The sequence below is a fragment of the Condylostylus longicornis genome, unplaced genomic scaffold (assembly GCF_029603195.1).
Source record: "Condylostylus longicornis isolate FDR11 unplaced genomic scaffold, ASM2960319v2 ptg000044l, whole genome shotgun sequence".
NCBI lineage: Eukaryota > Metazoa > Arthropoda > Insecta > Diptera > Dolichopodidae > Condylostylus > Condylostylus longicornis.
The window spans coordinates 2,104,817-2,165,764 of record NW_026578013.1 but is presented as its reverse complement, the minus strand read 5'-3'; the positions used below and the strand labels follow the sequence as shown (position 1 = coordinate 2,165,764).

General features: G+C 24.7%; 1 protein-coding gene across 1 annotated transcript; it reads right to left on the bottom strand.

Moving 5' to 3' along the window:
* Nucleotides 1-937: 937 nt before the first annotated feature.
* On the bottom strand, nucleotides 938-21,565 carry LOC129610259 (glutamic acid-rich protein-like). Its single transcript, XM_055522771.1, has 3 exons — nucleotides 21,278-21,565; nucleotides 19,152-21,150; nucleotides 938-1,009 (listed from the first exon to the last, which is right to left on the bottom strand). The coding sequence occupies exons 2-3, from the start codon at nucleotides 21,011-21,013 to the stop codon at nucleotides 1,006-1,008; spliced, it is 1,866 nt and encodes a 621-aa protein (XP_055378746.1). The 5' UTR covers nucleotides 21,014-21,150; nucleotides 21,278-21,565; the 3' UTR covers nucleotides 938-1,005.
* Nucleotides 21,566-60,948: the final 39,383 nt, after the last annotated feature.

Here is a 60,948-nt window from a genome sequence, read left to right as displayed (position 1 = left end):
AACAGAAAATTTGAGAGCTTTTAATTTTTTAAACAATGTGTTACAATTTCTTTTCAAAAAATACAATTAGTATGAGAATGAATTTTTGAAATAAAAGTAAGACTATTTGTCATCAATTTAAAAATACTTAAAAATCTTAGTAGCAGTAACAATCTTCAAGGAACTGCTACTGCAATATTAACATTTTAAAAGGAAAAATTCTTTTCAGTCTAATGTGTTCTCTTGTGATGCAGTGACCATTATTATTACCAAATCTAATACCAATAGGGAGATTGTTAAAAGGAAAAGAAGTCAGATAAAGAAGTACTGATATCTTCTCCAGTCAAAATAGTGATAGCTCTTTTATATTAGTGACTATATACAGTGACCTACCTCTTGAAATTTTATTTTTGGAGATAAACCATTTCGCATTTCAATGATTTTATTGTACAATATAGTTAATCAAAATTATCAAATCGTTAATTGCAAGCATTGAAAATTTCTCCAAGACTAATGAATTAGACACACTTTAAAATTTAAATTTTAATAGAGACCAACTAATTAAAGCTGCTGTTATAAATATAACACTTAAGATTACGAAGTTTCTCTGAATGAAATGAAAATTAAATTATAAAATTTCCCAATTTTTTTTTTAAAGAAATTATCACAAGGACGACGAAAACATCTTTCCCTCGACATGAAAGACTATCGCTAAGCTTCCAATTATTTAAGACTAATATCCAATTATTTAAGTTCATTTGCAATCAAATTAGATGCTAAATTTTCCTCCCTTTCATTATTTTAAAAAAAATCATTTCTTTTCAATAGACACAAACACAACGTTATACTAAAAATTATTGTATAAATACAAATTTAGCGAGGAAAATTATAATTTGTTCAGAAAAATAAAAAAAAAACAATAAATAACAAAATCAATTATACAATTTAAATGGCATACCTGTCACGGAATATTTTTTTTCCATATTGTTAACAAAAAAAAAAAACTAGTACTTTATAATGATGGACTTACCTGAAAAAAAAAAGAAAACATATTATATAAAAAAAAATAATAATAAATCTGTGGTTTTAAAGGTAAAATTTAATTAAAATTTTTTAAAATTATTCACTCATTACGTAACGTAGTTAACATTTTTCTATTATGGGTTTTTTAGTTAAGTAATTTTGTTTTCCTAATATAAAATATTTTTTAACTAAAATTTTATAGGTTCATAAAAATTCTTCTTTCTTACCTTTTCAATAAATCTTATTTAAATTTCTTAAACGTTAAAAAAATATTGAAATATTAAGGGAGTGCACATAGGTGTATGCATTTTTTACAATAAAAATTAATTATTTAAAAAGAACGACATTTAAATTTGAAGTTTTAGTAAAAGTGTTTCATTTATTCTTCGGAAAATTGTCATATTAACAAATAAAGTTTTCCAAGTAAACGTCAATTGTTTTTCTTTTAAAAGTTTGTATAACCTTGAGTCAAATAAGATTATTTTTATTGTAAAACATCATACTTGCACAATTTAAATCATAAACTAAATAATTATGCTTAGGATAGTTTAATAAATCGATAAGTGATGCAATTATTACCAAATACCAAACATTTTTTAACTGAGAAACAGATAGGTAAGTTAAACTTAATTAAGCATAGGTAAGTTAAACTTAAATGGACTTTTTAATATTTGCTATATTTTAAATTTACTAAGTTAGTATTACTTTAAAGGTCTTGTAGTGTTGTGCCAATTATTTTAATGTAACATTTTGAACTTAGTTGTGTTGTTACGAAGTAATGACTGCTACAAAAATCAAGTTTAATAGTTCTTAAAAGTTCATTATAAATTTGAATAACAATAAACCTATTCAGAATGAAAAAATACTCTTCAAAATTTAGAAGCCAAAAAAAAAAACACTTTAATTCACAAAATGAAGGAAAAGCAACACTACAAAACTGACAAAAAAAAAACTGGGCGTCACAACGGATTTGAGTTATTACTGTTGTTTCACTATACAAAATTTCAAACTTTGCAATTCTGAAGTGCTGCTTTGTACCCTGATTATTTTTAAAACTTAAATATCGTAATATATAAATGCTTTGCCTCTTGTATCTTAAGTAAATTTTCAAGTTAAGGATAAAAAATGTTCGAATGCAAAATTAAGTCTTAATTTCAAATTTAGTTTTTGAATTAATTAAAAAGAAAATCTGTACAACCATCCACGGCAACAACTTAAATTTGAAAACATTCATATATGTAATTATAGCTAAACTTCAAGAGTTTTTATTATAAAGAGAATTCAAAACTGAAAATGAGAGTAACTAAAAACACTAAAACAAATTACCACCTACTTTTAGTAAAGTACATAATAATTAAATCTAAATGATAATTTGTAATTCATTGGAATTTAAGCCTATTTTAAATAATATTAATTTTTCTCCTTTTTAGAATAGAATAAAATAATTAATGTTAATAATGTTATCATTTACATTTTAATAAAATTGGAAATGACTTAGATTTAATTAGATGCATTTAAAATATTAAAATAAAAATTTTTTAACTTTAACAGACAAAAATTAAATAAATTTAAAATGGAAATTCAAAATAATTAACTCTTTTAGTGCAGGGGTTGTTTTAAATTTAAAGTAATTTACATTTATTAGTGTTAATTACTCTTTTGCTATGGAATTATGAATTCCACATAAATTAATGTATTTTGTAAATATTTAATTAATTAAAGGTAATCAAGAGTGAAATGTCAAAATTCTGAGAGCTTTGTACTTAGTTGTTATAGTTCAACTGTTCTGTGGTGAAATTTTTGTATTTCGATTCCAATTTTTGCAAAAAGGTTTAGAATTTAATTTCGGCAAAGTACTTATAATTATAAAAAATTTTTTCAGAAAATTATTGTTGAATTTTGTGTATTGTTGTAATACGTATTTATTCTTGAATATCAAATAGTTAACTGTACACACTCTGGCAAAAATAGGTAATTTTATAAATTTTTAAGCAAAGACACAAACCTAAATTGACATTGACATGAAATTTACATTAATTTATTTTTGCGTGCAATAATAAGTATCAAAGTTTAAAATACTCTAAAACAACCCTTGTACCTAAAGGGTTAAATGTTAATTTCAAAGTAAAAATGCACATCTGTACGTGTATGTATATATGCGCTGATGTTTTCTTTTTTTAATTAAAATTCATAATTTTTAATATATAAAAAATAAAAAAAAAATGTTTTTTATTTTTTTAAGGTGCAAAAATGACATTGAAATAATTGCAATCGCATATGGAATTGATTCATATTTAGACTATAAAAAAAAAAATTGAAAAGAAAAACAAATAGTAACGACAAATAACATGGAGTACACATGAAATACTAATTTATCTCATTAAATTTGACCTTGAAAATGTTAAAAAACTATTATAAGACTACACATATACATACATATGTACATTAAAATAATTATATCTATAAATATGTAAGTATTTTGAAAAAAAAAAAAACACACATACAAAACACATGTCTGATTGTTATTTTTTTTCTATTTTTTTTTAAAGGTATTTTTTATTGTTAAATTATAAAAAAAGAAAAACAATGGGAAAATAATCTGCATATGGTAGTAAATTAACTTTAATAGAAGAATAAACATGCAAATGTATAATAATATTTTAAATAAATAGAAAAGGTTGGCTATTACATTAGGATTTTTAAGATAACACAGGCTAAGTGGCTACAATTTATATATATATGATTATTGTATAAAAATTTCTAATACGAATAATAATAGAAAAAATATTTTCGTTTGAAGGTCATCTAAAATAGAATTATGTACATCGAAAAGTACTAAACGAAAAGCTATAAAAAATTAATTTTTTAAAAATTCATTAAATTTTTCACAATTACGAATTAATTTTGCAAATAGGCGAACTATATTGTTCTCAAATTTTCAATTTAATAATGATGAATTTTCCTAATAATTATTTTACAAAAAATTTTTTTTTTTAATACTTTTAATTTATAAATAGGGTTGATCTGTATACCAAGTTACTCTCGGGGGCAGAAAAAAATACAAATGAATATTTAACCCCAAAAATCCCAGTTGAAAATTGTTGGTGACGACAAAAAGAAGTATCGATTTAAATGGCTATATAACTTTCATAATTATTAACCCTCCAGGGATTATAACATGTTATAGGTTTAACATGTATATTTACATGATTTCTAAATCTACAAAATAGAATTTGGTTTTAGATAAGGACTAAAAATCTTTAGTTCATTTAAATTCATATGGATCTTATAATATTTTGATATACTTTAAATGTATAATATAATAAGTATGCAATACAAGGATTTAAACCTGTTGTTTGAATTTAATATAAAAACTTAATTTCTCAATTTGTTTGACTTAGTCGTATAGGTGCTAAAACTTTAAGAATAAGTAAAGAAATTATTTAAAAGTAGTTTTTATTTCGAAATTTTCATATACAAGGTGTCTTGCATAAGGTGGCAAATAATTTAAGGGATGATTCTTTGATCAATTTCCAGCAAAAAATTGTATGAGTGATGGGAAATGAGGGGGCGGAGGGTCGGATATACTCGTTTTCGAGTTACAGTCTGTTGAAAAAAAAAGGTACCAGACTTTTGCTGCATATAAATAAATGTTCATAACTTCAGAACCATAAAACATAGAATTATCATTAGGAGCTTGTTTTACAGGCAATTGATTGTTCTTTATTTCTCTTACAATTAATTTGAATTGAGCCATAATTTGCGAGATACAGCACATCAAAGCCAGAATTTTTGTTTTTCAAATTTTTTTTATAAAACTCGAAATTTCTCGAAATTTTTTGTTATTATTTTTTTCGATGCCCTGCGGTGAAATCCAAAAGTTAAGTTTCTCATACTTTTGCTAGTGAACACATTTCACTGTGTATTTAAAAATATGAGAAAATTTTTTCAAATGACAATCATTAATTAGAAATTGAAGCTAGATGCACCAAACTTTATAATAATTTTGAAATTTTTGTGCATCTGCAACCCTCCTTGACTCCAAAAACTTAAGTGCCTCTTCTTTTTTTTCTCTTTAAATCGCATAACTTAAAAATTATAAGTAAAATAATTTTTGTCACATTTTCCTAAAAATTTATAAATAAATATTTTCCAATTAACTTAACAATTTTAATAACTATACTCAAAACGAAAACAAGAACCAAAAAAAAAAGAAAAAAAATTTCATTGTTTTTTTAATGCAATTTTGTTGTGGAAAACAAATAAAAATTTTATTTGTTTTCTTTAAGGTTGCTACCGTCCTATTATACTGACCCCACCCCACCTTTAATTTCCTTTCGATGTTGCATTGTTTGAAAAAAAAAAATGAAATAAATAAACAAAATACGATAACAACAAAAATTGCTATATTTTATCACCTTGTGCCAAATAAAGTACTTAAAAGCATTATGAATGCACTGCATTTGAATTTTTTTTTTCTGTTTATTATTGTTGGTCATTATGAAAATGAACTGAAGGTGGGCACTTTTATTTATGCAATTTTATGTGAAGTATGCATCCATTTTATTTGGTCGCTATATTCAATGAAATGGCGGTAGTTTTTAATTGTTTTTCTTTATTTTTCTTTCCTTCTTCTTATCGATAAGTTAACAAATTTAAATTTAACACTTTTTTCACCGCTTTAATTATTCTTAATTATCGCGCAATTTTTTTTCGCTTAACTTTTGTTTAAAATCTTACGACTTAAAATCGGTGCACCTACTGATGCCTTCATATTAATTCATGCATTTTATGTTAATTTGTTTCACATTTTTATTATTATACAACATACTTGTATTTAAGTTAATTGATATTATATTGTTGTGCATGCTGTGCTGGAAATGTGCTGGATTTTATCATTATAATTAACATTTTAATTTATATATGTACGGGTAAATATTAAAATTCGCATTGGTATAATTAAAAATAATTAATGGTTATACATAAATAATATTATAAAGATTATACAGAAGAAAATTAATATTATTAAAAATAAAATGAATATTAAAAAAATGTCCGTAAATTGAATTTAATAATATGAAAATTTTGCAAATGACACGGTATTTAAGTGACGCGGTTTATTAATTAAATTCTGCCACATTTGTATATATTGGAATCACTGTTGGTATATTGTGACCCAAATTAAATTTGCATCATTGACGTATTTTTGAATCGCGTTTTTTTTAATAGAGAGTGAGAAAAAGAATATTGCAATATTGAATAATACACTTTTCTCATATATGTATTATAAAAACTCTCTAATTAATAAATATTTTATATGAAAGAATTTAAAATAAAGTAATCGTCAATTAATATACAATATTAGATCTCTTAGAATTGTTCATTATGAAAACAAAGTTTTACTAATTATGAGAAATTATCAGCCCTATTATGAAATCCACTCGTACAATCCTACGAATTATGAAACTAGCTACGATATAGACTTTTTAATGATCACAAATTCATTAAAAAGTCTATATCGGCAGCACAAATTTTCGGTTTATCAAAATTAGTATTTTATTTCAACTGACGAATGCTTATTTTTATTTTTTGTTGTTATTTGAGTAACAACTTTCATATACATATGTATGTATGTATGTATGTTTGTAATTAAATATTTTTAGTTTTTGAACATTTTTGAAATATGAATTTATTCCTGAACTTGTACTTTCGAAATTTAAAACAACCGTTTTCTATGAATTGCTGATTGCGTGTGATTATTTCCTTGATAGACTTTTGACATTTATTTTTACCATACGAACATAATTTATGATCACTCCATTACGAATATTAGAAGCAAAATTTTAATAATTCGGAATTAATAACATAGCATTCGCAGTTTTTCGAATTTTAGGACTACGAACGGAATTCATGATAGGGCTGTATCTTTCTCAGTTTTATATTTGCAAAAAACACAATTATTGTTAAGAAATTAACTTATTTGTGTTATTAATTAATAAGAACAATATTAAATTCAAATGAAGTTGCATAAGAGTAATATCGCTTGTGACTTTTTAAAAACTGAAGTTGTAATGGAGTGAGAAATAGTTAACTAATATTTAAAGTTTTATGTAAGCATTTTATAATTAGCAATAATAATTCTATAAGAAATTTATTATGAAAATGATAATGCACTTAGAATTCGGAAAGAATTTCAGCACAAAACAAGTGATATGTGAACAATGTTTGTTTATCAAATTGTCTAACATGCACTCGAACACTAATTTTTGAGTTACGCACTGAAGGTTATTTGTCAATATAAATTTATAAATTAAAACATTTGTATTTTTTATCAGTTTTACAGCAGAAGAATTAAATTTGTGAAGAAAAATTTTATAACCAATTGTAAATATTTTTTTTTTATTAAAATATTTTATTAATTAAATTGAATTGAATGAAAACAAAAGTTATGAACTCACAAGCAAACGGTCTAAACACAATATGCATATTTACAAATAGGTTGGAAAAACAAACAATTTATTTTTGTTTTTATCCAATTATTGAATTATGTAATTAAAAAGCAGATGTTTTATTCTATGCACATTTTTTTATTTTATTATTCAATGGAAAAGATGTAAAAAAATAAAGCACAATTTTTTTATAACTTTATATTTTTTGCAATAAAACTTATTTGTTTAATTTATTTATTTAGTTAAGATGAGACACTTTTAATGAAATTTTCAGACATATTGTTGTAAAATAAATAAAAAAAAAACAAGAGTTTTATATTTACATAATTATCTAATATTATTTTAAAAAATTATTCTGCATTCATTTTTTTTATTGTATGCGTATATATACAAGTAACTTTTATTATAAAATGGCATTGTATACAATATTTTGATAAAAGTTTCTTTTTAATTGCAACTTTGTAAGATTTTATTGTGGAAAGTGTAACAAAAGGTTTCGTGTACTTTTGAAATTCAAAGTGGTGGAAGTTTGGAGTATGAAATTGAAGTTGAACAATTAAATGCAAAATAAATGTTGGAATCAAAGAATTTTTATAATAAAAGGAAAGCATAAAGGGAATCGCTTGTGATACAATATGTATTTGATGTTATTTACAATTAAAAAATATAATGAGAACAAGTGCAATGAATTGTCGATTAATTTTCTTGAACCACAGTTTCTTGTCTTATGTTTTCTGTAAAACAGACAGAATTCGAAGCAAGCTTTAAAGTAATTTCAATTTTTTCAATTCAAGTGTTCAAGCTTTTAATAATTACTTATCTCTAATTTTTCTTGTAGATTAAAGGGTAATTAAAAAATAGTATACCTATTCTGATAGGAAAAATAATCGTGTCACACGATTGTAATATAAAGAGCTTTCTATTCTAATATAAAGAGCTTCATAATTTTCGCATTGCTTCTGCTACATAATATATACAGTTAAATCTGTTACAAGCAGAATCGCAGAGGACCCAAGGTTTTCTTATGGCTTAAAAAGATTTTACGAGATAGACACATTTTGTCTCTTACAGGGTCCGGTTTTTATTAGTTTCATTGTAAATGTGAATGATCATAAGTGAAAAAATCGCTTAAATTTATGCAACATTTCTTTCTTAGTTAATTTAGAGATAGATATATAATAAGTATAATTCAATAAATTTACTAAAAGCAAGTTTGTAAAATTGCACAATTGCTTAAAATCCTCTTTAATTTTTCTATTACAATATTGACTAGATATAATTTAATAAAATTCAATTACAAATTTTAATTACAATTGCGATCACAAAAAATGTCTACATAATTTTGAGTTCTAACAAAGTTGCAAAAGAATTACGACGTTGCACTTATATTAATCCTTATGAGGCATATAAAAATTTTTTTCTTTTGTTTTAATTCTTAGACCAACGTTGATTTAAATATTTATTTTAAAAATGAGTTTTCAACAATAAGTTGTTCTACATAATTCTCACATTAACAATTAACACAAAAAATTATTAAATTTTATCTAATTTTCCCATTTTCTTATTTTTTTTTTTTCAAATATAGGCACATTTATTTTTATTAATTTTTGCTTTTCAGTTTTCATTTATATCAGTTTAACATTATTTAACCTTCAACTCTGGTACGAATATGAAAATTACCTGCTAATATGCTTATAATATTAATAAACACGTAAGTACAAATTTTTATTAACATTAAACGCCACCTATATGTATATAATAATAATAAATCATAATATTTATGTAACTATTCAAAATGCTTTTTTCTTCTTCTTGTTTTCTTTTAACATTTTATGACATTATTTAGCCTTAATATTATAGCAAAATTTTACTACCGAAAAGAGCTTGTGGAGCTTTAACAAAAGCTAATAACTTACTCTTATAACACACCGGTAAAATAAAAGGTGCATGTGTATACTGAATTAAATATCGAGGCAATCCGAAAAAGATTTATAACAAAAGATTTTAAATGAATATTTTTTTTTTGAATGATTAATTTGACAACTAATTTTAATTAATAAACAAAAAAAATAAAATACACGTTAAAAAAATTTGTTTTAACCCTGAATTCCACCACCTACACAAATCATAAAAATTATCACAATAAAAAGTAAAAAAAAAATAAACAAAAACTGTAAAAAAAAAAAGTACTATGAACCTGAGATTAACCTAAACTGTCAATTTACATAAGAACAAACATGACTAAGTATGTTTTAAACGAAAAATTATATTTTATGCATAATAAACGATCACAATATGCATTCATATAAGCAAGCATGCTACGCAGGAGTGTTATTCGAATAATGAGGTGTATTTGACATCAATTAAGAAATTGTACTAAAATTATTGTATACTATTTTAATTAATAATTGTACTATTTTAGAAAAATATTTTTTTTTGCTAAGGCATTAATATAAGTTTAAATTTACCGTTAACTCCGACAGAGTAGTCGAAAAAAGACTTTTGAAATTTTGATTAGAATGTTAAAATTTCAGATTTGTTGTTTTTTTTTGAGTCTGCATTCAGAAGACTTTTTTTATTATGTTTAATTATTTAATTTTTTCTCTTTGTCCCTCTTCCCCTTGACATAAATTTGTATCCATGGGCGAGTTTGAAACTCTTAAGTTTTAATTTTATTTTTGAAACTGTAGCGAATTACATTTTGAGGGTATATTAAATTTAGAAATTTAATATATACCCGCCTAATATAATAAATTAATATCCAAAATGTGCTCATGTGCCCGTTCTGTTCGCAATAACAGAAAAACCTACAAAATATCAAAAATTGCACAAAACTGTGCTGTGACATTCACCAAATCCACATTATAAATATTATGAAAACTATCGTTTTTAGTTTACTAGATATTACAATTGTACTAAAATTTTTAAAACAGTACAAAACATACTGCAGCAATTCTCTGAAACCATCTCTGTTACATGTACGTTTCTGCTGATTTGAAAAAAGATTTCAAGAAAAATGCGCTTTCAACCAATCAGTCATCAACAAATATTGTTGATTTCAATCAGAAAAAAATACAACAAAAAAAAAAGTAAAAATAAAAAAAATACGTTGTGATAATTTAGGAAAAAAGGTCATCCAGTTTTTAATTAAATTAATTCACGATCTTAAAAAAAAAAAAAATAGAAAAATAAAAGATCTCTGCAAAAAATAAGAAATTTTTTTTTTTTAATTCTTTTTTAAATTAACACTATAATGCGCCATCTTGTAAGATAATAGGTTATTTAACAACATTGATTGTGTCATTTTTAATGTCAAACTTTCAATGATATATAAAGAAAAAAGCAAACAAAAAAAGATATTTTATATTTAGCAGGGTCAACTATAAGATATTAAAGATTTACAGGTATTTGAACAAAATAAAATCTAGAGGTTTTTTATGACCTTTAAATGCGACATAAATTGGTTCTCGAAGAAACTGTAGAAACATTTATTGTAAGTATAAACACATAGTCCAATTTTGGTAATTTCAATCTTAAATTGTTGTCATGCAGACGCTTTCGACAGTCAATAAATTGATTTGAAAAATTCATTTTAATATTTTTCTTACAAATTTTGGATGAAATTTCTTATGCCTTTTGAATAAATTTTAATTGAACATATTTTCGAGGAAAAAATAAGAACACCCATTTTTTTCTTTAATTAATATTCAGCATTCTAATTCTTTTAGATTAAAAATAAATTTGTATAATTATTTATCTTGAAAATAAACTAAATCAAGCTACATATTTTAATGCTATTTCAATATGTACCTTGAAAATGTCTATATATTTATATGAGGAGTCGTTGAACGATTTTCTCATTTATTTTGGACTTACACATTCAAAATTATTTTTAGCTTCTTCACATATAATTTATTTTAAAAGAAAGGGTTCTATTTAAGTATCGAAAGTGAAAAATAAAAACTTTATAGCGAACACAAAGTGCATTGGAATGCGACCCCAGTTTCAAAATTTAAAAGAAAATAGAGTCAAAATTGAAATCTGAAGATGTAAGAATTTGCAACTAGGCCGGTAATTCTGTGCACAATTTATATACAGCATAAGTCAATAGCATTATTTGCAGAAATGTGATTTCAAATAAAGGATTATAGGATTATGTCCCGATTAAAACGCCGTACGGTATTGACTTCCGCTAGAGGAAAATCATTCAACAAATAATACTCAACTCAAATTTTTAATACTTTTTATATTGAACTTACAAATTTTATGATTTTAGATAAGTAAGACCTGTTTCAAGCAAATTAATTTTAATAATTAGATTAATTATAGCTTTCTAAGCATTATATTGTTACGTAAAATTTAAGAACTAAGTAGTATAAATTGAATTGATTCTGATAGAATGCAATTTGTTTGAAACTCTAGAGAATTATTTTTAGACAGTGTTGACGATTGTGAGTATGGAATAATAAAACAACACTTTTATTACACATTTAAAAATAAAGTAATTGCATAAAAATGGGTTCAGGATATTGCTTATATGTATGTTGCTTTATAACATAACAACATTGTTGTAAATTATATTTTAAATAATTTTTACATAACTAACATTTAATTTTTATGGCACACTAAATACTCAAGTTTTATTTTTTTCTTTAAGTTTTAATCTTTGCTAATGAATTTATCCTTGTCTTGCTTGGCTCATAGAAGAGCACTCCTTTCGTTTTTGAATTATCTTTTTATTGTTGGTTCCTTGAATTCTTACTATACGTTATCAAATATATGTACATACATAAGTATGTAGAAACGAATAAAAATCAATGATGTAGAAATTTTCGTAATTTTATATTCAAGGCAAGAAAGAAAAAACTAAAAAGAAAAAAAAATAATAAATAATAATTTTTTCCCTCTCCTTCCCATCTTTTACACCCTCATTCATTTGCTCCTTTTCTCCCTTTACTCTTCTCTTTATCCTTTCTCTTTCTTTACTATTATACATTTTATTTATTTCCTTTTTCTTTTCATTTTTTGTAAATATTTGCTTTTAATGATGATGGAAATTTTGTACTTGTCTTGCCATCGTTGTCGTCGGCGTCGTCGTCCGTCATCTTTTCAAACAAAATGAAAACATAACAAAATATTCAAAAAGAAATAAAAAAAAGAAAATAATAATAAAAATGTAAAAATAAAAAGTTTATTAAAACAACGACCTCTCCTTGACCCAATTTTTCTGATCTTTTTTCTTCTTTTTTGTTTTTGAAATCGCAAGCAAATATTACACATGTAGGTACACCATGTTCATTCGTTTCGTTTAGTTCAATCATTTATTTTGCGTATCTCTCTTAATATACATACCTACTTATACTTATATTACTGTTAATAGATTAGTATTATCAATACATATATGTATGTGTGTATTAATATATACTTAAGTAGATCTGTTGAAGGCGAAATATAAATAAACGGGGAAAAAATAAAAGAAACTACAAAAAACAAAAGGGGGTTAAAGTGATAATTTTATTGGATAAATGATTGCGTGTGTGTGTGTGTACAAATAGTGTGTACGTGCATTAATATTAAATATTGCCATTCAAAATCACAGTATTTTTAAAAATTTTCGAAACTAATTATAAATAATTTTTAATAGACGCGAAAATGTAATATCAAAAGATAATCGGTTTGTTGCTAAAATATGTATTTAACTTCAAAATCCTGAATGTAGACTTGCGTACAAGTTCTTTTTTGGTCCAAAATGCAGTAATACATTTTGGAATTTAACTTGTGGTGCTAGTTGTTCAATTTTTTATAATATTCTAAATTATTTTTTTTGCGCTAGTACCGGGATTTCCCTTAATTTTCTTGATAAATTTTTTAATGTGATAAATTGCATTGATCTGCGCCTTAATCAGAACTTTTGGCTTGCTTCTTTTGAATTTTGTTTATGAAACAAGTTTTCCAGTAAATTAATTTCCAAATACAGACTTTTTTTCTTTTTCCAAAATTTTTTAGATTTTTCACATTTTAAGTACATAATTAAAAATTAGTGGAAACATATCGTATTTTATTAAACCGCAAAAACTAGATTTGAACAATAATCTGAAGTAAGTGATTTCTGAATTTAATTAATAAGTTAAACCCATGCAACACTATATATTTGTGCAAATTTGCTGGACTTCTCAAAATTGAAGCCAAGCATTTTTATTATTAGCAAAATTCAATAACAATAATTTTAGGCGAAAAAAAAAGAAAAATATTTCCATTGGCACTGTAGTTTTTTTTTTCTTTTTCTAATATTAAAACTTTTATGGGTACTTGATATTTTTGAGTTCTTCACGTACTCTTAAATATCTTACAAAATGTATAGAAAATTAAAAAATAAAGTAAAGAAAAAATTATTCATGGTTTACATTGTCGTTTTATTTTTATTGTTATTATTGCTTTTATTTTAATTTTATTAAATATAGGAGTAAATTAAAAACAATTTTTCTTTATTCTTCATTTATTATTTATAATAGTTCTTCAAGGTTTTTTGTTTTTTTTTTTAAATTTTTTGGAACACATTTTCAAATTGCTTGCTTTTATTGTTATTACTTATTCACGTATGTACAAAATTTTTCTTTATTTACAAGAAAAAAGAAAACAAAAAAAAAAACAAGAAAATATTTCTTTTCCTTCTTAAATCGCCTCTAATGTAAGACAATAATAATTGTGTGTGTATTAAAATTTAAATTCCGAAAATTTCTTAAAATGTAATTTAATTTTCTAATTTAGATTAACATAACAAAATTAGTATTAAAAATTTTTAAAGAGAATTTTCGGTTGATGGTAAGTGGGAGGATTATAAATTTTTTATTACACCAAAGAAACTTTAAGAAAATTTTTAGAATATTTTTAATACGTGCTTCAATTTTAAAGTGTATGAATGACGAAATTTATTTAATAATATTAAAAATTGTGGGTACACATAATTTTATTTTTCTAATAAAATTTTTAAAAACAGGAAGTAGCTTTAATTTTGAAAGTTTTGTAATTTTTATACAAGTACTTTTCCTCCTCAATAAAAGAAAGCTTGTTTTATTTTTCAATATAAAAAGGTAGAAGTGCCGCAAAAAAAATAAATAATTTAAAAATTTTTAATTATCTTTACATACAACCCAATTTACGGTAGGCATAAATTCCCTAATTATTACTTTAGAAGAGAAATTTCACACACTGTGACAAAATGACAGCGCCGTTCTGAGAAATACATTTTGAAAAAAATGTGAAAAAGAATTTGCAAAAAATTAACAAAATTTCCAAATATTCTCTTTTTCAATTTATGATTTTAAACACAATGCTCCTAAGCATATGCAATTTTTATTATTTATTTCAATTACATAAATAAATGTAAATAATTTAGAAATAACTTTTTCAATTCAATATTAAAATAAAAATGTGCAGCTTTATTAACATTGCAGTGTGGTTGCAGTAAACATATTTAAAATGAAGTTCTAAAATATTCAATTTAAGCTTAAAGTTGTTTAAGAATCACTCTATATATTGCTTTGAATAAATTTCAATATACATTTCAACATCAATATTAAACTTATGTAAATATTGCATTAAATAAAATAATCAACAGTTAACAAATAAAAATTACAATAAGAATATTATATAGAAAAGAGTAACTAATTTTTTTCTGAGAGAAATTTAGAGAAAAGCTTTAATTTTGCATGCAATCCATAAAAGAATCTAACTTAGTAGTTCATATAAATGTACACCTAGTAAGCAAATATGCATGTACATGTATGTGTATTCATTGAAAATTTTATTTTCAATCCCGAATATTGTTAAACTTTTACTAGTTGAAGAAGTAAACACAGAATTCAATTATTGTACAATTTGAGTTTAAACTTCTATCACAAATGCACATATTCATTTATCAAAAAGCGGAATGAATTCATGACTAATTAACTGAAAATAATTGCATTTCAGATAAAAATAATTCGTGTTATCGCAATTTTTTAGATACTGAGTAAATTTTTAAAATAAAAATAAAGTTTTCCCTTTTTTACAATAGAATATTCAAAAATTTTCAAGGCCTATACAGAACTAAATCATTATTTATTTAATAGTACAATAAAATTATAAATATTAATAAAAATTTAATGTTTTAAGCATATTCGATTATTTATTGAAGGAAAGGATGAAATCAAAAAAGATTCAAAATACTAAATATTAGGAAGAAAGTTTTTAGCATCTATTGCAATTCTAACAAGAAAATTTCCGTAATTTTTATTTAATATAAGAAATTTTGTAAATATTTTTTACAAAAATGCATGTTAAAACTCCCTGTAAATTACAAAAATCTGATGTGGTCAGCACATAACCGACCGCAATGTGTATTGTTTAGTTAAGTGAATGTTCTACAGAATATTATAAATTTGTTTGTTAAATGCTTTTTTCCAATTTTTAAGACATTAGTAAGCTTATAGTTCACATACCTAGAAAAATGTAATTTTGGCTCTTAGTAGAGTTTCGCTTTGTGCTACCCGAATTCCCTAAAATGCTCGCTAGTTAGTTTCGCTAACAAGCAGAACTCAAGTATCGAATTTCAAGAAATTCCATCAATTTATTCCATAGGTATGGTGAAAATTGTAAAATCGACCCACAGATCAGTTTTCGAGCCCTTATCTCGAAATTAAATATTAAATTTCCATGAAATCGGTCGATTTTTTCTCTTTATATACGCAAAAGTGTATATTTGGCCCAGTTACTAGTAAACGTCCAGTGGGTGATACTTAATTTCTTCCGTAAGTTAGAAGGTTTCGCGGACGGTCGAGCTAAGCTTATATATGAAATTTCAAGTAAATCGGTTGAATATTTTCTTCAAAATGATCAAAAATGTAAAACAGGTCCGCTAAAAAGTGTAGTTCCTGATTATTTCCATAATCGAAATAAACTTACATATAAAATATCAAAATCGGTTCAGACGAACTTGAGATACACGCGTCCACAAACAGATCGACAGACCGACAGGTTGCTAAAAACGAAAACTCGATATGCAAAATTTGTTGCCATCACACGACCTACCTATTGTATATACAATACGATCGGCAATTATATCTTTGAATACATTTCATATTCAGGTAAGTACATTTTATTTAGGAAACCCTTTAAATACAATTATATCTGAAATAAGAAATTGCAGTTACACCCATAACCTATTCAAATCCTAAAATTCTTCAATGTGGTATTGAATTGCAATTTAAATTAGGAATAAATAAATATGAAAAAAAAAATTATACACCGAAATACCGCCTTGATTCAGTTTTATTAGAAAAGAAGTTTTATATGCCAATATTTAAAGATTCACTTTATTTCATTGAAATATTTAAAAATATTTAAGAATTTTTTCTACTTGTATTACTTGCATTAAATACGAAAAAAACAAAATTACATCCAATTTACCTTCTCAATCAATTATTAACAATTTAAATTGACTTAAAATATAGGTTAAATATACTTGTACAGAGCACACAATAAATTTACAATGCATTAATATTAATAATAATCACATAATAATAATAATAATAATAACAATAATAATTACATTTTTACATCACCTCCTTTACCACCTTATCATTATTGATGTTATTATTTAACCTCTCATTTTATTAACATACCACATACTAGCACAACATATACGTATGCCATTGCAATACAAAATCTTCGGTAAGAGCATAAGCATTATTGCATTAATAAATGTGCAATTTTGTATATTAAAAGAAGAGAAGTGTAAAAAAAAAGGAAAGAAAAAAATTTGCAACGAAGATGTTGTTGCACTTGTTGCATGTAAACAAAAAAAAAACACCAACAACCAAATTTTTTCTTTTTCCATTCTTTCTTTTTTTTTTATAATTATTGTTTAAATGGCCGATTCAATATTTAAATTTGAATAGATTTGTGTGTATGGTTGTTTTTATAAGGTAAGTGTTTACATTTCTGTTGCGTTTTATGTAAATGCAAGCCCAATATTATAAACGTTGTTTACACAAAAATGCAGACGGAAAAAATAAATAATTTTATGAATAAATATTGGCATGCAATATTTAAAATAATTTAAAAAAGTTTACAAAAAAAAATAAAAATTTAAGGGTCAACTGTTGATTGAAATGGATGAAATTTATATATAAAAATTTAGAGTCTATCTCTGTTAGACTTTAAATAAAAAAACCATGATAAATCCGGCTGGTACCGAAATCATCTGGCTAAATAAATACATATTTTAATTTTTAAATTAATCACTAAATGAAGACGAATAGGCAATCTAATAAAATGATGTAACATAACTGAAAAACCAACGCCAATCTCTTAATATTTTTATTTAGATTTGAAGAAATTATAGTTTCTTAGAATGTCCATTAAATCTACTAAACAAAATTCATTTTTAATAACCTTCTATTAAAACAGTAATTTTTCTATTATAAAGTTAGAATAGTCCAAAGAAATAACAATTCTTCAAGAACTTAAGATAAAAGAAAAATTTAAAACGTCATAAAGTATATTTTTTGAAATGCAAAATACGACATTATAAATCTGAATTTAAATCAATTTTAAAATTCTTATGTAAACTTTTCTTAACTTTAAATTTTAATTAGCAAACAGTGAAACTTATTGTTGATTAAGATTAGTTGAATTTAAAAAAAGTTTTTAAAAAACTTTGTAGCTTTTTTTAAAACTCTTAAAAAGCTCTTAAATGATTTGATTAAAGGTTTTTTGGTCCATTCGGTTTTTAGCATGATATTTGGTTCAAAATCATGAGGCAAAATTTGGTCCACTCGGTTTTTAGTATGATGTTACGGCATTTTTGGTCAAAACAAGAAAATGTCGCCTTGAACGCGTATACATACTTTTTACCATTAATTCAATCAAATTAATATTTATTATTTTCAAAGCTGAAAACAAAATTTTCCTCTAAGTAAAACGTAGATCTTTTCTTTTTAAATAAACCAGAAATAATTTGCTCTGAGATGGATAATTTGGATTTAATAGGTCGTGTTTTCATTTACATCTACTATCATACTTGATCTTAGACGCTACTTTTTATGTTTCTTTAAAAAACAGTATTAAAATCGTAAAATATATAAATTAAAAATGTAATCATCTTGTAAAAAATATATACATACATATATACTAATTTAAAAAATTAATTTTGTTATTAGTAATAAATTTAATTTAATTTCCTAGTTTAATTTAATTAAATATGTTTTTAAAATTTTAAAATACAAATATGCCTATGTAAAATGGTTCCAAAAATTTATTTAACTATAATTTTGAAAATATATATTTAACTTATATGAAACTTGTGATTTGAGAAATTTAGTGGCATTTTGCCAGAATTGATTAAGTTTTTAATTATTTAGAATTTTTTTTTTTAAATTGAATTTTCTTTCAATATTCATTTCGTAACAGAATATTACAAAAAGAATATATGATTGATATTTTCGTGTATAAGAATTTGGTGGAATTCAATTACATAATTTATAAAACTTACATAACTATATATAAAAAAGTAGATTGATTTTAATGAACTATAAATCAATCATAATTTTCTGGGTAATTTGAAAATATAAATGAACTTAAAATAAATATAAAAAATTTTATATAAAACATTATATACGTGTGCATGTATTTATTTAAATAAAAATAAAATTCACTTACCATTTTATTGATCGATTTTTGACTTTACTCCTATAATCAATTTGTCTTATTGATCTTTTTAACTTCTTTTTAAAACGAATTTGTTTACTTAATTTTATTCCATCAATTCTTCTACTCTTTCTATGAAATATTTCTCCAGCAGCTGAAACTTTACGCATTGCAGTTGCCATAACAACATCATTCATTAAATCATCATCATCATAATCATCACTATCCATATCATCATCTTCATCCCATTGATTAAGTTCATTGATATTATTCTCTTCATGTTTAGGTTTTTGTGATTTCATTGAAATTCCAGATGTTGATGGTTTAATTTCTATTTGTGGTGGAGGTTTTTCATCATCATCTGAGGATAATATCATAATATCATCATCATCTTCAGTTTTTTCAATTTTCGGTTTCTTTTTTGCAGAATTATACTCTTGTTCTTCTTCTTCTGCTTCTTCTTCCTCCTCTTCTAAATCATTATCATCAACATCATCATCTTCATCCTCATCTTCTGTCACATCATCATCATAAATATTTTGTGAAGTTTTCTTTATTTTGATTTGTTTACTTTTTATATTATCATTGTCATTATCTTCTTTTTCGTCATCGTCTTCTTCATCATCATCATCAGAATCATCATGATCTGTATCATCAGATTCTGAATCTTCTGTATCATATTCATCTTCTTGATCATCATCTGCTTTTTGGTCATCGTATTTTTCTTTCTCTTCTCCATAATTAATTTGATTATTTTCTTTTTCATTATCACGAGCATTAACATCATTATTTTCTTCATCGTCATCATCATCAGAGGGAATTATGATTCCTTCTAAAGGAACTTTTTTATTGTCATCACTTTTATTAATAATTTCAACGTTATCTTGAGTATGTTTTTCATTTTCTTCATCTAATTCATTTTCAGTTTCATTTTCCGGTTTGGTATCCTTTACTTCTGCAAGCTCAACTGCTACAGACTTCTCATCGAGATTCACATCTTTTTCTTCAATTAGATTTGTTTCATCTTTTGAGACCATTTCAGTAAACTCTTTAATTTTTTCTTCTGTGATTAAATCCCCATTTTTTTCTTCATTTTTGAGTTTTTCATCCAAACATTCAACTGCGATTGTGGAATTGTCAATTTCAATCTCTTTTTCCACGCAAATTTCTTTTTCTTCACCCTTTTCCACATTTACAGATATACTTATATCTTCTTCTTTAGTACTTGGTTTTAAATCAGTTTCTTCGATACATTCATCTTGTTCTACAATATTGGGTGCAGCTTCTTCGTCATTTGCAATTGCATTTTCGTCAATTGTCATAATATTTTGTTTTTCTAAAGAAACATCACATAAAGTATTATCTGTAACAATTAAATCTTCTTGACTTTTAACTATTTCAACCGGCAAACTTTCTTCTATATTTTGATCCATTTCTATGTCTTGTTGGTTTTCGCCCATATTGGACGTTTCTTTATCATCAACGATTTCTAAAACCCCACATTCCATTAATAAATTTCTTTTTTCCTCAAAATTGTTTTCATCTTTTTTTCCCATTTCATCTGGAACTAATCTCTCTGGTTCTATAGTTTCTACAAGATTTTCATCTATTATTTGTGGAGCAGGCTCTTCATCTGAGATTAATAATTGAAAATCTTCTTCTTTTTCTAAATCTTCAACATTAGGTTCAATCAAATTTTTATTGTCCGGTTCTTTCCCTGCTTCAGTAAGTTCACTAGTAATTTCAACATTGTCATTCTCACACGCATTTTTTATAATTTCTTGTTCTTTTACTATTTCTTCTGATTTTTTTTCTGTGTTTTTTTCACCATCAGAATTTTCTATAATTTCAATAGGATCGCCTGAGGAATCCATATTTAAAGAGAAATGATTGTAATCACTTTTAATAAGATTTTTAGTTACAATTTTATGAATTCAATCAAATGTATTGTAATTTTTTGTTTAATAGCAAAGGTCACGCCGTTCGTTAGCATTAATCAAATTTTTTTGTACTAAAAAAACAATAAAAAAATGTATAATTTTTAATTATTGAATTACACAAATTAATTAATATTAATTAGGAAAAAGGAAATTATTGAAAATACAGAACAAAGAATATTCATAATAAAATTTACTTACAATCGATAAAATGTAGACGTATTTCACTCTTCAAGCATAGAAAAAAGCCGGCAAATCTGTTTTGCAAATTCTATTCTTTTACTCCGAACAAACTTTTTTTATTTTCCAGTAAAATGGCAGTAATACAAAAATTACAAAATATCTGTCTTTTACACATCTATTTAACTTCCATCGAATTTTTTTTGTTAAAACTAATAAATATTAAATACTTAAGGTCAATTTAGTACCTATTTAGGAACTTATTTCTTCAAAATTTTTTAAAAATGATTATTGAAATTATTCTGTTTGACTTGAACATGTACTAAAAATTAACTTAAATTTACGGCTGTCACCGTCAGACATGTTTTAGTAAAAATGTCAAAATTTGACATTTTATGTGAAAGAGAGAATAAAAAATTGTTCTTTATTGAAAATACAACTGAATGAAAGAGAAAAAAAAATCTTCAATATTCACAATATTTGGAGTCAACTTAAATGACACATTCACAGTACGTATTCACAATAGCACAGATTAAATTTTTTTTTTATCGAAAGATTATTGGAAAAATATTCCAAATGGTCTTATGCATATTGAAAGTTAATAAAAATTTCTAGGAAAACAATTTTCAAATAAATGATTAATAATATATAGTGTTTAAAATTATTTAACAGAATTTGAAAACATATTTATTTTTTATAATTTGATAGTTTAAATAGAAAATTATGACCAAATTAGTTGAAAATTTGAATTTGAATTGCTGGATTGACAGGGTGTAATATCCATCATTACAAAATTTTGGTTTTATATACCGATTTCATTTAAATAAATAATGTGCTCCAATTCGAATACAAGCAACTTTATTCAGCAATGTTTTGTTTTTTTTTTTAACGTTTCAATTTTAATTGCTGAGCAAAGATAACAATAAAATGCAGATTGGATTGCATTGCATTTAGAAAATGTGTATATAATTATGTGTATGTGTATATACAATTTTTACGAACCAATCATAAATAATAATTTAATACTGAAAAATATTTAAACCATTGTAATGTTAGTTTAGGTACCAGTAAGGAAATATTAGAGTTCGAAAAATTCTTTTAGATAAAATGAAACGATTACAAATGTGTACCTATGCACATAAATATATATTTATTACATATATTCAAAAATATATCAAAAAGTCAAAGTTAAACTTGCATAAATCATCTTATTAAATCAATATCACAGATAATGTAAATGTATTTGTACTCTCGAATTAAATTTTAATTTAAAAACTATTCAAATTAGGGTCAAGGTAAAAATAATATAAATTTTGTTTTGCATTATTGCTTCCAAAAATGTAAAAATAAGTCAAGAATATTTTAATGTTTAATTTTTATTATGCTTGGAAGTACAATGAATTGCACTGTACCTACTTGAGTATCTGCACAGACGTTTTCGCTTTGCATTCTTATTATAGACAATTTTTGTTGTTCATTTGTATGAACATAATATGAACACATGTACATAAACATATGAACATAATATGAATATGAGTATATGTACTGAAACATATTATGTATGTACATTTATATGTGTTTTCCTTATGGAAGCTAATCTGCAGTCTTATTTGTTAAGTAATTAAAGTTGAGTAGCTGAATAGCTCAAGTTGCTGCCAAATATAAGTTTAAATATGTAGGTGCCCATAGTATAAAAATAACTCGCAATATATGGTATCGCAATAAAATTTTATATTGGTATATAAACGTTTCCAAGATTCAAGTGTTTATTACATCATATTTTAATTCGCAAAGCTCGCCCAATTTTTTAAGGAACTCGCTATGAATAATGAGCCTATATTTTATATTTTATGGTTACCTTAAAACACATACAATTAAAATTTTCGCTCTGTCGGTAAGATTTTAATATTTCAATTTTCGAACTATAACGTATATTATGTATGTACATATATTTGTCATATTTTAGAAATAATCATTGGTACATACATTAAGTAACTACAAAATATGAAAAATCATTGATTTAAAAAAATTCAATATTGTGACCGATTTTTTCCAAAATACCACTGTATATGTATAGAAGTAAAATTTAATTAATATAGAAAAATTAAGTTTTTTTTTTACTGTAGATAACAAATTAAACAAAAAAAAAGTAAACAATAAAACATTGATAAAAGAACAAAGTGAAATTTATTTTCGACAATATTTTTTTTTCTACATTATTGCGTTTTTGTTTTTTATCGCCAAAAATGTTATAATTTCACTCCGATTTGAAAACAAGCACAAGCACCAGCAGTTTTGATAACTGATGTATGAAGGTATGTAAGTATGTAATAGCAATTTCTTTAATTGTATTTTCATCTCACAATTACGGCACTTGCATAACATGAAGTTAACATATTAAGTGGGTAACAAAATTTGTAATTTTGTGTTCAATAACAATTTTTAAAACGCATTTATTTTAATGATAAAATTCTAGTAAATCATTAAACTTTGAAATTTAGTTAATTTTTTGTTTTTACCGACCGTATTGTGTAAACAATAGGTAGGTTATGTGATGGCAACAAATTTTGCATATCGAGTTTTCGGTGGGAACGTACTTCTCCATAGTAGGGAAGTGTAAATAAACTATTTTTAGCAACCTGTCGGTCTGGCGGTCTGTGTGTGCACGCGTGTATCTCAAGTTCGGCTGAACCGATTTTGATGAAATTTTATATGTAAGCTTGTTTCCACCATGGCACGGATCGATCAACTTTTGGTATATATCAGGCCTCGCGAACTGCACTTTTTATCGGGCCTGTTTTACATTTTTGAACATTTTGAAGAAAATATTCAACCGATTTACTTGAAATTTTATATATAAGCTCAGCTCGACCGTCCGCAAAAATTCGTATGTTTTGGAAGAAATCAGGCATCGGCAACTAGACGTTTACTACGGGCCAAACATACACTTTTGTGTTTATAAAGAGAAATAATCAACCGATTTCATTGAAATTTAATATATGAATTCCTCATATTAAAGCAATAAACATATAACTTTTTTGGAAAGATCAGGGCTCAAGAACTGATTTGCGGGCCGATTTTACATTTTTCACCATATCCACAGAACAAATTGATGGAATTTCTTGAAATTTGATATTTGAGTTCTGGTTGTTACCGAAACTAACTGGCGAGCATTTCAGGGAATTCGGGTAGCACAAAGCGAAACTCTACTAAGAGCCAAATTTACATTTTTCTAAGTATGTTAACTATAAGCTTACTAATGTCCTAAAAATTGGAAAGAAGTATTTAACAGACATTTTTATAATATTCTGTAACACTTTCATTTAACTAGACAATATACAATGCGGTCGGTTATGTGCTGACCACATCAGATTTTTTTTTTTATAATAATTTTAATTATGAACAATTGACTGCAAATGGAGTAAAATTACAATTTAAAATACTCAATCGTTTGCGCTTATGGGACTAGGATTGTCATAAACAAAATTTTCTAATTAATTTTCTTTGAGCAATTAAATTATGCAGGTCTAAATCAAAGATTTCAAATTTCTTACAAAAGAATCATGCTACTAGTAAATATTCTTCTATATCTAGAATTTGTTGTCCGAATTTTGATGGTGTGGCTATAAAAGGGAGCTATCAATTGCTTTTCCTAATTTTCCATTAATTGAAATTATAAACTATAAGCATTAATCATATTTTCATACACAATCTTCCTGTCGTTGGAATCTATAAAAATTTTGTTAATTTCAATCGAAAATTAATGATCGTGAAAAGGTGGAAAAACTTCTTAAAGCAACTTAAATGAAAAATTCATGTTTATTTTTTTTTTTTTTGCAAAAAAATTTCAAATATTTTTCGATAGTTTTCCAAAAAATTTTTTCAAACTGTAAGTAGTTTAAAAACTATTCATGAATTAAAAATTTTTTTTTCTTATTTTTTATTTTTTAAATAAAATTGGAGCAATATTGGAAATTTCAATGAGGCGGAAAAGTTTCTTTTACAAGAAAAAACTTTTTTGTGTACGGTTCCTTGCATAAAATTTTTCTTGCAAAATTTTTATAAATATTGTAAATTTTTTTATAAATTTTTTAAAAGAAAAATTTTGTTTTCCACCATTAATTTTTTTTCATTAATTATTTTCAGTTATAAAGTGTGTTAAATGTTTTGTATTTTTTTCTTCTTCCTGGTGCTTTTCTGTCTTTGGACTTTTCTTTTTTTTGTTGGCTTCAATGTATAGGACTTTTAGTTTCGTCTTGTTATATTAATTTCATTGGGGCCTGGTTGTTATTCGTTATAAATTTTATTTTAAATTTTATTAAAAAGGTAGATGTTTTTTGTTTCTTGTGGAGAACCTTGCAGGCATCCCAGAAAAAAGCTTGCCAATTCAAGCTAATGAATTTTATGGAATAAATCTGATTTATTAAGTATTATAAGAAAACATTTTCCTTAAATTTTAATATTGTTCGACTGAGAGCACAAAGCTGGACTTTATGCTGCCAAACAGTATTTTTGCCATTTACAACAATGCCGTTTACTTTTAAGTAAATCCAATATTTTCGACATGATCTAAAACAAAAACAGAAATTTAAACATAAGTTTTTTGACTAGTGTATGAATAGATCAATTTCCCAAGATCTGGTGAATCTGGTGAAATAAATTTAAATATATTAAAATTTTACTTTAAATATACATTCATTTTAAATACATTTTTGCAAATTTATAAATTAATTTAACTGGCCGCGTTCCTTTTAATTTTGTATAACAAAACACTCTTACTGATATCGATTGCATTCTTATGAGAATAGGGAAACCAATATTTGAATTTAGTGAACATTTAATCCAATTAAAGGCTATTGATATTTAAGCCTTCTAATTTATAAATTTTACAAAAAAATTCTGAGTTCCATTCCAAAGATATTGTATGCTTCGCTGTTCTTGTTCAATTTTTATTCATAAAACTTGTGGGGAAATTATAATTTAGGATTCTTTTAAAAACTTTAATTAAGGAAATAAAATTCCAAAATATTCAATATCACAAATTGGCAGTATTGGTAACCTTTATCATCATAGGTACTCTTACTTGTACACACATTCATACATATACTTAAATTTCAAATTTTATAATATTTCCTGTTTTTTTTTTTGCAAATCTTTCTTTTTTTTTTATTTTTCGTTTCGAAAAAAAAAAACTTTTCAAATAAGGAAACCTTTTTTCTTTTTTTTTTAACCATTTTTGAAGCGAAAAAATAGCAGTTAATATGCTATAGTGCCAAAAGTAAACCTAAAAGAGAAAGAAGGGATTCTTTTTTGTGCCTTAAGTCAAATGATGTGGAAGGCTGATGGTACAAGAAGAAAAAAAATGAAATGGAAAACCAAAATGAAAATTAATTTTTATTAAAAATTTAATTTTAAATTAAGGATGAAAATAAAATTTTATTGTAACTAAAATTTTAGGTTTTTAATGCCATTTTCGAATATACTTTTGATAAAGAAATTTAGAATTGATTTCCCATTTCTTAAAGAAAAAAATTATTACTGAGGATTGTAGAGTTTTGGTTTTTTAAAATTTCGGAATTTTCTCTAAATAAATATTTTGGTTTATAGAGCTTCCTTTACATTCAATTCCTATACCTATATATCAATATGCATTTGAAGTTTTAGACTCCTTGGTAAATTAAAGCTGCAATTTCATTTATTAAAAACTTTTTTGATTTTCTATCCGCTTTGTGAGTATAATTTTCTCTCTATATTTTAATTACATGCAGGATGGGAAGAAATTCGGAAAGAAATATTAATTTTCAGTAATTTTGATTTTACTTTAGCCTTTAATTGAAACAAGTAGCGTAAAATTTATACCAAAAATTTTTTGAATACAAGAAAATTACACTAGACGGCTGCACCTCTTTTTTTCATTTAATTACTAATATTGTCAAAATTATTGTCAAAATGGAGTACAATAATTCTGTTTTGTCGTAAATAAGTCGTATGATTATGGCTGCTAGTTACAAAAGTATCTTTACTTGAAATTATGTATTTGGATGCTGCATAATGGAATTGACCCTGAGATTGAAAATGTAATAATACTGTATTAATCCAAAATTCAGCATATAAATGAAAATTGCTGAATTATGTATCGATACGGTATTATTAAAATTCCGACGTCAGGTTACCCTGATTGTTGTTTCTGATTATACATATAAGTACATCATCACGTGGAAAATAATTATCATGGTAAGTTTTTATGCTCAAAAATGAAAAATTAAAAATAAACTCTTAAAAAATATTTTTTTATTTTTTGTTGTTGCGAGCCGTATGTTTCAAATCCATGATTAAAACTCTAACAGTAATTCTCGATTTATCAATCATAAAATTTAATTGCAAAATTTTAGCTATTTTTAGAAATTTTCATCAGAAACATTAAATTTTTGTTTTCATGGGGACATATGCAATTATATTTTGCTCTAAAAACGTTCTTGTTTATAACTTTTCCTATATAACATAAAAAATTTTAATCTCAATTATGACATTATTTAAAATTCTTAATATTTTTAAATAGAACTGTTAAATGAGCGAATTATAAGTATGGTTAACAGGTCTTTTAAAATTAAATGTAAACACTAAAGCACAACAAATTTATTAAGATAATCATAATAATATGACGTAAACGTGGAGCATCTTAATATTCAACATGGCATTTTCATTGAATTTAAAGAAAAGAATATTTTTTAATAAGGATATTTTAAGTACTTGCATACAAAAAAAAGGTAAATATAAGGAACGAGAACCAATATATATCCTTTTGACGTCAGAGGAAGTTGTAATATTTCTCTATACAAATATATATTGTTATGTATGTTATATGAATTTATGTACATATCTACATACATAAATTTTTAACCGAACTTTTATTATTATTATCCTTGCTTTATACTTTTTCTCCTTATAGGTTTATTGTACAACTGTTAATTTTTTTTGTACAAGGATTTTTTTTATTTTTGTAAAATTTTTATGATAAAAAAAATACATGTATCATATTATGTAATACATGTATATGCAAATGTATATATATATACAGGTTGCTATTAGCATAGATATGAAAGCCTGAATAAGCTTCTTAATTCAATTTAATTTTTATTCAAATTTTTAAATAATTTTGGTTTAAATAATATTTTGAAATTCTATTTAACGAATAAATAAAATTTTATTAAGAAAAATTATAGTTGAAATTTAAATACTAATAAAAATGTTGGATCGTTTATTAAATTGTAGTAAATTTACTATACTTGTTTTAAGAGAATCATAAACATTTTATCATTATTACTCGTACCATTGTTGTTCTTTTTCTATTTGATGTAAAATTGTGACAATTTTGGTGTAGGCCGAATCAGCTGTCATAAAATCGATCATCACTAAGGCATTGAAGAGGGCACAGTAAATTTTAAAATATTTCTCTTTTTTTCTCTGACTTCTCTGAAAATTATCATTCTCACATTAAATTTATTTACAGTACATTTTTCAATTTGATATACTCCCATAACGAATTTCTTTTTATACGGTGCAATTATGAATTTTGGCCGTTTAATAAATATGTGATCAGATTATTAATGTTTGGCAGCAGAATTTCATCTTGGAAGTGAAATTTACGGAAATATATTAAGACATCTTAAATTAATTTTGAAAAATTTTATTATGAAAAATTTCTGTATATCAGCGAGATTTTGTTGTTGTTGCTGTTTCGAATAATTTGCTTAGTAACCTTTGGTACTCTACATTTGTTATGATACAGCTATCAATGCCAAATCGGTTATAAAAAAAAACATTATATTATTAAGAATATATTCAGTGACATACAAATAATTACATGTTTTTGTTTACCTAATTGACCTCCGACATAATTCAATTCAGAGATTCTAGTTTTTTTTTGCGAACATATAAAGTGTCTTCTTTATATTAGTTATCCGACATCGATTGGAAAATAGTCTTAAACATGTATAATTGATGTTACATTCTAGCGGAAATGTATACAAGAAATTCACTTGAAATCGGACCCCTAGAATGGACCACCTAGAACGTATAATATATATAAGAGTAAGTGTGTATAAAAGCAGGCATCCTGTATGTTATTTTTTAATAATATTCTAAACATTTTTGTTTTATACTTATATAAAATTCGAGGATATGTACATATTATTATGTATACACTATTGTATAAAATGCCTATGTTTTGTCTACCTATTTGACACATCCACTATTGTATATAACTTACCCACCTATCTCAATTTTTTATATTTCAATTTCTTAACATTTTGCAAAAAATTTTTTTAGTTATAATAATAAAAATAAAAAAAAAACGAAAATTCATGAGCACGTATATTTTCAAACATAATACAGCATAACCCGCGTTAAAACTCGGCCCTGTGATAGTTGAAAATCTCTCAAAAATATTAGTACTAAAGTCCTTGCAAAAATATTCAGTACTAAAAAACCGAAAAATTAAAAGAGGTAGAAGTTTGTAGAAATTTTAGCCTGCTAATGCCGGTACAAATTTTTGGCCTTCTTAGTACTAAAGTATTAGTTTTGTTTGGGAAAATAGAAAAAATCTATTTAAAACAAAATATTTAGCGAAATATTCCGAAATTAAAGAAAAATTATCGCATTTCCTCTGATTTATGAGATCACGAAGAAAAGTATGAATACTGCGAAGTTTCGGTTTTAGTTTAATAGAATCTTTTTATTACGTAAAATATGTCTAACTTTAAAAAACCGTCGGTTTTTTGCCATTGATTTGGTCTTACTGTAGGCTTTTCGGTATGGGTTTTACTGTAATATGTACAAGTATTATATCACTATATATAACCAAATCTTCTTTCTAGTACGCTTTAAGTCAAAAATACTTTTTTATCGAAGAACTCTTGAAATATATGTATATTTACATTAATTCTCTGTTTATGTTTCAGGTGTAAATTTCTAATAATTAAGTTAAGGATAATAAATAATTTGGCGCTAAATATTCCAAAAAACAGGTTGTACACTAGCCATTTTCATATGACGAAGTTTACTTTAATGACATACTTAATAATGAGCTTTAAAATTTTTCCGAATTTTCGTCCGAAAAGCCCTCTTAAAAATTATTACATTCTCAAATTTCTCACAATTTTGTTACATATACAATAAGTTAAATTACAATGTTCTACAATCGAAGGTACAATATACATACATATTATAAATATTACATATGATAACAATAACTGCATGTATACGAAACATAAACAGAAAATACCATCCATATCTATTACCTATATAATAAGTTTGATTTCAATACCCTACAATAGGGGGTGCAGTATATGTACATAATGTATAAACAACTTCAATAAAATATGTATAGTATAAGTTGCAAGTATATGTATAAATAAAATTTTATATTTCATGCTACGTGTATATAGTATGTGCATATATATTTGCCTTTCAAGGATTATTATTATTATTAGAGTATACACACATTCAAGGACGTATAAAGAGAGAAAAAAAAATAAAAAGGGATTTTTCAATAAAATATCGACCAGTTTTTATAGTTATGTAACATTTAACGGCAACTGTGTATATTTGTATATACATGTATATATTGTATGTATATAGGAAGAGGGTTGCAAAAATTATGTGATATAGATTATACAAAATATATGTGTGTGTATGCGATTGTGATCCTGTACAGTGGGGTGCACATTTTTTGTTTTCTTTAATTTTTTATTTGTTTTTTATTCAAAAAATGTGAAATAAAATGGAAAACTTTTTTATTTTATTTTTTTTTTTCTTATATATTTTTTATTTTACCTTTATTTAAGGTAAGAAGAAGAGTAAAGGTGTTAAATTTCTCAGAGGGCTTCTCTTTTATATGTGCCTTTGGAACAGTCATTCATTACAGCAAAATTTCGTGTGTTTGTGTTAGTTTGTTTTTTTTTTTTTTAGAAAATTTCATTTTTTTTTTAAATTCCTGTATTTTTTGCCTTTTTCTCTGTTTTGATTTTAAATTTAAACAAAAAGGAACTTTTCCAAGTCCATGTGGAAATAAAAATTAAAAAAAGAAGAATAAATAAAAACAAAAAAAAATTAAAACGCCAACTACAATAAACGTGGATTGAAAATGGGGTGGGGATGGGTGCGAGAAGTACAGAAAACAAAAAAAAAAAACAAGGATATAGAAAATCACAAAAAAAGAAAAGGATATTGGATTGAATTCAGTAAAAAAACATAATTTTTTTATTTTACGAAAAAAAAAAGAAGCATAAAAATCGAAAAAAAATGTACCATTGGGAATAATTGTTGTAATTTGATCCAAAAACAGAAAAAGAATAGAGAATATAGAAACTGCACAAATAAAAAATCTTTTATCAATTTAAATTTGGGAGCATAAATTTAGTGTGTGTTAAGTTGCGAATGCGTTTTTAAAATATTAATTCAAATGCTCTCCCCTTCTTATGTTGTGCTGCTCACATCGCAGGGTGAATATTTTTAATCTATTAATTTTTACACGCTTTTTTGTGATAATTTTATAATAATCGTTTAATTATGTCGTCTCCTTGCTTTACTTGAATTATTGCATATCTTGTTCCATATTCATCATTGAATATTTATGCCTGTCATGGTAATTTAAGAAGGTATTTATTGTAGAAGGAATTTTAAAGAGGATTCAATTAAACAGACTTACAATGTTGAATTAAGGGAAATATTGTAGGAAAATTGTTTTAAGTTAAGAAAAGTAAATTTAAAAGAGTAGACAACAAAGAAGAAGTAACACCGTGATGATACAACAACACCGTGATGATAATTTTTTTTTTGTCACAATTTGACAGAGTTACCATGTAGATTATTTTACATAAACTGTCATATATTTCAACAACATTGAACATAATTTAACTCTAATTTATTCAAGCAGAGAGAAATAAAGCGAAAACTAAAACGAGAGAATGTAAAATGGAATGTTTTTAACTTACGCCATAAGAAATGAAAAAGCAAAAGTTTAGAGATTAAAAGTTAAGCTGTCAGCAGTTCTTATATTAATTTTTATAGGAAAGAGTGTTTGGATAAAAATACTGGAACGAATGAGACCTCTCGAATTGGCATAAAGTACTGTGACAGCACTTTCGTGCCTTCCTTTTGCGGATATCAAATGGTCCGTCAGTTTGACTAGTTTTAGGAGTTTATGACCATCCAGGTACGTTTTAAATTGAGTTAAAGCCCCCCTCTATCAAAAGGACTGATAAGACAGTTTGGGTCCACCTATCTTTGCCTTTCGATGATTTTTAACTCCGGTATTATAAAAAAAACAAGGAATCCTTAAGAGTTAATTAACAGCGTTAGAATCAAGAAATGTGACAAAATGAAGTGCTTAAAGCTTTCAAAATTTATGAAATATAGGAAATTTTAAATACATAATTCATTCTGTTCACAAATACATAATATCTAGTATAAAATTTGATGAATCACTTCAAAATTGAAATTATTTAACGGAACTTACACTTAATGTCCAATCATAAATTTTTTTTTTAATTTTTATCAAGGTATAGATTAATTATAGCTAATCTCTCCTTAAAAAACTTATTACCCAAAAAATTATTTTACTTTTTAAGAATTTAGTACAGTTATTTCTAATATTATGCCGTCAGATAAGGTCAGATCAAAAAGAGTTTCATTCGAATTTCAGATTTTCATTGGAATCAGATTAAGTTTAAGATTTTATTGCTTTCGTAAATAGTGTTTTACTGATTTCTTATGTTATTGATGTTTCAACGCCATTGTAAGATTTTTACTATTGCTTAAAGGTGAACTGACGATTCTCAGACTGGATTCCAGCTGATTCTGTTCGCAAATGTTCTTTCCGGTACGTAGAACAAATTGTCATGTGAGGGTTTCTTACGTTGTATGAAAAAGTGACAATATTTAAATAATTCACCAAATTAAACGGAAATATTAAGCCCAAATTTGGATGACGGCAGATTTCATTTTCGCAAACCTTTTATTATTTTATGTTTACTTTAGTTTACAAATGTACTCTTGTAAAATGTTTCCATTAGAAATTATTTCCCATATTGGCTCATCTCAATTCCATGATACCGATGTTGTATTAAATAAAATGGCTCTCTTTTGGAAACAAAATGAAGAGGAACAAAAAAAAACAAAATTACAAAATTTAAATTTGTCAAAGTTTTTTAAAATTTATTTTTTTTTTTAATTTTATTACAATTATTTTGGCCAGCATTTTTCAATTTATTAAAACTTATAATTAAAAAAAATGTACACAAAGTTCAAAAAATATTAGATTTTTAAAGTATGTGTGTATGTGAGTGTTATGTTTGTGTGCAAATGTTATACTTGGAGTATATTTTTTTTCTTCTTCTTTTGTCATTTTTATTTTTCTCTGTGTTTAGAATTTTTTTTTCTCTTTTTGTTATCTAATTTTCACTTTTTCAACTTTCAAGGACTTTTTTCTCTTTATTTATATTTTTGTTTTTTTTTTTTTTTTTCAAAATTATCCTTGTAGATTCATATTATTATTGTTATTATTATTGTTTGTTTATTTATTTTTTCTTTTCGTTTAAGTTTTTTTTCATATTGTGAATATTTTTTTTGTTTTGTTTGCTAACTTTATTCTTTTAAGTCTTTTCGTTTTCATTTTAATTTATATTCCAGTGTCCTTGGCGTTTATGATACCCCAAGAAAGAAAGAAAGAAAAAAAAAATAATAAAAAATATTGAATGAAACCACAATTGTTTTTTATATATTTTTATGTAATACAGGGTATCTAACCTGTTATACTTATGTATACTACTAAATATACATATAAAATGGGACCATACCTGCATAACTATAAAAGAAAATCTTATTCATATAGGAGTTATTGTTCTTTTTGTTTCTTCTCTTTATACTCGCATGTACCCATCCTATGTAGTTGAATCAAAATTGCTGTATATACAAAAGAGAGGATCTAAAAGAATAATATTAAATTGTTATATTTAATATTTTTTTTCTTACAAAAATATTTTTATACAAAAACAATAAATAACAATAATTTTATATACAAACATACCATTATGATTTTGTATTTAAAAAGGATAACAACTATTTGAACTCCACTTTGTGTCCATGTTTTGTATAACATTTTCCCTATCCTGTTATATAAAGTTCTATTTGCAAAAAAAAGAATGTTTATTAAAAAGGAAATGTTTTTTCAGATTCCCCATTTTTTTTTTTGATTTCAAATTTCCAAATACACAGAACAAAGAAAATAGAGAACGCAAAAAAAAAAGGATCAAAGTGCCAACTGATTATTGTAGCGATTTTTATTAAATTTTTTTCATTTTTTTTTTAATATTCTCTTTTTTCTTTTAAATTCTTATCATTTTTGTTATTTGATTTAAAAAAGAAATATTTTTTTTTGGAATAATGTGGCCGAGAAAGATTTTCATATTTTTTTCCATGTACAAGATGAACAACGGCAGAGATGATCGAAAACAAAAATAAAGGTTAAATTGAAGAGGATTAACTTACTTGCAATGTACTTAAAATAGTTGTACAGTAAATATTGTGTATTTTTTAGAGAAAAAATAAAAAAGGAAATTTTGTAAAAGAAAAATGCTATTCAAGGTGATTGCACTTAAGTGCATTGGAGATTTTTTTTTTTTTTTGAGCTTTATCTTATTTTATTTGGATTCTATGCTGAGCAAATATTCAAGATGTATGTATACATATACCCATTATATGTATAAAGGGTAATAGTTAATTTTAGATTATAGAAAAAATATTTACTTTGAAAAATTAATGGAGCCAAAAAAGAAATTTTATATAAGAATTTGAAATTTGAAATCAATAGCAAATACAATTTTTATAATATATATAGAAAATATCCATTGAGGGACTTAAGAATAATTGAGCGAATAAAATGAATTTGGAAATAATTGAGTTAAAAAAAAATTAATGTTATAAATATTAGAGAGTGTAATAGAGAATAAGAGTGCAATTGATTGAATAGAATGTGATAACAATATTCTTTTATTAAAGAGAGAAGAAATAAATTTAAATAAGTTATTGAAATAATTAATATATCGCTATATTAAATATGTATATATATGTGTATATAGTATATATAAGGATTCAATAGGAAACTACTGTTAACTTTGCTTTTGTATTGAAAAAATATCCTGGAAATTAATTGAATTGCTATAGAAAATAAAAGAAAAGTAGCTATGTAGTTAATGTTAAACATTTCATTTAAAATCCACTCTCTTTCTTTCTCTCTTAACGTTATATAAAGTCCACTTTCTATCTTAATGGTCTCTTAATAGTGATACTTTAAATTTAATTTGTATAGTAATTGATTGAAAAATATTTTTTAAATTTTCAGAGGGAATAGAGTTAGAGTTATTTTTTTTTGACTGATAATATTCAACTAATTGTTAATAATATAGAACATTTAGAGTAATTTTTTTTCATACAGTACAATATTTGTCATTGAAAATTGAAAGAAATTTTTCACAAATTCTTTATTTTACATACAAATGTAAAAATTTTGTAATTGTGTGGATTTTCCGTATAAATGTAAACCGAGCAGAAAACTTCAGCGGTTTTTGGACTTACTGAAGGTTTCATGAATGATTTAATATTCAAGAGAAACAAATGTAGAAAGTAACGGAAAAAAAATGCTGCACTCTTTCCCTATTACAATCAAAGAATGAGTGTTCACTCATAATTCCAATTATGGCTGAAGAATAATCTAGCCTGAAAAATTATAGAAAAATTATTATTAAAACAAAAAATTTAGGCATTTTTTTAATTCTATTTCGATTTGTTTGCTTTTGTCCAGAAAAAATTTGAAAAAAGCGCGTATAAGTTTTATTTTGTTTCTCGTTCGTGCGTTTGTTTATACACAACTTCTACGCACCCTTTAAGAAAGAAAGCTTAAATTTTATACACAAATTGTTATTAGAAACTTTCGCCTAATTGTTATAGCTCTCAAAGCTCTAAAAGTACGACTTTTCAACCACTTATTGTACCACAAATATTTTTTAAATTCTGCAAACGCGGAAAGGTTTCCTACTTTTTCTATTGTAATAGAACATAGTTAAATATCACAATAGTAAAATTACAGTTGAAATTTACCTTTATCTTAAACTCGTTTTTCTTTTTTAACCCTTTGTATTGTTTTTAATCTATAGACGACAAATTGTAGAAGCCTGAAGTTTTTATCAACTTTTTGAAACTTCTAAACAGTTTACTTTGTAAAAAGAAAATGCCAAAATATCGCCTCTCAAAGTTTGAAAAATTTGAATTTTCGGTGTCTTATATTTTCGAAAATACAACGTTTTTTAAATTGCTTTAATAGTAAATGTCATGTCATTGAGAAATTTAATTGTTATATTAATGAAAGAAATTCAAAAAACTAGATTATGGCTAAAAGAAAATTCTAATCAAAGGGCTAAAATAAAATCGTATTAGTTATTAAATAAAAATAAAATCTGCTTTAATAAATTGCAAATGTACGATTGTAGAAAATTGTAATTAAATTTATTGTGGCACAAGGCATTTTCTTTGTGGCACATCTATATACCGAACGAAAGTTATAATAACACACAAAATAAAAATTTCTTCAAAATTTTAATTGTTATAAGTGAAACCTTATTAATTAAAATACTTAGAATTAATAACTAGAGATACGCGATTTATTTTTCATAAAGACTTTAGTTTACTCTAATTAATTTTACTCTAATCAACAATCATACAAATACTAAAATTCTTCTGAGTTTTTGATTAAATAAATCTTTCTTGTAATAAACAAATCTCCGTTTTCTATCAAAGTAATCACACTAATTGCTTTGAATATTTAAAATGCGATACATTTATAAAGATGAATCATTTTATTTTGATGAAATTGAATAGATTTTTAAGATGAATCAACAAGAATTATATTATTTATAAATAAAGGTTTATCTTGTACGACATGGCGCGCATATATGAAATTTTGAGACAATGAAGTTAATGGAAAATACCATATTACTCATGATTTCATTAAGCATCGGGCAAATAAACAAATTCTAGAAATTACCAATATCTAAAAATTATTAATTAGAACTAATTATATGTAAGAAATAGTTTCTTAGAACTAAAAATTTAAATTATTTTTTCGAATTGCTTTTTAAAAATATACAAAATTTTTTTTTTGTAACAACAAAAAAATACAAAGAAATTTTCTTTTAAAAATAAATCCCTTTTAAAATGTCACGTTTAATCATTATGGAATTTTTTTTATGACGATTCTAGATGTTAGAGGAATTGTGTTCATATGTATATACATATATGGAATATTATTATAGAAGACTGCGCTGTTATAGCACAGTTAGTTGTACTGGTATATATGCAATTAAAAGTAGAGTAATCTAAGTTTTGAATTACAAAAGGAAATGTGGTATTTATGCGAATTTTATAATGAATGTTGTGTAGTGCAATATTTAAGATTGAAATTTAAGAAATTTCTTCTTTAACAAACAGTTTGGGAGCCTATAAGAGTTTTGTTAACTAAATGAGAAATGAATTTGTTGCAATAATCAGTTTGTTTCAAATATGTTACTTGTCATATATGATTTTAAATTCTTGAAAGAGATCTTATAAGAATATTGGGATGTAGTCAGTTACTTTTGATTAATTTCGAAAAATTTATACTTGAATAATATAAAAATAATGCACAATTTCTTATATTATGTAATAATAACAAATACTAAATTGAAAATAATTGAAATTGCATATTTATAGGTGTTATTTATTATGTTTTTCTATAAAATGCAATATTATATATTAACATGTTAATTTGAGTGTCGGTATTGATTAAAAATTCTTAGTACATATTTTAAATTTTGAAGTTTTTAAATAAATAACAAGCATATGAAGTTTTTAATAAATAACAAATAAATGACAAGCATTTTACTGGTATGATTACTGACATCACAATATAATTAACGTGAAAGTAATGGATATTTTAAATTTTAAAGTTGTTTTCTAAGAATTTTAGTAAAAATGCTATTTATTTCCATATTTTATGCAAATTTCCATATATGTTACAAACGCCGATTTTATAAATATTTCCATATATGTTACAAATGCCGATTCCAATTGGCCATATTTTCAGAGATTGTTGAGATTAAATTATACCTGTAAGTTAATTTACAGTTTCAATAATGTTTTTACTAGATTCTTAATTAAATTTTAAAAAAAAAGATTTAAAATTTAAGGTTTAAGGCAAGAAGCTCCAAAATTCTCTTTCTCTTCAATCTTATTTCAATTATTCGAAAGATACTTATAGAAATGTTTCAAATGCTTTCAATTAGTTTTAAAGTTATTTTTTAAAATAAATGTGCGTGTGTATGTACCTACTTCCAAACAACTTTTTTTTTGTGCATAATTATTTTAAAATTTATTCAAACATATTATATTTTGCCCTTTCAAAATCAATTTAAATTATATAATTTATATTACTTCAGTCCGAACTTTTCTTGATTCAAAGTACGTTGGGAGCTGCTGTTCAGCAAGTACCTGGAATTACAATGTATTTGTGAGCCGATGGCTCACTAGAGATATGACAATCTACTATCTTATCACCTAGAAAGAGCGAGACTAGTGTAAGGTCCAATACATCTACCTTAATCCTGTTTACAAACATGGGCCTATTACCTACGTAAGCCACTTTTAGATTACTATTAATAAGGCAATGCAGCCAATTTAAAAAAAATAGTGCTATGTAAAGGATAACACGTAAAAGATGTTCCTCTTTAAAATGCAAGAATTTGTATTATAATACAAAGGCAACATATTCAAAAATTTTAATACTTATTAACATATTATTCAATTATGAACAAATTAAGTACTTTATAAAGCAAAATAAAAAAAAAATAATTTCCGTGAAAAATTTGTTTTAAGGACTTGCTCCCAAAAACCTTTATAATATTAATCTAAACTATTAAAGTAATAATGTGTTTACAAAATTTCTTCAAATATAAAATTGACCTTTATAAAAATGTTGTTAAAATGTTATTATTTGTTAAAAATGTTGGCTTGAGCTTATCACCAAAAAAAATTTTTTAAAGGACATTATAAAAGAAAGTGTGGGTTAGGGAAAGGGGTTAATGGCGACCATATCAAATAAACTGTATTTCTATATTATTTTATAAAAAAAAAAAACAAAATTAAAGAATTAAAAATAAAATTGCAACAGTTTATACTTTACTGTTGTACAACAATTTTAGTTGTCTCAGCTGTTCTTTTGCGGAAATATGTTACATTTTTGTGACATAAAATTTTTTATGATTCATTTTGATGACTGATTTTGTTTTTATATTTTTGTCCTAAAGTAATTTCAACTTTTATTATTCTATGTTATATTTAATATTATGTATGTATGTAAGTATATGTACGTATATTTAATGTTAAAAAAGTGCTGTATAATAAAATCAATCCGGATTCATCCCCATTTATGTTTTTGTATCATAATTTTAACAATTCTTAAATATACAATACAAATTTTTTAAGATTTTCAGATTGGATGGCATAAAGCAGGGTATAATAAGAGGTTCTATTTTTGATATACTCGCAGTTATATTGATTATATATTATATATTAAAAGAAATATATAAGAACAAAATAAAATTATTGCGATAACTTTGTGTTTTATGATAGACTTTTTACAGGTTGCTAATATTGTGTATACAGGATGGTCAATTTTAATTGCTATTATACGAGTATTAGAAAAAAAATATTTTGAAAATATTATATAGCAAAATAATTTGATAATTTATGTACTACTCGTATATTAGATTTTAGACAATTTATTGACAATTTACTGTCATGACAGTTATTAGCATCAAAATTATTGTCATGACAGTTAAAGTTATTGGCGTATTTGACGTTATAATTCCATCAACTTTTAGTAAAATATGAAACACCCTGTGTATTACATTTCTATGATACTTCTATTATTTGTTTATTTTTTTTTTTTTAGGAAAATTGCTTTAATTGAAAGTTGTCAGAAATAAAAAATTTAATATTTTTTTATATTTTCATGAAAATTTGTTATTTTATTACACTGCCACCTTTTATTTATTTCGAATTTTTTTTTCGCAATTATTAAAGAAAATTCTGTTTTTTTTTTCAGTGTAAAATGTGTGCATTTTTCTATTACAAAAATTCAAAAATTGCCATAATGGGAATTTTAATTTTAAAAATTGTAATTATAAAAAAATTCTAACAAATTTATTACATATATATATATATGTACGTGTACTTTTTGTTCGCTCTAGCTATAAATGAATTTAAAAATTAAAATTTAGATTTGATTATTTGAAATTGCCGACAATCTTATTAAACAAGGACTGGTTTATTATCAGTATTTTCAGTAAATTATTGAAAATCATGCAGGTCTTATAATGTAAAGCATATGGGTATACAATATTTATAGCCAATACTTTTTAAATTGTGGCCTATTGAAGTATGTATCGTGTAAATGGACGTGCACATAATGGTGATGGGTTTATTACTTTTTTGGACTTCAGTCCACGATTAGTCAAAAGTTAATCACTCCAAGACGTCAAAAGTATATTTGGAAAAACAATTTTTAAAATTAGTGAATAATGAAATTTCACAGATTCTCAAGTTTGTTTTCTGTGTCGTATAAATGAAAATTATAATTAAATGATAAAATTAAGTTAATTTACTAATTTCTATAAGATAGCATAAAGATTTGAATATTTGCCAATTAGATAACCAAATGAATGCTTTGTGTTTCTTGTATTTTGGTGGAATTGTTCGAGCATACAACAAGATTTTTGAGATTACTATAGTTAAGACCTGTGTTGTTAATGTTGCTTTTGTGCCAATTCCTTTTTAAAGTAAAATAAAATATTCATTTTGTTTTAAATTTTCGAACCGTAATACAAGGATGTTCTCGCCTAATTACCCAAGTAATTCAAATATTTTTTATTTAAATTACGTAACAAAGCCTAAAAATTTTCTTTGTTAAATAATTTCGTTAAATATTTTTTAAAGGTATACGTGGGTATGGGTATATTGTAGATATTCTCATAAATGAAAATTTCATGATCGTATATAAAAAAACAAAATGTTTATTTTTCACTTTTATGGTGCTTCAATAAAAACCAAAATTTTATGACTAATCGAGGTGATAGCAAATAATTGATTATTTCATAAAAACGTAAAATAAATCCCATAAATTTCTTTAATATGTCACATAAATTTTGTTTTGTGACTCATAGTAAATCTTATAAAAAATTTTAGCAGGTAGATTATTGTTTTTAAAGTTTGATGCCCATGTTGTTTGCCAATTCTGTTAAATTCTGTCCAATTTAAGCGTATTGTATGTTATCTGGTGCCGAATTTTTACAAATTTTAAAATATTAATCACTATTAGATTTAATGTTATTCTTTTAACGTTTGTATGGGAAAGCATAGTTTTTAAACTTAAACTCAGATAAATTTTTTGAAAATTGGCATCCTCCAAATTTTCTAAGTGCAACCATCTTCCTCTTTCCCACAAAGTTAATTCAAATTTAACCGATTCTATATAAAAAAACCAAACCATTTTGGGCCAATTTAAATTGATAATTAGGTGATTTTACTTCAAAAAATTTTTGTAAATTCATAAATTTCATTCAATTTTTTTTTTATTAGATTAGTCAAATTCAGAAAATATAACATCTTTAACGACAGTAACGACTTTAAACAATATTAACATCTTGTTATTAAGAACAAGTCAAATACGACCTTGTATAGTCAAATAGATTAGCTGTATAGAATAGATTATCAATTGAATATAATTAAAATGGAAATTAAATTTAGAATTTTAATTATAGAAATAGAAAGGCTGAAGAGTTTTGTTTGTGCTCGATTTAATTAATAATAGGATTTGAATAAAACAACCAAGCCATGATTATTTTTATATACCGTATTGCATATACAATATGGGAGGTAATGTGATGGAAACAAATTTTGGATATTCAGTTTTCGGTGGAAACGCACTACTCCATAATAGGGAAACGTAAATAAATTATTTTTAGCAACGTGTCGATTTGTCTGTCTGCCGCTCTGTGGGTCTGTCGGTCAATTAATCTGTATGTGTATGCGTGTATCTGAAGTTCGACTGAAACGCTTTTAATGAAATTTTATATGTGTTTTTATTTTGGCTATGTAACGGATTGATCATCTTTTGACGATGTCAGGTATCGAGAACTGGATCATTATACGGCCCGATTTTACATTTTTACGCATATAAAGAGAAATAACTAATCAATTTCCTTGAAACTGAATATTTAATTTCGGGATGTTTAACAATGAACTTGTAAATATTTTGGAAAGGTCAGAGCTCAGCGAGTCCATTTTTAAATATTTTACCATCAGGGAATTTCAATGGTAGAAAGGTAGAGTCTACTAAGCCCCAAATTTCCATTTTTCAAGGTATGTTAACTAAAAGCTTGCTACCTTCCTTAAAATTGAAAGGAAGTATTCAAAATGCATTTTCATAATCTTCTGCAACACTTTCATTAAATTAGAATTTTTTTAAATTTATTTTCAAATGTACTTAATCTATAAAAGTATTTACACTGACTTCATTTAGAAAATTCTTGATTCAAAGTAATGAAAATCCAAAAATGTTCATTGATCTTAATGTTTTTTTTTTTCTTTTAATTTATTTTTTTTTCAAATATTGGGATTATTTTTAGTTGGCGTGTAGGTTGGCTCATGTTTGTTTTATTATTGCTGTTTTTTTTTTGCGTTCGTTATTTATAAATCAAGTTGTTTTATAAATTTGCATATAGCGTGATAAAGCGTGAGGAATTATTTATGATTTTATGTACAAGAATATTTTATATGTGTGTGTATGTATGCAAATTTATAGCGTATTTTTTAAAACGTTTTTTTTTATATAAAATTCTAATTTTAGATTTTTTTTTTCTAAATAAATTTTTATTTATCAATTCGTCAATCTTCTTGAAAAGATTAAATTTTCTAATCAGCTCATAATTTTTTGTGATTAATTGAGAATTTTGTTCAATCTTTTGCAAAACTAATTCTATTTGTATAGATTATACATACATACAAACATACATGCATTCATATGTTTAAGTAGGTTCAATGCTTATATACATATGTATACATACATAGGTTCAAAATGTTAATATTTATGAGATTTCGTTTAACTTCATTTTATATTCCGTATTTGTATTCATAATAATAAATTATTCTAATGTGTATAGTACAAGTACTCTATAGAAAATTATAATTTCTCAACAAAACTTATATTTCAAAATAAATTTTTTTTAAATAAACATATACTCATACATATGTATTTCGCCTTGGCTTATTTTAAAAATTTATAATATAAAAATAAGTTTTTATTTTAATCAAAAAAATCTGGTATAAAATAACACTTGCAGTTGTTCAGTTGCACTGGCAGTTCCTAAGTCAGATCAGGTAGCACGATGACTCATATACTAAATTGAAGCTTAATTGACAGGGTTGCCAGCTGTGCTAAAATTGAATAAAGCTCCAATATTACGTCACCTAGAAAATTAAAGTTTTTTTAAAAATGAAAAATTAAAGTTGCAAAATTTTCGAAATTAAAAGTCATGTGATTCCGAAATATGAACAGATATTACAGATACATAATGCAGATGATTTCAAAATTTTTTAAATTTAAAATCATGTGATTCCTAAATATGAACAGACTATAATTAATACAGATATTCATAAGAAAGTTCTTATTCTGAGTTTTCCAAATCAAATTTCATAATGTGTCTGTCTGACACAGGCACGGAGTTATACCTAAAATTTCAAATAGTCCTTGAGCTAAGAAAATGGTCTCCATAAAAAGGTTTTGTCTACTCATGAAGTCCTATGCAATGGTATATATATAGTAATGCATTTTGTTCCGAGACACCCTGTATATTCGCTTCACTGAACTTATTATATATTCAAAATGAAAATCAACTTCATTTATATATAGCCAATGTGCAGTCAATTCAATAGTAACGCGTTATCATTCTTGACTTAGATTAGATTTTGAATAAAAAATGATAAAATAATGCTATGTAAGTGAGTCAACTGTACTATATATTGAAGAGCTAAGCATTTCGTTCTAATCACTTTTTCTAAACTTATTATCATGACAAAATCGTGTTTCAGGTTCTGTTCCTTCTCTTAATCCCATCGATCCCAATAACTGAGTCAAAGATCTAATTAATTCAGTTCTATTGACTTTTAATCCCCAATCGAATGCAAATATTTTTAACATATGCTCGGAGTTTTTCAATAAAAATTAGAAAAAAATTTTATATTTAAAATTTAACCAGTCTTTCTTATGTTTACAAGCTTTAAATTAGATTTGAAAAATAATGATGAAATTTGGTTTACTTTTTTTTGTTTCTGTTTTTTTATTTTACATTGTTAAACTTCTTTATCCCTGCGTAATATGTAAAACCTTTTCTTAAAAATAATCTGATTTCATATCAGAATCAATCAATTTAACAGAGTACTTTTGGATATTTGATTAAATCCTTAACTCAAGGCTACAACAAAGAAAACAACAACAATAATAATAACAAAATAGAAAAAATTAAACACAATTTTTTCTTATCCTTTCCTTTAAGCTCCTTTTTTTGCAAAACAATGATGATCGTTTTCTATTGTTATTCTTCAAGAATACGTTCAAAAAATTGAGTGCGTCTTTAAAAAGAATAGATAAAAAAATAAAGAGTTTTCAAAAATTTTCAAGGAAACGATTTTTTTAACTTAAAAAAAAAACTCAAAATTGCATGGTACCAGCAATCAAATCAGGAAAAAAAAAAAGAAATTGAATTGCAAAGAATAAGGAAAACTGAAATTCTCATGAGAATTTCATGTAAAAGCCACCTGGGCTTTCACATCTCTTCTTTATCAAATTTTTTTTGTTCTATTCGAAATTATTGTTCTTCTTGTTCTTTTGCATTTCAATCGTTAAATTATTATAGTCCCAATTTTCTTTAACTTTTTAGGAAATGAAATTTTCCTTTTCAGCATTTAACTTAAAAAAAAAAGACACCAATAAAATAAAAAAATGGGAAGACAAACCAAAAACGACAATAACGCCGACACTCCTTTTTTAATCATATCTATGGTAAACAAATTTCCTTTTTACTTGTATAATATTATTGCTCAAAGGATTTAAGAAATATTTCGTATATCCTGGAAAATCATACATGTACATGTGCAAGATTACTTATTGCCACTTCACTGTCAAAAGTGGGAAACTCAAAATTTCATGGTTTTCCCGTATAATGATTTATGCAGTTCAGTAGGCAGTAAGAATATTTCATTCATAATTGTAATGTACAAGTTTAATAAGTCTACTAAGAAGGCAAAGCAACTATGTAATATATATGACCTTCCCAAGTCTGTACAGGACATTATGTTGTAGCTGCTAAAGTTTAAAAACCAGAAACTAACTGTTGCCTATTTATAGATTAATGTTTTAAAGCTAGCGTATTGCATTTCAGGTTGCAGCTAAACTTAAAATTTCATTAACAGAAAGTTAAAGAGAACTTTTATTGTTTTCTTATACCTATACTACTGCTCTTGTTAGTATAAAGTCAGAGCATTGAAAAAATTTTCCGAACTGCTTCAATCGGGTCAACGTCGATATAATTCGTATGTTTTTCTCTCAATTTATCTTAAGTTAGCGTCGATTATTACCCAATATTTTCTTCAATATAAAATTTGTTCAGTGAAGTTTTCTAATAAAATTAAAATATACCTAGAGTTTCTTGAATTTACCCTATGAAATTTTTTCCATTTAAAATTTATTTTGATTTTTTTACGTAATTTAACTCAGTACATTTTTAAATGGCAATGAGGAAGGTCTGCAAAACTTTCCTATTTTAATAATTTTTGAAAATTTTTAAATTCAAAAAACTTTAAACATTTAAAGGACAGTTCAAAAAATTTTTTTTTCATATAAACTCTACAGATTTTTTAAAAACTGCAAAAAGAAAATGAGAGTTGCTCCCCTACGCGGTGACCTTATACTGGCCAGAGCAGTGTTTAATCTATACGTCTTAGTGCATGCAAATAAAAATCTATACAAAAAACAACTTCTTAACTATAAAAATGTTGAACACTTCGTGTTGCTATGTTTAAGGCTACTAGATTTTTTGTTTAGTAAAATTAAGAGTATAAAATTTTATCTTGAATTGAATTCCGAAATCACCTATTCGACTACATTAGTTCTTTTTTTCTTCAATTTCATATTAAATTGACTTGGAACACTTTGCCTTTTGGCGAAAATTGAAATTTTACATAATATGGATAGTAAGAGCTATTACACTTACATACATAAAATAATATTTGTTTTCTATTATTATTTTTTTTTTTGTATATTTGAACATATTTAGATTTCAATCCCATATAGTATAACACTATGTTTAATGATGAAGGATGACTACAGAAAATAAAATAAATTTAGTATTTTTTTTTACTGCTTTAAATCTGTTATTATTTTTGTTTCTTTGAATATGAAGAAGGAAAAATCCTGGATGACATAATCACAGGAAAAATAGGCGAAAGTAAAAAGGTTTTTTTAAAAATGTGATAAACTAAGTTTGTTGCGGTCTATATTGTAAGATATTGTGATTTTAATAATTGTGAATTTATTATCCCTTTAGTAACTATAACGATGCCATTATTTTGGAATTTTATATATGATGAGTAGATAAATAATTGAATTCTATTAGTAAATTGTATGGTATTTTTGATTCTATGCAACAGATTGCGTGACCGCATATACCTTGTCGCAATTTAAACAGAATTGGTTCTATACTAAATATTGTAGGCAATGCTCAGTAATTGCCCTTTTTATAAAATCAAATTTCATAAACGCTGTTCTTGAAAACCACAATTATGTTTACTATAAAGATAGTATTTGGTTCCAAATTACAAGAGTTCGACTAGATACTTTAAAGAGGATGCCTCTGAATATCTTTTATAATAAATTTATGATTAAATTCAAAATTCAATCAAAAAATTAGAAAATAATTTTTTTAATTTAGTACAAGGTTTGGCAGAAGGTTATTTAAATACAATCTAAAAAAATTTTGTTTTGACAACCTTGAGTGTATATACTTTTCGAATATTACAAGTATTAGCTATGTGATACATAATATTAATAGCTATATAAACATAACAATAATATTATTGTTCTTGAAATCGGATTTATTTGAAAAAACAAGTGACATGAGTATATCTTTCAAGTTTCAATGAGACAAACAAAAGTTGCCAGATTTTATTAAATTTATAAAGCTTTAAGATAACACTTTCTATTATTGGCAATTATTGCGGTTTAGTTTGATAAAATATTTTAATAATGTTTATTAAAATATCATAATTGGATTGTGTGAATGTTTATTAAAATATCATAATCTTAGTGTATTGTATAGAAAATATAGTCAATCAAACTAATGGTTTGAAAAGTAGAACATTTCATTTAGATAATTTAGAAATTTTAGAACGCAATTTGGTCTTAACTTGATACCAAAAATAATTTATCTGCACAATATAATCAGAATTCGTTGCATATATTTAGGGGTAATGTAAGAATTACATATTTTCTTATTTCTTTTTAAATTTGAACATAATTGTACAAACCAAATAGATACAGTTAATACTTACTTAAAAGTTGATTAAAATTGTGAACTTAATTTTCTAAAGGAAGGTGCTTCTCTATCAACTTCTTACTTTGTTAGAAGGTACTTACGTGTATTATTTAGTGATAGCCTGTAAAAACACTAATTTTACAGGCTATCACTAAATAATATTGACCAAAACTTCAATTAATTAGACAAAATTAATTTAATTCTAATAAAACAATGCATTTGTTGGCATCTACAACATGTTTTAAATGAATTTGAAACACTCTCGACTTAGTGTTTAGAAGATAATTTGAGGAAGAATAAATTTAGGCAGAATTTTTCCAATTATTCTAAATGTTGTAAAAATTATGTAGTAGGAGATTATTCTACGTCTAAAGCTGTAAATTAATTTTAAAAATATTTAATTTAAATTCTTAGTACATTCTTACACTAATTTAATAAATTTAATTCCAGAAAAAAAAAATAAATAATTTTGGCATTTTAGATAAGATTTTCACCACAAAATTATCCTTATCCAAATGGCATTCGTTTGTTAACGCTTCGTTTACGTATTATTGACTATAAAATATTTTAAATAAAAAATTATTTATATTTATTGTTATAAAAATAACTCAATTGTAAATTATTTATATTTTTAACATGTTCACATACAAATAAATATTAATAATAAAATTATGAATACGGCAAAAAAATATAGGTGTGTGGGGAATATGTTGTAAAATATTTTATTGTCATTTTTTGTTGTAATGCTCAATAGATACTCGTATTCAATAGAAAGTGAAAGAAAATTGAAGAAATATTGCAAAATAAATATGTATTTATTTTAACATAGAAATATGTGGTGTAGACTGTAGACTACGCTCTGTTCCTACATACTATACCTTAAAACAATGTAAGCGTCACAATTGAATGGAGAATTTTTTTATGAATTGATTTACAAATTCAATTTCTTAACATAAATTTTTTTAAATAAATTATAAAAATAAAACAAAACAGAGTATTTACAAATTCAAGTTGCATAAGAAATTTAGTATAATACGTCTATTTTGGGCAAAGTAAATTTTTTTTGAATGCAATTTGATTTTAATATTAATTTGTGTGGTGTAATATATTACGAGACAAATTCTTTACTACTCAGTTAGTACAATCTAGATAAACTATACAAATGCATAGTTTCAGTTAAAATGTAATTCAGAGTGCAAGTATATGCATCAAATACACGTGTACTAGCAATTTTCGTAATAGTTTGGATTTTAATATATATTATGTAGCACTAGATTGAAATCGAATTAAAAAAAATTTACTTCACAAATAATTTGGCATTGAAGAAGTAAAATAATAAATATTTTTTTTCATAATCCTTTAGTTCCCGAAAGAATACTCCAAAAATAGATGAGGCCAGCATTTGTTTTGGTTTGTATTTCTTAGATCTATTGTAAAATATTTTCATATAAAGGACGGGCCCGGGTCTGTAGCAAATCTTGTTATCTTCTATACACAAACTGGCGTATGTTAACGAATATACCCGAAATTAAGAGTAGAAGTAGTTACAAACACATAAACAATAATGAAATGAATAATAATTGGGTAGGAAACAGAAAATAATTAATTTGGAAGATTTTTTAAAAAGTGTTCTACAAAACCCTAAGTGCGTTTATTGATTAAACTAAAAGAAATTAAGAAATATTCCCGAGTGAATTTTTGAGTCGCTGGTAGACCTTACTTAAGGGGTCAAAATGAAAACTTTAAACGTATTATTAACTTAATTAGCAGTCGATTCTGAGAGTCTCTTTCTAGATTGCCATATTTTGCTATACAAAACCTTGTACATGTGCATCTTTTTATTTAAAAAAAAATTTGCAAGTTTGTATATTCATAAGTACTACGTATAAAATTATTTTATTTTTGACCTTCTATGTGACATTTTGTGCCGTTTTTTTTTTGCTGTTTTCTATTTTCTCTTGCTATTATTGTTGTTATTGTAATTTTTTTTTGTTTTATTTTTAATTAAATTAGCATTTGGCATAGTAGCTTTACAACAGGGGGGGATAACAAAAAAAAAAAAAAATAAAGTAAAAAATAATAATGAAATAAAAAAAAAAATTTAAAAAGGTCTGACGTAAATGCAAATTAATATAGACATGGGGTGGTTTTATTGCAAAAATAAGCAACAAAAAATAACAAAAACAAAAAAAAGGTTTCTTTATACTTCATTTATATTATTATTTTTTTTTTTCATTTTTTAGTGGAATTTAATTTTAAAATTAAATCTGAAATATTGGAATGTAAAAAAGAGAGAATTAAAATGGAAAGTTTTTTTATACCCTGCACTTCGTGAAGGGTATATTAACTTTGGTATGGAGTTTGTAACTACTTGAAGGAGTCATCTGCGGTATGGACATATATATATATTCTTGCTCAGCGTAAAATTCTGCGTTGATTTAGACGTGTCCGTCCGTCCGTCCGTCCGTCCGTCCGTCCGTCCGTCCGTCCGTCCGTCCGTCCGTCCGTCCGATCGCACGATAACTCAAAAACGAATAATGCAATCGACATCAAACTTTCACAAGTTGCTTCTTTTGTGCCAAGGACGAACCCTATTGTTATTGGACCAATTCGGACAACGGGTTCGGGTAGCTGCCATACAACTCAAAGAGTTTATTTTAATTATTTCAAAAACTAATAAAGGTACAAATATAAAATTTTGTATACATGTGTCCAATTATATTCTACATATGTTATAAAAATTATAATGGGGTAGCTGCACCGGTTCGGGTGGCTGCCATACAACTCCAAAAGCAAATTTTTTATATTCGGCAAAATAATAAAGTCAGATTCATGAAACTGGGCAGTCGTGTGTCCAATTATAGGTCAAAGATATTTCTGAAGTTTTGGTGGAATTGCTTGACAGGTTCGAGTGGTTCCCATACAAGTCCAAAAGCTTATTTTAAATATTTGGAAAAATAATAAAGTCAGATTCATGAAACTTAGCAGTTGTGTGTCCAATTATAGGTCAAAGATATTTCTGAAGTTTTGGTGGAATTGCTCGACAGGTTCGAGTGGCTCCCATATAAGTCCAAAAGCTTATTTTAAATATTTGGAAAAATAAAAAAGTTAGATTCATGAAACTTGGCAGTTGTGTGTCCAATTATAGATCAGATATACCTGCGAAGTTTTAGTGGAGTTGCTTGACAGGTTCGGGTGGCTCCCATACAAGTCCAAAAGCTTATTTTAAATATTTGGAAAAGTAATAAAGTTAGATTCATGAAACTTGGCAGTTGTGTGTCCAATTATAGATCAGATATATTAGCGAAGTTTTAGTGGAATTGCTTCGCAGGTTCGGGTACCTGCCATACAACTCCAAAAGCTAATTTTAAATATTTGGAAAAATAATAAAGTCAAGTTCATGAAACTTGGCAGTTGTGTGTCCAATTTTAGATCAGATATATTTGCGAAGTTTTAATGGAGTTGCTTGGCAGGTTCGGGTACCTGCCATATAACTCCAAAAGCTAATTTTAAATATTTAGAAAAATAATAAAGACAGATTCATGAAACTTGGCAGTTGTGTGTCCAATTATAGGTCAAAGATATTTCTGAAGTTTTGGTGGAATTGCTTGACAGGTTCGAGTGGCTCCCATACAAGTCCAAAAGCTTATCTTAAATATTTGGAAAAGTAATAAAGTTAGATTCATGAAACTTGGCAGTTGTGTGTCCAATTATAGATCAGATATATTAGCGAAGTTTTAGTGGAATTTCTTGGCAGGTTCGGGTACCTGCCATACAACTCCAAAAGCTAATTTTAAATATTTGGAAAAATATTAAAGTCAGATTCATGAAACTTCTCAGTCGGATGTCCAATTATAGGTCAGACATATCCGTGAAGTTTCTATAGAATGACTTCACAGGTTTGAGTAATTTCTATACAACAATGAAAGGTGCAGGGTATAATTCAATCGGTTCATACCGACTGAAACGTTTTTACTTGTTTTGTTTTTAACTTAACAACAATAGACAGCCGTTTACTAAAGTCTAAAATTTTTTGGAATTTCTTTGATTTTTGTAAAACACAGTTACTTTTGAAATTTTTGTTCAATTTTTTGCACTTAAGTAGATACAGTTTAAGACTTTATAGTCGTGACACATTCGTATGTATATATATCCGATCCCGCAGATGGTACTAGTAATTAATAATAAAGACATGAATGAATTCCAAATTAAATTTTATTCAAATTAAAGGCCTATAAATGTTTTGACTCCTGTGCTGGAATATTTATAATTAGACACCTATTTTGGCCACTTTAAAATTAAAATTCTCATTTCTTCTCAAGTATTAGTAAAAAGTTTCGACTGCACTTGCCAATTTTCAAAACTGTGTGATTGAACTTCGTATATGGTAATTAAATTTTAAGAATTTTTATCGAAAACGATTACGTATTATGACAGAATTAACAATATAATATAATTTTCTACTCATGCCTCAAATTTTTTACTCAACCAGTGAAACACATAGAGTGGGGCCCTAAAAGTTGTTTTTTAACTTCAAATTATTTTGGATATAATAAATTGTGAAACAATAATGAGGTAGATGTTAATTCAGTAAAAAATTTAAATAGTTAAACAATATCCGGGAACAGGTTCATTAAATATATAAGTTGGTATTTATTTCAGGCAAAACAAATAATGCAATCAAATATTTTTAACAATAACTGTTATACCAGTTGTGAAAATGTGTACATATCTGTTTGAAAAGTATGTAATTCTTGTTTTGATTATTGTTAAAACTTAAAAGTGAAATTTATACCTTTTATAAAAATTGTTTTTAATTAAAAGAATATAGGAAATAATATAAATTTTTGGGTAATTTTACAATTGTATACCATTCACCTTATGAATTATTAATTAATTAAGAAAACATGTAAAACTTTTTTTTTTATAAATTAAAAAGTTTAAATTGATATTTGAAAGTTATAAACAAAAAATTTTTTATCGAATTTCATTTTGAAATTGTTGTTGAATTTCAGTTATTTTATTGAAATTATGTAATATGTTATAGGTTATATTGTAAAAATATATAAAGTGTTATAAAATATAGATTAGGAAAAGTTTATAGGATTATCTACGATTTGTGGGTTTTAAATAAAAAGCAAAAATAAAATAATTAAAGAAGTTGCCATAACAAGAAGATTATGTCCTTTAATAATTATATATACATATATAGGATTTTGTAGGAAATATAACAGTTTGTGTTCTGATATACATTTAGTGTTATAAATTATTGGTACTTTATATTATGTTTTTCTAATGGTAGAGTGAAAAAATAATGCCAAAAAAACATATTTATTTTTGCTCGGTTTCAGGCGAAATATTTTCAAGAAAGGGCTAAATTATAAATTTATTCATATATGGTTATACACCACTTGTATTTAGTTTAGCAACTTCATGCTATTTACATATGGGTTGAAAAATAATATCATAAATATTATTTTAAAAATACTCGCACTCAAAATATTTTGGTTTAACATTGCTTACTAGATTTTATGTGTTGATATTATAATTGAATTTTTTATTGTTATAATTGAATTTTTTATGTTATATTAATTATTTGAACACAAATATGGCAAATGTTCGTTCGTGAATAAAGAACTGAAAAATAATAACAAATCCACACCTTAAAAATTTTAAAATATGAGGGTATTAATTCGCAAAATATAAATTAACCTTAAATAATTATTATTATACGCACATTATGTTAGTCTAATTGTATATGTAATTACGGTACTAAATTTACCAATTATTATATTAAAATTATTAAATTAAGTTTCGTAACTTAGAAGCAACATAATTAAGATTCACACTTTATGCCCCAATTTTTGATGGTTTTATAAAGACTATTTACAGTTTTCGGCGGTCAAATAATATACATATACTAACTCTTATACATATTTCATTTATTTTTTGATTTGTACAAAAAGTATTATAAAGATAGGAAAAATCTATCTATTTAAAACTTTATTATGCATCTCATTTATATTCTGCTTAAGCAAGTCAGAAAATACTGAGTGCGATTTTCCCCTAGTCCTCCCTATATAAGTCTCTTTGAAATGGCAAAAATATTTTTCGTATTATGCGTATCCTGGGTTTTCCAACAGATGTACAAAATTAAAGTACCATTCAGTCACTTCGTTTGCAAAGCCGTACAAATTAAGTTGGTATTTTAAAATACCAATTTGACATATTGAGAAAAAAAATGAGTAAATCAAAATGAAAGTGAGTAAATTTATTTAAAAAATTAATTTAAATACGTAATTAAGAAAATCAGAGAATGAGAATTCCAGTACATATTATAGTAGTGTATATGCATATGTGTGTAAAATTTGACATACAATATGTACGAATATCGTTTACTAATGAAAATGTTTCATATCACTTTAAAAGTCGTAAAAATATTTCATAATCAGCACAAATTTTTTTTTTGTTCTTCTAAATTTTAATTTGCCATGTCAATTTTTGCAACTCATTCTTTAATAATATTAATTTGACATTACAAGTATTTTAATATTTTTCATATATACGCTATATTAATGCGATATTGAACACTTATTTTGAAAAAAATTAGCATAAAATTACATTTAGTATGTACATATTTGCACATACATATTTTTAAGCTCTTACAGTTTCTAGACATTTTAACATTTTTCCAACTGTACAATAAAAATATTTGGATGGACACAAAATATTCAAATTATTTAAATAACAACATTGAATATTGTGTGTTTTTTAAAAACAAAAATTATGTATGCATATTATATTGTATAAAATATTTGAAATTATTTAAAATAAATAAAAATTAATAATAAATTTTTAAATAAAATATTCTGACAAATAAATTGTGTCATAAATTAGAAATAAAAATGTTAATTTAATGGCATTTAAAAAAAAAAAACTAAAATTCTTTTTATTTTTAATTTTTTTTATTCTTGAACATTGCAAAAATATTGAAAATGACAAATTAAGAGTCTCGCACATAACCTTAAATGTCGTCATGTGACATAAATTTGTTTATTTTTTTTTTATTTATTTGTTATAGCTATGTACTCGTATGCAGTATACACATATATCGTATAATTCTATGTGAATCCACACAAATACTAATACACACAATAATCGATTATCTAATTTTCAAATTATTTTATCTAGAAAAATTATCATTTTCGATTCATTTTCGATTTATAAATTTTTAGAATATACAACGATTAATTAAATTTAATACGTTTTTAGATTTTCGTAAACAAATAAAAACCAAAACAAAAAAAAAATATGACAAATTCAATATTTTTAATTAAATTTCATAATTTAATTGGCATAAAAATTTCATGAAAATGTTGCGGAAAATAAAATCATAAAGAGTAAAAAAAAATAATAATAATTAATTAATTAAGATCGATTTCATTTCGATTCGCTCTTTTGTTTGTTAAAAATATTAAAACAAAGAAATTTTTATAAACACTTATACATACAAATATCTATAAAAATATGAATATATGTATATGTATTTATACAGAGTGTTGTAAAATAAATGTTACATTAATTTTCATTATCATGTAATTTTTTTTGTTTAAAAGTTTTATAGAGATAAATTTAGATTAAATTTTAGTTTTGGGGGTTTTCGATTATTCAGTTCTAATTTAGGTCTTAATATGCTTTATATTCGACAAATCTAAACTGCAAAATATGCAAAATAGCATATATGAAAATGACAGTTGTGCTTTTAAGTTCTAGAAGAATTTTTAAGTTGTTTCATAACTCCTGCAAAAATATTTTATTGTCAATATAATTAATGATTTTGAAGAATTTCTCTAGTATGTTACAAAATTGCGAGAGTAAAATATTAAGTTATGTAAGAATGTTTGAAAATACATTTAAAAGTTAATTTTAAACTTGTATTAAAATTATCGAAAATCCCTTGTATTTAAGAGTTTAAGAAATTTTGAGTACATTCCCATTATATTTCCATTTCGTTTACTCTTGACTTTTCAAAAATATTAAAATTTGTTCAATTCATTTCATATGAAATTCAATTTCCAGTTCATGTTTCTATGTTTGGTTGTTCATGTAAGTTGTACGACTTAAGAACAACTTGCATAAAACAAAATTTGTTAGAAGAACCATTAATTAATTTTTTACCATTCTGTACATTTTGGATTTGCACATAATATTTTGTTTTTTTTATGACCCATGAACCGTTAATAGGAATTCACAATTTTATGTTATTTTTATATATTTTTTGTTTGTTTTTTTCCAAATACAGTTACAAAATATTTATTAGACTATTTAATAATAAAAATTCATTTTAAAAATTTAATGAAATTAAAATTTTTATTTTTAATAATCTTATGAAAATAAACTGGTAGTTTTATTTATTATATTGACGATGACATTTAAAATTTATTTGTTTTTATTAAAATAATAATCAATATTTCATATTTAATTATTATATTTAATATATGTAGATATATATTAATAAATAAACGCATACATACATACATATATAAGTAAGTTTGGCGGTGAAGAATGGGGAATACAAATTATATTTTACCGAGTATTGTCAAAATTTCAGCTACAACTATAAAACATAGAATTTATTCTTAACATTTATATTTGAAATTTAAACTTCATTTTTTACTATATTCGAATTTAGTAAATAAAAAATTTACAAGAAAAGTTAAAAAAACAATATTCACTGTTCAGCAAAAAATTAAACAGATGATTTAACTATCGTGAATATAAGCCATTAAATTTTGCAAAATTAAATTGCTTACTCTTGAAGGGTAATGTTAATATTATAAAATTAATTAATTTTAAATATATGAATTGATTTTTTTAGGCATCTGTAAAAAGCAGAAATGTATAAAGCTATACACATAGTGCACCGGGCCTTTTATTTCTCTTGATTGAGATTTGGGAAGCGTATGATTAAATCTTACATATATAAAAGGATCAAACTAAATGTAACAGATAAAATTTATACTCCATACCTTTTGCTATCTATTTGTTTCAGTTGTATAAAATAGCTTAAACCATAAGAAGTGGTTTTTAAATGCGATTACTTTTTATTTTCCCATAAAAGTATGTCAATAATTGTATATTTATACCATGTCGACAACTGTATTTGGGTGTTAATAATTGTATTATAAGGTATACCAATATTTGAACCATGGTGCTAATTTTTATAATTCTGAATAAGAAAGTTTTATGAGAAATATCGCTTAAGAGTGTTAGTAATTTTACCCGGTACGGTTTAATTAATTCTTTTGCTTTTTTTAAAAAGAATGTTTTAGAAGCCGTAAGATATGCAATTTTTTTCAAACCTTGAAGTTTTTGAAATTTTAATATACGTATACGTTCCGTTTGTGGGACAACGTTGTATATATATTTTTATAAATTAATTTCTAAAAATTAAAATAAATATTTATTAAATAAATTTGTAATCTAATATCTAATATTTTTCTCATAATATTAATCTAATATCTAATATTTAAAATCTAATATTTTTTTATAGATTAAAATTGAGAAAATCAAGCAAAGTTAAGAATTAATGTCAAACCAAATATAAATGTTTTAATAATACACTAAAAGAAGTGCTCAAGTAGCTCTACATCTAAATTTGTATTCAAATTAAAATTTATCAACAAACGCAAATTTAGAAACATATTTAGATTATTAATTAGAAAATATTTTTATTACAACATTTCAAATATTTTAAATAATTAGAACGAAATAGCTTAATTATTTATTTTTTAATTTTTCACCAATAATAATCGCCAATAATAATTAAAAAATTATTAATATCCAAGAACGCGCTATAAATGGTTTAATAAAAGAAAATTCATATTATAAGAAAATCTCATTTGTATTGCCGTTATAGTTTTGTTGTAAGAAAACAAACAAGGGTTACTCTCAGAAATTAAGTTTTACCAATTGTGAAAACACAAAAAAATTTATTGTCATTGGCATTCTATTGAATCCGAAAAGAACCGAATATTAATATATCTAATTGGCAACTTTATATAAAATAGCAGAGGTATTTCGGGAAAAAAGATTACGTTGCTTTGTTATGTCTAGACTTTTACAGAAGGTTTGTTTAAATAGAATGAAAAGATTAAAATTCGAAGTAAATATGTTAGAACCAATAATATTATTGGTTCCTCAAAAATGTTAAAAACCAATTATATTATGAAAGCCTATTAAAAAATTTAAGAATTTTCAGAAATGTATGCCGATTTTCATTGGTCAACTTTAAAACTTCGAAAGCCTTTCAAAATAGTACAAACATTCTTTCTGCTTTATATGGAAAATTTGAAAATTAAATTGAAAATATTTTTTTGTAATCCAATCTGTTTTCCTCTTCCAAATATAGAGACGTCCATGCTCACAATTGCAATTATAAAAATAAAAACCTTTTTGGCTAAACGACATTTTGAAATGAGAAATCTGCCATTAAATTTTAAATTGCAAAAAACAAGAATAAAATAAAATATGAAAATTACCATTAATTAAGAAAAGAAGGAAATAAAAATTCAGTGAGCACGTTAATATTTGTATAGCAAGCCGGAACATTTAAATTGAAAATTATTCAATCTTTAAAGTTTTTATTTTATAAATATAAAATGGAAACCAAATATAATTGACAAAAAATATTTTAAGGATCGTTACTTTATAAAAAAGTTAATTTAGAAAAAAATTTTTTTGTAAAATATTTGTAATATACATGGTTACATAACACAATACATTGTATACATAGTGTTTGTATGTAAAATAAGAAAATGTTGTTGTATAGTTGTTAATTATCTAGACACAGTCCCGAAAGCAATAAAAATTGAACAAATGCCAAGTAAAAAATATTTTTAAACAATGTTAAGAATTCGAAAAGAGTTTATTTCCTTGAAATTTTTAGTACCCAATATATTCTTTTAGAATTTAATATATAATTCAATTCATTAATTATTTATTTGAGCAATTATTACAGTAAAATTATTGTAAAAACATAATCAGGGTGTCAACAATTCTGGTTGACTCAAACCATTGTGTTATGCTACTACATATTTAAGTTTCAAGTTAAAGATAATAAAATTTCTTATTTTAATTTTATTAGCTCTGTTTATCAGGCATATTAAATTATACTTCAGGAGCTGCTCCTTTGTATATGGGGGCATTCGGTTGCATATGGGATCGAAGTTTATATGGGATTTCTTAAACACGTTTCCTTGGTTGTTCTTTAGGGCTTCTAAGCTCACTGAATTTAATATGTTAAAAAAACAACTTTTATTAAAACAATTCCCATATAATTTTCTTTAATAATGCTTCATTATTATTATTTTATAATCCTGGTCTGTAAAATAAGCCAAAAGACTTGCAAATTAAAAAAATTCCAAATTTGTTGAATTTTATATCATGTAAGGAAATATAATATGTACGTAATTAGTTTCTAACATTTCGAAATGTGCTTAGAATTAGAAGCACAAACAAAAAAATATATAAGTAAAAAAAAGAATAATAATAATAAAAATATAAAAAGAAAAACATTAATTGAACTTTTTACAAACCATAAAAATGTATTTCATACATACATACATACATACATACATACATTTGTATATTCATTATACTTTTATATTTACTTTACCTACCTATAAAGTACCTACAAGTATATAGATGCATGTTTTGTGAATATACTTATACATACATACTTATACACGTAATAAAATTTATATATATAAATATTGAATTGTTACGTAACCTTTTATAAGTTGCGCAATTTTGAATAACAGTTACGGCAAACTGTACATTTTGTATTATAGGGAAAACAATAAAAATACTGTAAGAAAAACAAAAAACAAAAAAATAAAAATATTAAAAACAAATGAAAAAAAAAGTACACAAAACGAAAAAAAAAAAATTTTTTTTTAACAACAACGCAACTGAAAACGGAAAACTTTTGTTCAAGCAATTATTCACTTTGGCTTGATGGCTGGTGATTTATAGACGTTTACATAATCAAAACGTAAAGACAACACACAAACTCATAATACAACAACAGAAAACAAAAAAAAAAAAAACTTCGGAAATTTTCTCAAAATTAGACATGTATAGTACAACATTATTTGTTTAGTTGGATGTTTATGCATACGTATGTAAAAGAGATACGGTACGATTGAATCACAATGCTTATAAGTCAAAAAAACTTAATATTCTAGTTGAACCTGAAAAATTATAAAAATGATCCGTAACGGTATATATCACTAGATTTCACCCTATTTATACAGTTTGACCTTCATAACACGAATCGGCATTTTGTAACAAAATTAGTTCGTACTAGAGATTTATATTAATAGAGCTAGAGTACACACAATACATTTTGTTTTCACTAAAAATAATAGTTTGTTTACTATTTTCTATGACGAAAAGAAAAATTAAAATTTGCAAGTCAAAAATTTCCTGTTTTGAGAAAAAATGTCCGACTTCAAGAGAATTTGTATTTGTAATTTGCTAATCAAAATGATGTGAAAATTGTTCTCGATAAGAAGAACTTCATTTTATGGAGATTTCTTATGTGATGGGTCAAAATTACGAGAAAACTTTTTTCATGATACAAAATGAAGCAAAAAATTTCGTGTTAAGGAGAATTTCGCCTAACAGGAGTTCGTGTTATATGGATTTAACTGTATGTGTTTAACTGTAGTTTTGTAACATGACTTCTCTTCTATTGTGCAATGCAATTTTGCGAATTCTATTTCTATTATGAGCAAAAAAAGACAAAAAATTTCCGAATTTTTACTTTTTATTTCAACCTTTTAATAGAGCGCCCAATTTTAGTTTTTTTAAAAACCATTCTTTTTAAATTGCAAATTCTATTTTTAAAGAAATTATTTTAATTTTTATTTACAAAAATTATGAATACCA

Bases quoted from the DNA above. Each gene is read 5' to 3' on its own strand.
- LOC129610259 (XM_055522771.1), bottom strand. From the start codon at position 21,013: ATGGATTCCTCAGGCGATCCTATTGAAATTATAGAAAATTCTGATGGT.